Source organism: Apium graveolens, chromosome 6 (genome assembly GCF_009905375.1).
Source record: "Apium graveolens cultivar Ventura chromosome 6, ASM990537v1, whole genome shotgun sequence".
Classification (NCBI taxonomy): Eukaryota; Viridiplantae; Streptophyta; class Magnoliopsida; order Apiales; family Apiaceae; genus Apium; species Apium graveolens.
The window spans coordinates 36,472,903-36,544,991 of record NC_133652.1 but is presented as its reverse complement, the minus strand read 5'-3'; the positions used below and the strand labels follow the sequence as shown (position 1 = coordinate 36,544,991).

Sequence of the window (72,089 nt, the reverse complement as noted above, 5' to 3'; positions counted from 1 at the left end):
TTTTCATACTTTATGTGGTTGCAGAACCATGCTTGTGTATACAAAATTGTCAAGATAAAACGTGTTGAATAAATAAAATAGCACCTTATGCAAAGAGACCACACACATATTGGAAATAAATAAGAATTTAAAAGTGGTCCTCAAAGCACACGGCCTGACTTTAAATATAAAACTATGAGTTATATATACTCGAGTTTTGCTAAAATATTTAAATTCAGTTTTGATAATAATCGAGCCGAGTTCGAGATTAATTTTTTTAATTTTTGACTGAGTCGAGTTTCCTATTTAATTATCAAACATATTTTTTTCCTTAAACTTTGTTAAAGCCCTATTTTATTTATTGGTTGAAAATAATAATTTTACCAGAATCCGTAGTTATTGTTCATATAATACTCCAAATAATAGGGACATGGTTGATTTTATTCAAATATTTTTATACCAAACATATTAACAAAAAATCTTGAAAAAATGGTTCAACCGGTGTGGCCTGCAGCAGCCTTGTGTGTCCAAAATGTAAATAATTTGTAAGTAAATAATAAATCCAAAAAATCTGCTATCGCCATGTGCTACTTTCCGATGGATAAATTAAGCAGTACTCAGATTTCTAGGGAGCACAATAATCTAGTAAAATCTGTAATTAATCAATCAGACAAGCTCTAATAACAGATCTCATCCGTTAAAATAGTTGAGTAAGTACAGTAACAAAGGTGCGCCGTAGCATATACTATTATCCACCAATTCGCACAAATTCTCGGGACTATCCCAATCACCATGACTTCCTGTTATCATAATTATGCGAATTACACTCCTCGCTTTCCCCTCTAATTTGGTTTTATTTGCACCATTTTACACCTACCCATCACAGGTATCACACACTTGCACATATATGCACGTATATACACTGGACACAGAGAGATAAGGAGAGAGATAAGTAGAGTGAGAGAGAGAGAGAGAGACTTAGGGAGAAGAGGGAGATATAGAGAGAGACTAGAGATAAGTAGAGAGAGAGAGAGAGAGAGTGTTGATGATAAGGGGATCAGAGAAAAGTTAATGTTTGAATTTGTGGTGGTGAAGTATGGAAGTATCTTTACTAGTACAACGGCCTGTTTGGTGTAGAAATGTGTATAGCGATGCACCTCATCTCAAGCTCAATCCTTTTCTTGGTTTTTCAAGAACATTAACTCACTCCACACAAGTAATGTTGCCTACTTTTTGTCTCTACAATTGTATCTTGTTATATTTAGTCAAATGGGTTTTAATTTTACTTTTTCTTTTAATTTAACTTAATGTGTTATGCCATTTTAGGATCTCATTTGTTCTTTCACACTAATTATATGATGTTTTATCTATTTAATGTCTAGCTTATTCAGTGGATAATTAGTAGCAGTACCATGTCTGGGAATTGTTAAGTTCTAAAAGATTAGGGCTCTCCGGAAATCTTAATGTATTAGGAGGATGGCATAGTATGTATATCATGTGTATGTGTTACTATGTCCCCTCACCAAAAAGCCCATTTTTGGGATTGTGAAGGGGGTCTTTAGGAGTTCATCGTTAAGGCAATGATTGACACAAGTAATCAATATCAATATTTGATAATGTAGGGGTTTTGAGATTTGAACTCGAGACTATTTGGTCTAAAGAGCTAGATACCATGTTGTTGCTGACTCTGATTTTTTTAAGTTATTAGGAAGGTTTAGCATGTCTATTATGCTTGTGTAATAATAAACATATATTTGCTAGGATGACCGTAGAATTCGGTGTAAGAACCTCGACTGCGTGCCGCATGCCAAGAAAACGCACACGTTTTTTTTAAGAGACGGGGTTCTTTCGTATAATAAAACCAATAACGAGCTTCTTTCATTTCTTTAACAACCTTGTATACTTATTATATTAAGGCAACAATACCAATACTAGAAAGTATGAGCTGCATAATTAGGCTATCTTCAGGACCGTCTAGAAAAAGTGGTGTACATGCGCCTAATTGCATAGTAAACACTCTCTCGAAGCGATTCTTTCATTTATACTTCACGAGAAGTATTAAATTGGAGGAAACTTCAAAGATCGCAAATTTAATCCAAAACATGGAGATAATAGTCACACCGGTCATAATTCCAAAATACCCTTCCTGATCTTCGTTGTGTTGAGGTTGTTTATGCAAATAAGGGTCGCAAGGGGTAGTTGGTGGGGGTGGTGGCGGTAGTGGAGTGACTGCCTGACTGGGGATTTATGATGAATGTTAGCGAGGGTGGGGGAATGGTTGGATGTGACAAGGAAAAAGTTGAGAGCATGATCAGTAGCAACTGATGCCATTATTGAGAAAATGAGGTTTGGGGGGGGGGGGTTCTTGGTAATGATGCCACTGACTTTCTCAGTACTGATGCCACTGATCATGCTGTCAACCTTTCCCTTATCATTAGCCAAGCATTCCCCAACCCGCCAACATTCACTATAAATCCCGGTCACCCTGCTACCGCCACCGCCACCAACCGGCCCGATCCTGATATGTATCAACAACCTCAACACTTTCTTTGTAATTATATGTTGTTTAATCTAATTCAGTGTCTAGCGTATTCAATGGATAAGTAATAGTACCATGGTCCATGGCTAAAAACTATTAAGTTAGCGGCTCTCCGGGAATCTTAATGTATTAGGAGGGTGCTTATTTTATGTATATCATGCTTATGTTTCTACGTCCTTTCACCAAGAAGCCCATTTTTAGGATTGTAAAGGAGATCTTCAGGAGCCCGTCTTCGAGGCAATGATAAACATTAGTGATTGAAATTATGACAATGTAGGGGTTTTGGGATTTAAACCCGAGACTATCGGGTCAAAAGAGCTACCATGTCATCATGGTTGTCGGTCGACTAGTCGGCGACTAGTCGACTAAGCGGTGATTGGATGTCGACTCAACATGTCGACTAGCTGAATGTCGACATTTCGGTCGCCCGGTCGACTAGTCAACTAGTCGAGCTGCTCAGTGAATATATTTTTTCTGCATAATTTTTTTTACATGTTGCACTACCACATCACATCACAGTTGTATCAGACAATTGTTATTGATTAATTGTTACATATTTCACATGATTGCAAGTACTTTTCTTTGTTGTACTAAATTGTTAGATGATTGCAAGTACTTTTCTTTGTTGTCATTTGTTAGATCTTCTAGCTTTTTCATCATTCTCTGCAAGTGTTGGATTCTTAATTTCTTAGAATCTGAAATAAAACATTGTGGAATGAGTTGGAACTTAAAACCTAGAACTTAGAAATCTAAAATACATAATATATATACATTTTTGTATATATATATTTGTATATTGTATTTTTAATTTATAATAATATATTAATTTTTTGTCGACTAGTCAACGACTAGTCGACTAGCGGGAGGTCCGTCGACTCGCCTCGACTCATCGACGTGACAACCATGCATGTCATGTTAAGTTGCTGACTCACCCAAAATCTTTAATTATTAGGAGGGTTTAACATGTATACTATGCTTATGTGATAATAAGCATAGATCTGCTTATGTATTGGGCTGGGTTTTAACTTTACAACAATAAAAGATAAGTCGCAGTTGTAGTAAGATCTCATTTCGATGTTCTTGTTGTAGTCCTCATCTATTATAGGTAATCGAGCAGCTGGACTACTGTATCGAATATCTGCAACTGCAGGTTAGTTACAAATTGTAGTTTTGAGTGTATTTTATAGACTTTATGTTACTCATGTTGCAATGGACTAATGTCTGTCCATCACTACATCCTATATAATACAGATTTTTCGAGAAGAAGAAGCGGAAAAGCTTCAAATCCTAGGCCTGAAGGCTCCACCTCAAAGAGATTTAGCCGAAAACCCCAGATAAGAACAAATAACCAGAGGAAAAGTCAGAAAGGCAATGACAAGAGAGAAGGTTCAGGGACTCCAGCATCAAATGAATATGCAACACATAACGTGAAAGCAATTAAACTTAATGTTGATACAGATGAAGAGAAGACTGTTGAAATTAATCAAGCTACTAAAGTTGAGGAAGGACCTGGTACAGGTGGTATTGTGGAGAAGGTGAAAAATTTATCTCATGTTGGGAAGCTTACCAAATCAACAGAAAATGGAAGGATCGGTACAGTTGATGAGGTCAGCAGTAGGTCAGCAAATGTAAAACAAATAGCAAAGACTGATGTGTCGGAAGCAGTGGTATATATAGGAGGCCTTGAAATTAAGAATTTGGATGTTGAGATTGATGGTCTGGAACAGACTGAATGCGCCAACATTGATGATAATGTAACAAGTAAAATTGGGAAACCCGAGTTTGCTGAAGGCAGAAAAATATTTGGTAACACAGGAAAAAAGGAAGATGATTATTCACTACAAGAAAAACTGGAGATGGAAGCAAAGGCTCGTGAACAGGCACTTCAGAGACTTTCTGGAGTAAACTTTTCTTTAGGGAACAAGATGTTCTGTTACCCCGAGGAGGCAAAACCTGGACAAACAATAGAAGTGTTCCTTAATAAGAGCCTTTCTACATTAAACAGCGAATCTGATCTCATAATTATGGGAGCATTTAATGACTGGCGGTGGAAATCTTTTACCTTCAATTTGAATAAGACTTGCCTGAATGGGGATTGGTGGTCTTGTCAGGTTCATGTTCCTAAGGAAGCTTATAAGATGGATTTTGTGTTCTTTAATGGAAAAAATGTCTACGACAACAATGACAAAAAGGATTATTATATACCTATAATGGGGGGAATGGATGTGCTAGAATTTGAAGAGTTCTTGCTTGAGGAAAAACGAAGAGAGCTTGAGAAACATGCCAAGGAGCAAGCCGAAAAGGAAAGATATGCTAACGAACTAAGGCGAATAGAAGAAGAGAAGCAGGCACGTGAAGCTGACAGAGCACAGGCAAGAGGAGAGGCTGAAAGAAGAAGGGAAATGTTGCAAGGAGTCATTAAAAAGGCCGTGACCTCTGTTCACAATTTATGGTTCATAGAACCCGAGGAGTTTAGAGGTGAAGACATCATCAAACTGTATTATAATAGGAGCTCTGGTCCTCTTGCTAATGCTAAACAGATATGGATACATGGAGGCTATAATAACTGGAAGGATGGATTATCTATAGTTGCAAGGCTTGACAACTCTGAGAGAAAGGACGGTGACTGGTGGCATACTAATGGTATGCATAATTTTAGATATTCTGGATTGCATAGTAATATCTCTGCACTTTGAAATTGTTTGTGGTAGATAATGAAGTGGCCTCTTCACGGAACTAAAAATTGTAGCAAACATGTAAGTTTGTGACACAAACCTGAAATTGACGAAGGTGCCACTCTAGGAAAGAGTCTGAATTCTTCAATAAGAGGTCAAGATAATAATATTTCACTGTTGTGATTTAAGTTAAATTACGTTTTGTTGCTCATTAAAAGTCTCGACTTGACATATATAAGACCAAGAGTATGTTCAGGTTGCTTATTTGATAGATTGATTATTACTATTGTACTTGTAACAAAGGTTGTAAAATGTAAATTCAATTCCTAACGTTTACACTATATAACACATGTATTTACAAGTTTAGGCTTGGCTCTTGCCTCTCAAAGCTGACAAAGCTTGAACTTGAATAATGTATATAAGGAATCCGGCTCAAAGAAAGAAATCTGTGAATTAAGTACGCTTGTCCAGCTCATTCAATAAAAACTCAAGCACGAGCTCATCTGACTTTCTGTTACAATGTTGATTGTGAATGATTATGTTACATCCTTCACTGTTTATTCATCCGCCTATTACATTTTTTCTTTTAAATATTAAATTGCTAATTGAGTTACCTCACTTTAAATGTAGAATGATTTGGGACAATCTGCTTTTACCCCGTTTTGATTATTTTGTATTTTATTTATTTACAAGGAGGTTTCTATATTGAAAATGGAAATAGAGTGTTATAAGAACACATTATGTTTATAGTAAGTAGAAATTTATGGATGTTCAGATTTTTTTTATGAGGTCGAGGTCCATCAATTTAATTTTATAAATTAATGACTTCCATTATGTATGTGCATTGTTCTTTTTAATTTTTACTTTATAATCTCTATAATTCAAGTTATATTATAGTATTTATCTGGTGAACTTCTTGGATTTTTATAGTTGTTGTGCCTGACCGTGCCCTTGTCTTGGATTGGGTGTTTGCTGATGGTCCTCCTCAGCATGCCTTAATTTATGACAACAATCATCGCCATGATTTCCATGCTATTGTTCCTGCACGTGATCCTGAAAATAAATACTGGATTGAGGAAGAAAATGAAATATACAAGAAGCTTCAGGAGGAGAGGACGTTAAGGGAGGAGGCAGTACGTGCTAAGGTGAGTTATTCTTGAACAGTGTAAAAGGTAAGGTTGGTAGCTGATATATCTCATATAACAGGCCCAGCTCCAAATTTGTTCTTTTCGAGAAACTTGCCTTGTTGCTCATCCTCCGTTAACTTCAAGTCCCAACTATTCATTCGGACTTTCTATTTTTAATATGTTTTTTGCCTCTATTCACAGGCTGAAAGAACGGCACGTCTCAAATCTGAAACTAAGGAAAGGACTATGAAAACATTTCTGTTGTCTCAGAAGGATATAGTTTATACTGAGCCTCTGGATGTCCACGCAGGAAGTGCTGTTTCACTTTTCTATAATCCCTCCAACACGGTCTTAAATGGGAAACCAGAAGTTTGGCTTAGATGTTCATTTAACCGCTGGACTCATCGCATGGGTACACTGCAACCTCAGAAAATGGTGCCTGCAGAGAATAGTTCCCATGTTACAGCTAAAGGTAAGGTTCTGTTTTGTTCATAAATTCTTAACTGTGAATCAGTTAAGTTTATGAGATTCAGTGCAACCTATGCAGTATTGTTTCAGGTATACATTTACTTTTGTGTGTGTGCCTGCACGTGCTTGTTGTCATTTTAACATTCATTAAGTTTGTATATCCTTCTCTCGCACCTAGAATTGCTTTGAATTCACGTGCGTGCGTGGTTCACATGGATTGCTCAAATAAATCACTTGTTTTTCTTCACAAAAAAAGTAGAGATTTTCCGATTTCGAGGTGCAAAAATTTTGGGGACATGTCATAGGTGTCAATTACGGTTTGAATTTGCTACATTGCAGTCTGAAATTAAGTGGTTGCCACATGAATTTTAGAAGTAAGATTTAATATATAATTTGATTCTTCTTTTGACAGTCAATTTTTACATTACAGTCTGAAACTAAGTGGACTGTGGATGCAATATTAATTTTAAGAGTACGGTGTTATATATAGTTTGATTCTTATTTTGACAGTCAAGGTTCCACTGGATGCATATATGATGGACTTCGTATTAAGTGAGAGGGAAGATGGAGGGGTTTTTGACAATAAATTGGGTATGGATTATCACATACCCGTCTTTGGAGGAATAGCAAAGGAACCACCTATGCATATTGTACACATTGCTGTTGAAATGGCTCCCATTGCTAAGGTAACATTTGTTTCTTTGATGAATATGGTGTTAAATATCATTTTAATTGATTTTCTTGTAAAAAAGACCCCACTATGGTTCTGTGTAGTTCAGTTGTTTTTGGTTGAAAATATTCCATAAATATTTCTTGCACGAACTAGACAGTTCGGGCTTTAGTCCTTTGGTGTATCAAATATTTAAAGTTAATAAAATCCCTACCCTAAGCTAACTGTCTTACTACCACATTCACAGAAGGGTTCACAAGTTTATTAAGTAAAGCAAGATACTAATTACTTAGAGGGGTGTGACTTTTCTGCTGTGTAATAAATTGACTGTTGTCTGGTTTTTACTAATAGATTTCATTTATTCTTCTTTTTTCTATTTCTTTTCACTTTCAGGTGGGAGGTCTCGGTGATGTAGTAACCAGTCTTTCCAGAGCTGTTCAGGATCTGAACCACACTGTTGACATAATTTTTCCAAAGTATGACTGTTTGAACCTAAGCAATGTAAGCTCAGATCAGTGGTTTGTATTTACTTTATCTAATTTTCCACGGTAAACATATGATATGCTTTTCAATGTAAAAAAAATTCTGCAAAATCCACTAGTGACAAACCGTAACATCATTGATTAATTTTTTATTTCTAAAAAGAATAAACAAGTCAGTAATTTGAATGTATCCAAGCAAATGATTTTTTTGAATGAAGGTATACACTTTCTAGGTATATGTTAAAAAGAAAAAGGTATACAATCTTTTTTTAAGTCAAAGCTATTACTCCAGTATCTTCTAACTGTTAATCTTGTCTTATAATTTGGTTGTGAATTATTTTTTCAGCAATAAGATGTGAGTTCTTCTTCTTTTTTTTTCATTCCGTATTCAGTGTTTAGATGTTATCTAATTCACATCAATTGTTTTTATCGAAAACTGAAAAATCTAGGATTTAGATCCAGTGCTCCTAAGATATATCCCTGTCTCGTACCCAAATGGCAGGAAAACTAATGATAGGGAGATAGAGATAATGGAAGTCCTCTTATTTCATAATCGCAGGTTGTTTAATATACAAAAAAAAAGAAGAAAAAACAACATTCTTCCTGTAACTTTTTTTTTACTAATAGATAATGTGCAGTAATGCAGTATAGTATTTTTTCACCAACCCACGTGCAAAAGATAAGAAAGTTATCATTTTCTTCCTGCTTAATATGCTTACAAACAAGATAAATATATGTATGTTTTTTCACTTTGTAAGTATCACTTCCCTAGTTGCTACATAGAAAATAGAAATTATAATTTGGTCCCCTTAATAAGTTCCCTACTTCTGCCTGTCAGGCACTTGATCAGCTTGTTTTTTTTGCTTTTGAAGAAGTGTAATCTTAACGCCAAACAAAAGTTTGGCTCCATCTAATAAAGGACACTACTGGAAATATTTGGCTCTTCGTCTATTAAATTACTATTGTGGTATTGAGATAGGTGGAGGACTTTCATTTTCACAAAAGCTACTTTTGGGGTGGGACAGAAATAAAAGTTTGGTTTGGCAAGGTAGAAGGCCTTTCTGTCTACTTCTTAGAGCCTCAAAATGGGTAAATATTTTCTTGAAATCTCCTTGTGCTCGTTTTACATATCCCTTAACATATGATTCATATGTATAACCTTGGAAGCATATAATCTTGGAAGTCACTTCTTACGATCGATGATATTTAGAAAACTTATACTTAGGTTAGGTAGTTGATACATCATCTTTGAAGTTTCTTACATTTATCTTGCCCTGCAGTCTCTTTTGGACAGGTTGCATTTATGGCTGTAAGAATGATGGGGACAGATTTGGTTTTTTCTGCCATGCTGCTCTTGAGTATCTTCTTCAGAGCGGATCTAATCCTGTAGGTGTTGGATTTAAGTTATTGAGTAATGTTTTGACTACATTATTGCAATATTTTATTGGGAGCATGGGTTGAGAAAGTAGAACAGTTGGTGTCAGTTAGCAATTCAGCTGTGAACCCTGTACATTCCAAACATGGGATGAGAGGACTACAATCTGCTGCTTGTTCTATCTGCCGCTTTCTATGTTTTAACATCAAAAACATATGGTTTCTATTAAACCTATTTAAATGTCTAAGTTATGTTTTATATTTTGACTGTAAAGTAACATGGATTCCTAATATGCTATTACTTAACGTACAATAGATTCAGTCTTATCATAATTAGAAATAATTAATTGCCAATTTGCCAGGACTTATGTAATTATCATCTATGACTTGGCAGGATATTATTCACTGCCATGATTGGTCAAGTGCTCCAGTTGCATGGTTGTTTAAGGATCATTACATGCAATATGGTCTTAGCAAAGCTCGTGTCGTCTTCACAATTCATAACCTTGAATTTGGAGCACATTTAATTGGAAAAGCGATGGCATATGCAGACAAGGCTACAACGGTTGGTGCTTAAAACAGACCTCAAACACTTAATATTGTTAATTTTGGATTAATATTTCTCTGCAACCCAAAAAAACACTGCTCACAACTATAAATGATTGAGCAAATTGACCTTGTCACCCAGATTTTCAAATGCTAATTATAGCTTTCTAGCATACAAAATAACCCAGTTTATGCCTGCAGGTATCTCCCACATACTCACAAGAGGTTTCTGGAAATTCTGCAATTGCTCCTCATCTTTACAAATTCCATGGCATTTTAAATGGAATTGACCCAGATATATGGGACCCTTATAATGACAATGTCCTTCCTGTAAGTTGGTCATACTTTGTTCCAGAAGTTATCTTCACATGTTGAAAACTATTAAAATTATTTTAAAGTTAGACATGCAAACACATGAAATAAATTTCAAGAATCAAAGTATCTTACATAATTGAATTCATTCCAATTTTCCACCTCTTTGCTAATAATTTGCACTTCTATATCAGGTATGTTACACTTCAGAAAATGTTGTTGAAGGTAAAAGGGCTGCTAAGGAAGCCTTGCAGCAAAAACTTGGTCTGAAAAGAGCTGATCTTCCTCTGGTAGGAATTATAACTCGTTTAACTCATCAGAAAGGAATTCACCTTATTAAACATGCCATCTGGCGCACACTGGATCGTGGCGGACAGGTTATTTATCTCTCTTTGATTAGATTTTCATTCACTTTTCTCAGTTGGCAAATTATATTATACAACCACTTTATACTCAGTGTCGTGCATGCAGCATCGCATGTGATGCACATGTCTAAGCAGCGCGGTAAATTGTAAATGACTACGGAGTAGGGACCCTTTGCATATCTTAGTTATTTCTGATGGAAAGCTATTGAATTTTATATAACAAAGGCACTTTGTTAAATGTATAAGTTTCTGATTGATGAATCATCCCAACACCTTGATGTTGTTCTTTCAGGCCATTTAAAGGTAGAAAAGAAAAAAACAGAAAGAAAGGAAACCAAGGATTAATACATTTTCTTGTGTGTTGTTTTCCGACTTTTTAAGTGAACAAAGAAGGTTGAAAATGTTAAGCGAGAGCTTTTCCCTAAATCATTTCTACAGTGGGAAAAAATCTTAAGTATATACTCTCCCATGCTCTTTTTTACCAAGTACTTTTACTGGGAGAACTGGGAGCATGAGTTGATAATATTTATTGTGATATCTCTTTACTTGCCTCTTTATTCTCTACTAAAATTTAGGATCACAATGAATGATTTTAGGAGAAGTGCCCATCTAATATGTATAAATGCATATGCAGTCGAGGTGTTCATGGAAGCATCCAAGTATATAGCTAACCAAAAACATTTGTGAAAGGACCAGGCACTCGTCATTTTGCAATACATGTATGCTCTATACCGATGCTGATGAAATGCTATTACAGGTTGTGTTACTAGGTTCAGCTCCAGATCCTCGCATTCAAAATGATTTTGTTAATATGGCAAATCATTTGCACTCTTCCCATAATGACCGTGCACGACTCTGTCTGACCTATGACGAGCCTCTTTCTCACTTGGTATTATCTTGTGGAACTTAAAGTATCTAGTGTCGTGGATGCATAATTTCCCCCCCCCCCCCCCTAAAGCTAATGAAGTTCAATTTTTGGGCATCACTAGATATATGCAGGAGCAGATTTTATTCTGGTCCCTTCAATATTTGAACCGTGTGGACTAACTCAACTCACTGCCATGAGATATGGGTCAATACCTATTGTTCGTAAAACTGGAGGTACATGGATATTGCATATGTTTATTTTTCTGAACATCGTTGCTTCTTATGTTTGACGGATATAGATCCTACATCTTTCAAATTCTTTTGTAAGTATTGACCTCCCAGATATATTTAGCACTAGGTGCGAAAACATCATACTAAACTTTCTTTCATAGCCAACTGTGGCTATGGGTTACATTCTATCACAAAAGTTTCAGTGTTAGAACAGTGCTACATTGTGTATGTAAATGCCCATAGAGAAATATCTTCTGTTTTTGCCCGCTACCAAGCTATTAGTGCACCACCTGCTCACAATTAACAAAGGCAATTTTAGGTGGTTGATATTAAGAGGAAAAGTTTGCTTTTTCATGATATTTGTTACTATTATTTATCATCTCCAAAATGAAATGCCTTAGCGATTAAGAAATCCACCGCGAGCATCATAGTGTGATGGGAGTATGTCTGGATTCAAATTTCTGATTTGTGTTGCGAAGATTTTAGATTTTTAGTAATTGCAAAATTGCTATGCTGCAAGTGAACTTTACAGATAAATTGCCAAAAAGGAAGCCTCTGTTGCTTTTTTTGTATCTTTTATTGGTAACAAACAATTGTATTCAAGAGCAACATATGAGTTACCTGCATTCTTTCACAATTTCCATTCACTGTTAATTTGATAGACCCTATTATGAAGTAAGACGTTATTCTAGTTAGCTTATATGTATTTACAGTCACTCTAACCTCTCTTTTTTCCTGTAGGGCTCTATGATACTGTATTTGATGTTGACCATGATAAAGAGAGAGCACAAGCACGCGGTCTTGAACCAAATGGATTCAATTTTGAGGGAGCTGACGCTGCTGGTGTTGACTATGCTGTCAATAGGTTAGTTGCAGTAGCTTGATTAATAAACTAGTCTCTCGTTTCGTTATGCACACACTTGTTTCATATAATGCGGAAGTTCACCCCCCTCCCCCCAACATATGAAAACACACTAAACTGGGTGATGATGTCTTATTTATTAGTACATTGTTTATCTGCACGAACTGATCATTCATGCTCTACTTTTCAGAGCAATGTCTGCTTGGTATGAAGGTCGGGATTGGTTCAACTCATTATGCAAGCTTGTGATGGAGCAAGACTGGTCTTGGAACAGACCAGCTCTTGACTACCTGGAGCTTTACCATGCAGCTCGAAAGTTGTAGGAACCAGTCAGAAACAACTGGGCCAGTGGTCACTGAGGCGCAAGTAAATCTTCTCTCGCAATTGTACAGTTTAGTGATAATTCTTCATCTGTTGTCATCGTTTCCATCTAAACGCAAATACAGCTGCATATAGTTTATTCAATTACAATTAGGTACAGAGAAAGAAAGAGAGACAGAGAGAGACAGCGTCGGTAGTAGTGTGATTTGTGCTTCACACATTTTTGTTAAGCATAACTTTAAAATTTAGTATCCATATGTGATAAGCAGTAGACTGAATACTATTGTCAACTTGTAACTTGTATCTTGTAAATCCTACAATAATAAAACAATTGAAAAAGGAAAAAGCCAAGAAATCATGTAGCTGGGATCTGGGAATGTCTTCACATATTATTTACTAGTATCATTCTTCTTTTAGTGGTAAACAGCTGGTTACTGTACTATCATTGTTCTTTTGTGACTAATAATCTGACTATGTCTATGAGTAGTATATATATGATCAGACTATTATCTTGACTGGCATTGAGGTGACAAAAAAACTAAAAATGGAAGTGACCAATCTTAAGAGAAGTTTATGGGGGGGTGGAAGTCACTGTTAATGGGTGTGATTTGGGGACCATATTATATGAGTTGACAGCTTTGGGATCAACAATTTAGACCCTACTTATCTCTAAATTTAAAGATTAAGTTAAAAAGAAAAGGAAAGAAAAAGGTATTCCCTCCGTCTCACCCATTTCTTTACGCTTTCCCTTTTGGGATGTTCTTTCCAATTTTTTACATTTCAAAATTTTCCAAAAGTAGTAAAATTTTTATAATAGAAAAAGTAAACTCATCCACTACTTACCTCCACTATACCCTCTTTATATATAAAATATTAATCGGTCTCATCACTTTACTCACTTTTTAACCTTTTGACCACTACTTTATCATTTTTGTTAATTTTTGTTAACCTCCGTGCCCAAACCAAATGTAAACAAATGGTTGAGACGGAGGGAGTACATACTTTATAATGTGCTTATTATATACTCCCTCAGCACATCTTTTCCCCTCGTATCTTCTTTGTCATGCAAAATTATCCTATGGTCAGATTCCAAAGGTTCAATATGCCAATGATTTGTTATGTATTAATTCTTTTTAAATTAGCAAGATATTGAAATTTTTAATTAGATCGTGGATGTCTTTATCAGCATTATTGCTCTACATTTATACTGCATCAAATAACTATTGTATAATTAAGAAAAGAACTGTTTTAGTATAGTTTCTCCAATTCCCCTGCTTCTATACAATTCATTATATACTGGGGCATTTAGAAAGTTATGTCCCAATTGATACTTTTTTCGGGAAATAAGTGCATTGGAGTCAGGCATAGGAGCTTAAGAAAAAATATAAATAAATTTTGAAAGGTAAAAAGAATGATTAAAATGGTGGGATCAATCAATACGACATAATAAAACACAGAAACCGGAAGCTTACCAAAAAAATCACAGCTACTAACAAATTACAGTTGCATGAGTATTTAACCTAAGGTAAGTTTTTTTTACAGTTTCTGGGAAGAGGGGTTGTTTTGTGAGATGTGGGTTGGGGAACATAGCATAGGGTAGTGGAAAGCTATAAACAAAAAGAAAAGTGTTTTCATGGATGTGGGTGAAACTTGAAAAACACAAATTTATGAGCTGGGGGTACGTAACCACACACCATATGATATGCTTTTATATACATACCCTGTCACTTGAATTATACTGGTACAACTTATAAATTACTACTCCTACTACTATAATGGTAAGAAAAAAGGTTGGGCATATAAACATTGAGATGTCAACATCCTTGTAAAGGCACTTGATTTGAGTTGAGAAGACTCCTCACCTTACCCACACTCCCATAATTAAATAATAGCAGTACTACTACTCCTACTATTTACACTTTTATACTACTCTACTTGTATATACACAGCCCTAACTGTATCCCTCCCATGCCCATTCATTTATAATTCTGTACTGTGTTATGTTGTTTTCATATATTTCACATACATGGTCTTAACGGGGGCAAACATGTGTTGCAGCATACTCCGTTATAGTGTGACAATCATTTTTCTATATAAATATTAACGTGGTGTCGTCTATTAATAATGGCGTGTCTTTATAAGATAGACCTATTGTAAACCAAACATGTATGAGCTGCAAATATGCTACTAGTCTGCAGGGCTGCAGCAGCTAAAATAAATCACAATACCGGGTAAGCATTAAAGCATACAGGGATGAGGGGTGAGTAGTATACTGTGGCCTGTGGGAATGGATAAGAATGAGAAACTCAGCATTAATTCACACTTTAAATCACAAAATACCCACCACAGATTTCCAAGTTACAAGAAGTGGTGTCAAACTTGAGGGACCTTGTACAATACTTGCAACACCTGATTTTATTTAACTTTTCTATGGTGTTACTACTAATCAACAACATATGACCTCACTGTAATAGAAGGCAAACCAGAAACAAACTATATTCAATGTTAAACCAATGCACTTACTTTTCCATCCAAAAGCATCATCTGCAAATGGATACAAAAATGTTGATTTTCTAAGTTTTTTTTTTTTTGGTATATAATCTTTACCAGGAAAATCCTTAATTTGAAATATAAACATCAGTGTATAAGGCAACCAATTGTTGGTAGTGCTTCATTTGCTTTGGCCAACCAAATGTTTGTGCACTCTTTTATGGTGCATTGATTTTGTTACTTGCCTCCCATTGGTCTGGATAAATAAATAAGTCCTGAGTTGGATAAGGTTTGTGAAATCAGAGAGAAAAAGAAAAAAAGAAAGTAGAGACCAATGGTTTATCTCCACCTTTCCCAATCAAAGCCCAGCTTTTTATCATAGTACTACTACTCTAGTCCCTTGAATCTGATTGCCATTAAAACTTACATACACCCCTACCCTATATCTACACAACTGATAACATTACAGACTCCCCAAATACAATGCAACCAAAGTATATGCTTCAACACTTTCTTTTTATACTTGGCTAAAAAAAGTTTTTCATTTTATGAATATTTTTAATTTTGCATTTCATTTGTTTGTCACCCCTTTCACAACATAAACAACAAAGGTACTCTGTGTCAGAGACTTGTGAACCCTCATTTATTTTTCTGTCTTTCCCCTTGTTTGGTGGTTTCTCTCTATGGTTTTTATAAGTAAGTTCTGAGATCTCATAGCTGTTGTCCAAGAAAGCCTAACACCCCTTGTCATGTCTTGTGTAAGTATATAAAAATAGACACAATTTTTTTACTATCTCTGTTGTGGAGGTTGTCTATTTCTGTTCTGAAATGAGCAGAAACCAGTTTTGATGTTATTGAAAGATGTGACAGGTTTATGAGAAGGTTACTAGTTACTACACTACTCATGCTTGCTTGCTTTTTGGACCCTTCCTCACCCCTTTTTTTTTACCCCCATCTTATAATTTTTTTTGCTTTTTATAAGTTCATTAATTATAAACCATAAAGAAAAAAGTTATTGAGCTTAAACTTTTTTTTTTTTATATATAGAGGTTGTCCTTGTTGAAGTAAGGGATCAATCAATTTCACCCTATTATTCTTCTCTTTTGAAAGTATTGTCATCCAAAAAGTATACACTTTTTTACAAGTCCCCATTTCATCCTTTTTAGTACTTGATCTAGGCATTATGACAGATCAAGAACAAGAGTTTCAAGAAGAGGAAATGTGGGGAGGTGTTGTTGTGAAGCAGAAAGAAAGGAGAGAAGGCTTCACAACTAAAAAGAAGAAGTCTTTATCTTCTTCTTCTTCAGCTTCTTGTTTGACTTCTGCATGGCAGATACCTGCACATAAATCTCAAGAAAATATGGGTTTTAAGGGTAAAAATGTGAGCTTTGAAGGAAACAACTTAGGTCAAGCATCAGCCCCTGTGAAAATCCCAGGTTGGTATAATATGAGAAACTCAAATGGTGATGGATGTTTTGTTGAGAATGAAGGTGAAGGTGAAGATGAAGAAACAATGGTTCCTCCTCATGAATATATGGCTAAGAAGATGGCTAGGACAAGAAGAGCTTCACATTCCATGTGTGAAGGTGTTGGAAGGACTTTGAAAGGTAGAGATCTTTGCAAACTCAGGAATGCAATTTTGACACAAACTGGATTTCTTGAAAAATAATCTTTATCTGCTATAATGCCCCCGGGGTCCTACTCATTTTTTTGTGTTATATTTTTCAATTGTTATGTTGCTTATTTCCAGTTTAGAGGAATAGTACTGTAGTAGTGTAACCTAGACCTAGTTGATGGGTGGGATTCCAAATTTTCATTGTGACAATATGGGTGTTTTTGTTATGGTTAGTGTTGAGTTTAACTGTTTCTGCTTACATGGTTTCAGATTGTTGAAGAAAGCTCTCCCAAGTCCCAACATACAGTTATAGTTTCAATGTTTCATGCATTAAGTTGGGGGAAGTAGCTAAAATCAGATACCCAACTTAAAAAAAACAAAGGACAAAGTAATGACCAAACAAACTCAGTATTTGTACTTGCTGTATTCACTTGTTCATTAACTTTGTTTAGTATTTTTTTAGGGTAAAAAAAAATACACATAATGTCGTTTTATAATTTTTAGCTTGAATAAAAAAAATTCACTGAAAGATGATAGGTAAGTATAAAAAAATATAATCATTAGGAAACAATTTATTGGTTTCAATTTCACTGAAAGATGATAGGTAAGTACAAAAAAATATAATCATTAAATAAACTAAAATTAAAGAAATATAATAAAATACATGAATTGACATATTTGCACTGGGCGATGATCGTAGATCCTCCTGAACAACAAAATAATAGTAGTGGAAATAGAGGAGTAACCAAGTTTGTGAGGTGATATATATATCAGGCCCAAAAACTATCCCCATTTTGAATGGTGGATGAGGAAAGACTACAACTGCTCAAGTAGAATTTTGGGCCATATCCTAATGGCCTAATATAAGAGTATAGGGCAATAGTAATTTAAAAGGGCCATAGATAATGGGAACTACACTCTGTACAACTTTGGGCCAGGGCCCAACAATTCATATTTTGATTCATGGCCCTTAATCTTTCAGTGGTAATGTAAGTATATAATCCAAAATCACATTCTTAGCATTGATAACGTAAATTTGCAGCGAGAAATAAACATTGGTGATGGATTTGAAAAGTAGTAATCTTGAAATTGAAAAGCTGTGAGTGGGTAGCAATAATAAGTGGTATGAAGTTGTAATGAAGTTATAGGTGGCATGTAGTAATAATGTAATATAAAAAACTCAGGAGTTTTCATCATTGCCGGTTCCTCCACTGAAGAAGCTTCCATTCCAAAATGCCATACTTCTACATGAAAATTAGGTTACCTGTCATAAGACTCTCGGAAGGCATACCTATAGGCATGCTTTTTGTCAAAATCATGTTATTTATCAATTAAATATAATAAAATTTAATAAATAATTATTATACCAATATACAGTGAATTTGAATATAAAATTAAAGTTAGTTGACAGTAACAACCAAATACTATCATAATACTCATTTAAATTAGTAACTTTTTAGATATTAAAATATACTAGCTTTACAACCCGTGTCTTTATTAATATTTTTATATTATTTAAAATTATAATAAAAAAAAAATTGGATCATTACCTTATTAGTATATTTATAAATAATAATATAAATACAGTAAAACCTCTGTAAATTAATACTCGATTAATTAATAATCTCTCTAAATTAATAATTTTGTCCGGTCCCGACTTGGGCCAGTTCAAAAAATCATCAATTTCGATAAGATAATAAGATAATAATTTTTTTGAAAACCCTGTATAAAAATATGGTCCCAATAAAACTATAAATTAATAATTCCCTTATATTCATAAAAATATAGTTATTACATCTTTGTAAAATATGATTCAATTGTAGTTTGCTTTTTCATATAATTTAAATCAACATGAAACTCATCCCTAATCTTCCTTATTGCATCCAAAAGCTCGGGTGTGGTGCTTTCATGTTGCATCAAAAAGTTATTAAGCATTTTTGATGCCTTGAGTGCTTCTTTACGTGTAACCGGCTCCAACGGTGTTGTATCGTCTTCAAGATCATCTTCAACACTATTTTCAAGGATGGTGTTTGCAATCTCTTCTATACTCTGGACCTCGGAACATGATTCATTTTCACCCGGATAATCTAAGAAGTTATTAACATCCATTTTATTACGATAACCTAGATCCTTAATCATCACCTCAAGTTCATGAATGTATTCTTCCGGAGTTGTATGTTCATTTAAATTGCTCGAAACTTCATCTATGGCACGAATTTTGCAATGTTAAAAGCACCTTGCTATTGACTCTTGTTTTACATTTGTCGTCTACGTCGCGACTGCATAATTGATAGCATCCAAAATATTAATCTTTCCCGGATCAGATTGTCCCAACTCATAACCTTCTAATAACCCACGATAAAATCTCCTGCGATAGTGCATCTTGAAAACTCTTATAATTCCTGCATCACAAGGTTGAATTTTTGATGTTATGTTAGGTGGCAAGAAGTACAACTCAACATTTTGTAGTCCTTCAATATTTTTTGGATGTGCTGGACAGTTATCTACCACAAACAAAATTCTTCTGCCTTGCATTTGGCTATCAAACCAACGAATGTATTCATCAAAAAGTACACTAGTCATCCAAGCTCTTTTGTTTGCATGATAATGACAATTCAAGCTGCCCATGTTAACATTCTTGAAGCACCGTGGCTTTGCATACTTTCCAATAATCCATAAAGGAATTTTTTCAGAGCCATCTTCATTGCACCATATAACAACCGTGAGCCTTTCTTTGTCTTGTTTTCTTCCTTCAAGTTGTTTCGTAGCAAGAGAGTGATCAGCTTGTAACCTGTAAAACAAACCAGTTTCGTCCATGTTAAAAACATCTTTCATAGGGAACTGGTTTATTTTTTCCCTTATGGACTCCAGTTTCTTCTCCATGTCCTGTACATCAACAGAACCACTTTCTCCAAAGCGACGAAATGACTTAATACCATGTTTTAACTTGAATTTCTCAAGCCAACCTTGAGAAAAAGTGTGCTCCTGATCTTGTTGAGGGTATAAAATTTTCATGGTCTCTTTTGCCTTCTCTAAAATTAGTTCTCCTGTCATATTAACACGATCTTGGTACTGGAGAAACCATTCGTAGAGAACCTTCTCCATATCTGGATATTTTGCTGGTTTATATCGCTTAATATCTTTTCTTTTCTCCAAGTAATTAGCTGCAAGATAGTCTGCTGACCTTTTCAGTGTATTTGATATTATACCTTGACTAACTTTTAGATGAAACTTATTCTCGAGCCACAACTGGAGATCTTTTTGAGTGCATGATGAATTTTCTCTTTTATATTCACATAATGCTTTTCTTGCTTCATCCGTCATTGTTGATTTTGTGACACCTTTTAGATGAGAAACCATTGTTTTGTTTGTATAATTTTTCCCCCAATCTAGTATATACAGTATATATAATATATTTTATGACTACACATACATTGAATACTTTCTATGTAAAATACAATGAATTAAATTAATTCATGTACTTTGAATTTTCCTAATATATATTGAATATTTTCTATGTAAAATACAATGGATTTAACTTATACACTACATGGACTTTGAATCTAATATATTGTACATTACATTGACTTTCTAAATTCATATACATTGAATTAATTGAATTAAGTATAAAATATAAATTGTACAATTCATTTTATTTAAATTTATGTGAATAAAAATTTAATCAAAAGTTAATTTTGTTTGCTACCGAAAATTCTCTATAAATTAATAATTATTAATTTATCGATTAATTAATACCTCTCTAAATTAATAGAATTCTCCGGTCCCAACTATATTAATTTATAGAGGTTTTACTGTATTTGTTGTTGGCAGGATTCGATCCTGAATCTTGGGTAGTGTATAAATAATAATATAAATGTTTGTTGTTCGTGGGGTTCGAACTTGAGAGTTTTAGTATTGTATAAATAATAATATAAATATTTGTCGTTGGCGGGGTTCGAACATGGGAGCTTGAGTAGTGTATATTCTTTTAGTATTGAATCGAACGATCCTTATCACTTAATTAAAAAGATCTGATGGTCATAAATAGGGATAACCAAACCAACCAAAAAAAGGCATACCAAATTATACCTCATTCCGGTTATTATAGTGTAGTATAGATGTAAATATTTTAAAATTATATTTGTTATTTCTGGATATTTCTAATATTAAAATAATTATTAAAAAATAAAAAAAATTAGTAAAAAAACATGCCGAATCATGAAAAGACATGTCTCGCTAAATGACGTCATGGCATGCCCCGTGTCGCTCACTTGCACCCTAATGAAAATGGCATGTATGCTCCCTCACTCACACTATGGGGAAGGGGTCTTTCTTTTTAGCCTAGCCTAGCCTAGCCTAGGTAGTATGACTTATTATAAAGTGCACCCCCTAATTAGCTGCATGTGATCCTCTTCATTATTATTGATTTGTATTAATAGTTTTGTACATTTCATATGCAGTTTGATAGGACCATATATCATATACGTATGTAATATGATATATCATCATCTGCTAAATAAGTTATTATGGTAGACTAATCTTATGACACAGAGAGTAAGAGGAACCACTTCGCAGTAACGCGCAGGCGCAGCATCATGCTATACTTTAGTTTGTAAATTTCCATTATGGTTTGGTGACATTACTTGCATTTTTGTTAAGTTAGTAGCTAACTATTTACTGTTGTGCTGATTTATTAACACCCCCTCACATGAATTCCCTTTTATTTTTTAGTAATATACTAAATTACTAATATTGTATGTGTACAGACTGGGGCGATCTTGAAAATTTGTAGCCCTGGTGCGGAAAAAAATATAGGAGCCCCTTAAATTGGATTTTTATTATTATAAGTGAAGATTTTATTAATCTTCAAATTTCAATTGATGACAAAAGGATGTTAGCGTGTGAAATCCTTCCATTCCATATAAAGGTTGTGTTTTTGCCGCCAATAATAAAACAAAGAATTCCAGCCAATCTAATTTTTAAGTAATCAGTTAATTTACTATTAAACGAGTCTAAACTATTTTATTATTTTCAATGATTTTTATACCAAAAAATAATTTGCAATTTCATATTTTGAAGTTAACAGTTTTTATACCAAAAAACAATTTGCAACTTCATATTTCGAAATTAACATTATTTTCAATGATTTTTATACCAAAAAACAATTTGCAACTTCATATTTTGAAGTTAACATTTAAAATATGTAATTATATAATATGAAAAATTACAAAATTACAAAATTTTGCAACCTCATATTTTGAAGTTAACATTTAAAATCTGTAATTATATATCATGAAAAACAAAATATACCAAAAATTATAATATAATAATCTAATCATAATTTGAAAAAAAATAAAATTTACAATTTAGAACCTATATAATAATTATATTTTAATATTAAAAAATATAAAACATAATATATATATATATATATATATATGTGATGAGCACTCATCATTAGATTTATTTAGTATAATATTTAGAACTCAATTTGATTCAAATATATAATAATTTTGAATAACTTTGTAATCTAATTATCTAGAGATCTTTATTATATAGTTTTAATTAAATTGCCACCACATATCCTTCCATATAAAATTTGAGTTTTTGTAACCAATAAGAAGACAAAGAATTTCAGCCAATCATAACTTTACGTAATGAGTTAATGTACTATTAAATCGGTCTAAACTATTTTATTATTTTCAATGATTTTTATACCAAAAAAATAATTTGCAATTTCATATTTTGAAGTTAATATTTTAAAATCTGTAACTATATAATATGAAAAATCAAAAAATTATAAAATTTTGCAACCTCATATTTTGAAGTTAACATTTAAAATTTATAAATATATATCATGAAAAATAAAATATACCAAAAATTATAATATAATAATCTCATCATAATTTGAAAAAAAATTAAAATTTAAAATTTAGAACTTATATAATAATTAAATTTTAATATTAAAAAATATAAAACATAAAATTATATGTATATATATATATGAGCACCCATGAGTTATTTAGTCTAACATTTAGAACTCAATTTGATTCAAGTATATAATAATTTTGAATAACTTTGTAATGTAATTTTCTAGCGATCTCTATTGTAAAGTTTTAATTAAATTGTCACCGCATATGTACATAATATATAAGATTTCAAAAATATAAGTAGGGCTATGATTCTTTTTTAATAATATACATTTAAAGTATTATTATTAATATTTTAGAATAGAGACATAAATATCTCTTAACATTTTTTTTTGAAACGAAATATCTCTTAACATTATTCACTCATACTTATTAAGGGTCGTTTGGTTCAGAAGTCGATATGAGTTTGAAATCAGGAATCGGGTTAGACTAGTATAGGGATGAGGAATGATTCATGATATGGTTTAGTGCTAGTGCTGGAATGAATCTGTTTTATTTTAAATATAATCGATATTTCAGTTTTGATTCTAATATTATGTGCGAGTATACATTGTATATTAAAATTTAATTTTTACACAATTTACAAATGAAAATTTACTAAAAAGTATATGATTAGTAAAATATAATTTAACCAATTAAATAATAATTTAATATTTTTTAATAAATTAATTCTTACAAACTGACATTAAATAAATATTATTATAATTTTATTTAAAATTAAATAATATATCAAATTTAAAATATGCGTACATAAATTATATATAATTAAAAATAAATCTGATATCTCATACCACTTCTGCCCCAAGGTATCAAATCTGATTTCAAGTAGGTTTCAGGTATGGGTTTCGGCGAATACAAATCATGAACCAAACATGAGGTATGGGTTGCAATAAACAAAACCCACACATGATACCCAAAATTTCTGAACCAAACAACCCTTTAGAGTTATGTATTAGAACTCAATTTGATTTAAATATATAATAATTTTGAATAACTTTGTTATGTAATTCTTTACAGAGATCTCTATAATATAGTTCCAATTAAATTGACAACGTATATGTACATAATACATAAAATTTCAAAAATATAAGTAATTATGATTTTTTTTATAATATACATTTAAAATATTAATACCAATATTTTAGGATAAAGGCATGAATATCTCTTAACATTATTTCAAATTTTGAAATTCAAATTTCAAACATAAGTAGTCTGGGATTTTTATATAAATACATATGTGCACAAAAATTTCACTCATACAAATTTTAAACTACTTTGAAATGGTACTTGAGAAAGCACTACACAATCAACCATCAATGAATGGTTTAAACCTCACTCCATCATCATCGGAAGATTATCCTCTATTAAATCATGTGAGTATATAATTCAAAACCTATTTTCATACATGATCAGCTTTATGTGGCCAGTTTCAAAATGTTATTTTATCATCACAAAGTTACACTATGATAACAGGAAGACAAAGAATTGTAGCACCAAATATTTGGTCAAGTTCTTTTGTAATTTGCATGAATTTTAAATTATTATGTCATTATTGTTCATCAACATTATCTTTCAATTTTTCTTTTTTTTTCTTAGATTCGATTTTATGATTATTTTTTTAGTATTTTTGCACTATTTTGTAGTTTCTTAATAAAATAACTCATCATCTCTAAATGTGCTTAGTACAACAATTTTACGACATGATGGTTCTTTGCTACTCATTTTTTAACATTATCGCATTTAATTTTAATTATTAATCTTAAAATTCTTCTACTAATTTTGGAAAAAATAAAAAAAAATATTTGAAATGTTATACAACTAAAAAATATCTCATTACACTTGAAATTACATGCCAATTGTCTGATAGAAGGTAATTATGTATTATTACTTTATCAAGAAAAAATAATTTAAAACTCTTCTACTATTTATTAAATAAATAAAGCTCATTACAATCATTTTTTGAACAGATTAGCTTATGTTGCAAACTCTACCAGAAGTTATATTTTTTGATAGTGAGATTAGAAAATTGACATCTAAATCTGTGAACAATATAATTGAATTAATATACGTATAATACAATAATATATATATATAATGTTTGTGTTAAATTTAAATAACTCAATTATCATGTCATATAAAATATATTTTTAGGCGGAAAAATGTTCCTAACCATGTTCAAGAAGGCAAAGAATTAACACTTATATTTATTGGATAATAAAAATGATCAAGTTTATAGATGTTTATTGTATTCTATTATTTTTTTAGTACCGGTACCGTACATTTTTTATATGTGCACACTCATTATCTCTTTAAATTACATTTCTTTAATGATTTGCTTAAAATTTTATAATTTTAATAATAAAAATGAAAAAATTTGTTTCAGGTGCTTAGCACGGGCAAGGTATTAGTCAAGTATAAATACTTACTACGTGAGCTTTCGGTATCAAAAAAATAGATTGGAAATCATTAAGAAAAATAAGGCTATTATATTTGAAAACTAGTTTTATATCCAATATTTTTAGTAGTGTTAGATACCCAAAATTATTTCCCAAAATTACACATATCCTAATGTTATTGGTAGAATTCATATATATGCACATGAGATCCATATCATTAGTGAAATATAAATAATCACATGCTGCCAACTAAGTATTTTGGAACCATTTTGGAAATAATTTTTGGGAACGTAACATTTCTCATTTTTTTTTGTTTTTTTGTTGGGATTAAAAAAAAACTAAATTAAGAGCATATAAACACAATCAAATTAATTACATATAAAATTAGTATCTTTTATAACATATAAAGACTAAACAGGCATCTTGACTTCTGGGTAGAAGTGAGCATTTCCCGGTTCGGAACCGAGAACCGAATTGATCAAAAATTGCGGTTCTGGTTCGGTTCTTAACTAATTCAGATCCGGTTCTTGTTTTTCTAGAAAGTTCGGTTCTTGATTCGGTTCGGTTCTTAACATACTAGAACCGTAAGAACCGAACCGAACCGTATAAAAATGAATAAATACAAAAATATTTATAAATATATATATATATATATATTAAGTAATATGTTTTCTTATTTATAATACTTTAATAAATTTTAAGAAAAATATGATTTTTATTGTATTACTCGTTTCTTTAAATATTTATGGAGTTTTGAATATTTTTATAAATATTTTTTTTCTTAAATATTAGAAAGTAATCGAATTCAAAATGATTCACCATTAATAAAAATCTTCTTTTACTAAATTACCCTTAATAAATAATCAAAATTAGTCAAAATTTAAAAAGTAAGAATATAAAATAATATGAAAAATAAATAAATATGAAATAAAAAATAAATTCGGTTTTTTCGATTAAGAACCGAACCGAACCGAAATTCGGTTCGGTTCCGGTTCGATTCATATATATAAATGGATCCAGTTTGGTTATTAAAATATTCCTATTTCGGGTCTCGGTTCTTTCGGCTCGGTTCTGACCTGACACTGCTCACCCCTACTTCTGGGGAGCATGTTATAAATTGCTGAGGTGTACGTATATGGAGATGAAGGTTTAAGAAGGCAGATTGGAGACCGTGGATCTAGTTCCTTTTGACAACCTAAATGCTTGATGCTTTTAAGGCTAAGCATATTTTAGTCTTTCTGAAATACCTCCAATGGGGAAGCTGGTGATCGGTTGAAAACAATCTATGTTTTGGGTATAATATACTCCCAAATAATCCATGCAATGTATTAGTATTAAAGAAAAAAACAAGGTAATATTAATTAATATTTGTTTAGCACCTGAACGGCTGCCCATAAACTACTTGTTCTACTGTATTCCAGACTACTACTTCCTCCGTCCCTTTCAATTGTTTACAGTTTTTAGAGAGTGTCTGACACATATTTTAAGGTGCATATAAAGTATATTTCTATATTTTTTTTTACAATTTTATTTTTCTGAATAAAAATTAAAACATTCAACTTTTATTCAGAAAAAGAAAATTGTAAAAATAAATTACATAATTATACTTCTTATGAACCTTAAAATCATTTTAAGCCGGACATTTCCTCAGAAATGTAAACAATTGGAAGGGACTGAGGAGTACTATACAGTATAATGTAGTTTGATTCTCTCTGTCGTCAAGACTCATCACAGCTGCCCTTAATGACTGCAATACGCTTCAATTACAGGGATCAAGACGCCTTCATGTATATTGCATTAAACTATACTTATAACATATAGCCAAAAAAACTATACTTGGTAACATTTTGCTTTCAGCAAAAGAGATTTCATTGCTTCCCAGCTGACTGAAATCATTTGTGGATTTTAATCCATTACGATTAATTGCAGAAATTCACATATTCCACACATTTTACTGTGACTTAAACACTGGGATTGACTACAATTTATGGATCATATTTTAACTTGAGCCAGGTTTAGAACCTATGACTAGTAGTAAGATAGAACCATGTCATTAGGCTTATTAGCATCTTGTATAGAATGAATTGATCCCTCATTTGAGCTTATTCACAGCTTACTTGCACATACAGATTTAATTATTTGACATAGATGCGTGTACTTGCGTTAGTGTACATTAGAGCAAAAAGACACTGGTATGTTATATTTCTGAAGATGCATACATGACTTCAACGTAAGAACCACACACCTAATTGCCTGTAAAACTACCAAGATTTACATATATTATTCAATCATGCGAGTTTTCATTGGAGTTTTTCTTCTGAACCTTGTTCTTGATCCATTTGATCCCCATCGTCGTTCCGTTTTTGACCTTCTGTGCTCCTCCAACTGCTACTGCCTTGGCCTTACTCAGTCCTGCTGAAGAACCTGTCCCTTTCTTTTTACTACCAACATCTTTATTGTTATCGACGGTGTTAACCTCGTCTACGGCGCCTATGCCTCCAGCGCCCCATTGATCTGCCCAGCTCGGTGCTTCCGTGCCCATATCGACTGTAATTTCCTGCAAAATGAGCAAAATTGTGAGGAGACTAGGCATATGAAGAAACCGGAATTAGTACGTTTATAAATATGGATATCATACTTGGAGTTGTGAGGATGCAACAGAGCTTTGAGGTTTATTATAGTGGTAGAATTTTGATACTAAGAGAGATATCAGGAGAAACAAATATAAAGAGTTCTTGAGAGAATAATTAGGAAAGGCTTAATATGCTTTTCTGAAAGTTGGCATGTGGATAGCCTGTCAATTGTCTTTGTATAATGCTTTTTATATAAAGAACATTTTCCCAACTAACTACAGCTTACCATCTTGTTAAGCAAAGTACATGTTGATCTTTGTTTTTCTGATCTTACCAATAATCTTGCCATATTTATGTTAATTATGATTACAGCAAGTTTTAGAATTTAGGGTACTAAATTGCCATAATGATTAATCTGTACATTTGCTTTCATAACTAAAAAAATACAAACTGAATCATAAATTAAGATGTATATTTTGATAATCATTTGGTTGCCCAACTTTTCTGGACGAAGTGGCCTAAAGGATTATAGGTTAGCGACCAGCAAGGTTACCCACTGTTAACAGCTAAGCATGCCTTAAATTTTGTAAAAAAATTGATAACTTAACCCGGTATCAAAATTATAGTTGAGTACCTCACAAAAAAAAAGAATTAGAGTTGACTAATTAATCCCTTAAACAATGTAGATGATGAAAAATAAAAAGTTGAGACCACCACTGAGCTTAAAGATAATAAAATGTAAATTGAAAAAGGAAAACGTACCCAGAGCCAGAAGTCCAGAACTAATTGATGAATTTAAATTCAATAAATGTAGAAAATAAAGAGAAACATGTACATGTCCAAAATGATCAAGGAACAAGGAATGAGACTACTGTTACAATGATATTATAGGTGATAATTATTTACCCAGATAATATTGAGACAGTGAAAGATGCTAAAATGAGGTAGCAGGCATGTCTCTCCCAACACAGCAGTTCTACAGCTCCATACGGACCACGAGTTGAAACAAACGACAAAAAATGGCTCGCAGTAAGAAACACTGCTCTGCACAAACCGAACCCAATAATTTAATCAGCTACAGTTTATGACAAGTATCAGTACATAAGATAGTTCAGTTCTTAAACACTGCTTACTATCAGTACATAAAATAATTTCGTTCTTAAACACTGCCTGCAACCAAGCCAAGCCTGAAAAATCAGTTCTAATTATTTAACCATTCTGCACATGTATCCAACTTACTTATAACTCTGAGTGTTACTTTCATGATACATGCAAATATACAATCTCAGACTTATATACGAAAGAATGAACTTTCAGGATTCAAACATACTTCAGAGTATTATCCGAGTCCAACTCCTCGAGTAAGGGTAAGGTATGAGCATCTAGTGAAACATACCACGGTATATTTGGTTTGGTTTATGCCTCACTAAAATACCTTGCTCTATGAACCATCAACAATGGTTCATTACTGTTAAAAAAAGCAATCTTTCAATCAAAAAGTAAGAGAAAATGGCATTCACTTGAATTCATCCATGCCCTGTATTTTCTGTTATGACTTGTGAGTCCTGTTTCTACAGTCAAGAATTGAAACAGTGAACAGTGTTGGGCAATAATATAAAGGCTCTCTCTAAGTTGACAACATCATCTATCATCTAGCTCAGATGACCCACAAACTTAGTAAATAGAGCAGTAACTCCAACCCCACCCAGCTGCGAGCAGAGCTTCTGCTCTGCTTCCACCACCACGCCCACATCTTCCACTGTCCACCTTGTCCCAACCCAATAATGGCAAGTACCAAAGAGCAACTACAGTGTTGCCAAAAAGTAATGAAAAGGATTATACAAAATGCCAAAACTAATGCACAATATTAGTGCTAAACCAAAACAAATATCTTGGTGCTAAAAACTTCTGCATAAATTTTGGTGCCAAGACTAATTAAAACAATATTAGTGCTAAGTCTTTAACTATGTATCCCCCACCATGCAGAAACAAAAGCACTAATCTCATGATTAAAAAAACCTTGAACTACTTTATACAGTATCATGATGATCTAAACTATTAGCAGTCAGCTAAGCACATTATAATATTAATACCACCATATTGGATCTTAAGCCCTAATCATTCTGTCCACCCCTTACTTTGGCTTCCTAGTAGACTTTGATTTCTTCATCTTCCTACTCTTGTCATCAAAACTACTCCATGTGTATCCACTTGGTATTGCAAAGGGATTCGCCTGTTCCGGCTGCTCCCCATGATGCTTGCCTGATTTGTTGCCAGGGAGCGAGAACCAAGACCAAGATGATCCTGCTGCAGAGTCACTCTCCATTTCATCCCCAGAAATCCTCCCTCTTCCAAACTGTGCAGGACTTGAAAATGGAGTATAAAATTCTTCAACAGGCGGAAGCTCAACAAACTTTGTGAATGTTATCACCACCCTCACAGTAGGAACCACGGGAATCGCAATCTGTTTAACCAAAGCAGCCAATGTCAATGTTCATTTTTATCAAACACCCGATTCAAATCTCACAACATGCCCCATTCATACATAACAAAGCAACAAAAGCACACAAAATTTGCACTATCTCTCTCCCTCAACATTCCACTAGTAAATTTTGCCCATCAAAATACATTCCTGTTTTAAAATCCTATTGCCCAACAATAAGGATGGTCTACGTATATCTTATCAAGAATTCGAAAGCATAGACCCTACTTTTGAGTTAAACATACATGGTATTCAAACAAGTCCTTAGTTAATGGAATACACCAAGGTATATCAGAAATCAGAAATCAGAAATCAGAAATTAACAAGTCCTTGGTAAATGTATATGAATATATATAGGGTCAACAAACACAACCAACCTTTGCTTCCACATCACATGATAAAACAATAAATCTAAAGCTCAAGGCAGGCACTTTGCTTTATATGCAGTACATAAAAAAAAAAAAAGCCAAAAAGAGAAATATAAAGCAAATAAAATCAAAGGAAATACATGAAGACGATGCCAAATTACAAAACTACCCATACCTTTACAGGAAATGTCCCTGGAGGAAACTTTGTCGTCAACAATTCTCTCATCCGTCTAACAGCTTTCACTTTATTCGCTAGTATGTCAAGTAACGGCAGTAACTCCTCCGTTTTCAACGGAAAATTATCAGTTAACCAAACTGACGGCTTTAAGCTCTTCACAAACTCCTTCTCCTTCGTCACTGGCGGTGGCACCGCAGACACAACCACCGGACACGGCGGTCTCCGACGTTCCGGTATTATATCCACACTCTTTCTCGATACAGAAACAAAATCTCGGTCCTCGCGAACAAAGCTACTGTGTCTCCGCCTATTATTATTATTAGAGACGCTGTATCGCGGATTTTCCGCGACTAAAAAACCGTCATCAGAGTCTTCTTCCAGTTCTAACGGTAAGATCTGTTCACTTCCTGGAGAATCAACGTCAGCGACGGCGATTTTACGTGATCGGAAACTGAATATGACGTTGTGAATTTCGTAAACCCTAGCTTTCCAGTCACCAACACTTTCTGTTTTCTCTTGTCTACGCCAATTCGTACGTCCGATGAGTTCAGCTTTCGTAACGTCCATTCCAGGACGATAAACGCTAGTCTGGCAACAAAATGCAGCTACATCTGCTTCACTTAAAGGCGCTCCAGCGTTCTCAAATGCGTCGAATATTTTGTGATCGTCGTGATTGAGAACTAATAGCGAACCTGCCGGAATGCAGAGATCAGGATCGCCGTCGCCGAGGAACAAAAAGCTTTGGTTCGCGCGTTGAATTTTGAGTCCGTCGTAGCCTGCTAGTGAAGTATCGGCTCTTAAGTTTCCATCGCGTTTCCAGATCTTGTATGTGTCCGACGGAGCGATTTTTCCGACGAACGGAACAATTGAGCTCTCGAAATGAAAGGAGATTTCCATGTAAAAGTCGCGCATACGACGGAGAACAGAGAGGAGCCGTGGAAGACGGCGGCGCCACTTGCACCAGGCGGCGATGTGGTGGTGCTGCACGAGAATCGACGTAATCTCCGTACATCTCCTACACACAGCCTCCTGTAACGCATTCCATCCGGCGGCGTTCTGTAACGAAATGTCGGCTCCGGCAGTCGCGAGCGTCTTCACCGCGAACGCATCGTTGAGACGAACGGCAAGATGAAGAGCCGTTTCGCGATTAGGATTGTCGCGGCGATCGAGGAGAGTGGAGATTTGTTCGGCGAGTTTCTCCTGTTTGATCGAGTTGGACTCGCTCTGAATCTGAGTCGGATCGGCGAGTTTAGGCACACTCGAAACGAGTTTCTTGAGAGTAGCGTGATCGGCGACTACGACGGCGTAGTGAATTGGACTGTGCCGGAAAATCTCCGGCTTTATCGTATTCGCCGGCGAGGATTTAGACATAGTGTGATGGAGAGTGTATGGAATGAGGGGAGTGTATGAAGCTGTGAGAAGATATGGATACAAAATCTGTATGTATATAAAAAAGGTTTATTGGAGGTAACTGAAAATTGAGAGAAAGTGTGGGGGTATTTTGGTCATTTAGGGGGCTTTACCAGCAGTGAATAAGTACTAAAGCGCACGTCTTTTTGTAATTTGTGTGCAGGACAAAAAGGAAGAATGTGAACTCTCTAATTTGTACTACTACAATTTTAATTTGTTTTGAATCTCCAGTTTTCACATATATTTTTTGGATTAAGAGTATAGGTTGTACATTAGCATTTCTTAAGCTTTTTCCTAAAATAATTCTTCTTGAAATATTATTATTCCCTTTAATTTTTTATAAAAAAAATTTATTGATAAAATATTAAAATAAATAAATCAAGCATCGCATATCCAATATTATCTATCTACAGAAGAAATTAAATTTATGTTAGCAAAAGTGGCTGAGATTCCATTTTAATAGAAGATCAAAAGTGTAGCTGATCCAGGAGCTTTTTAATGTAAAATTAATATACAATTTTTTGAGAAAATTAATATTACTAGATAGTTTGTCACCGTCACAGGAGCTTTTTAATGTAAAATGACGTAACTGGTTTATTCAATCTATATATTAACAAGAGAAAAATATCAGTACATACTTCAGGGTATTATTTAATTTAGTACTATTTGTTTTATGATATTATAATTTCTTGTTAATAATTCGGAGATAACTAAATATTTTAAAAATTAATTATTGAATAATTTTTTACTAATTTTTTTTATAAAACACATATGAGATTAAAAAATTTAAAGAAATAATATTCTATCTCCTACTTAATAACATGAAATAAACATAGTCATAATGTATTGAAGTGATAGAATCGTATTTTTGTAATAAATTCTGCATATACAAAACTGTTTCTCGTACATTCAAATTAAAAAAAAATTACTATACCTAAAAGTATTAAGCCCTATCACCAAATATTATAGATTTATATTTTACAAGAGTTTGTATAGTGTATGCTAAATAGTAAAACTTATAAAATTTAGAATATTTTAATTAATGTATTTATTATAAATACAAATAGCCCACCATTATACTTAGCACACAGCAAAAAAATCGATTTTCCTATGTAGAATTTAATTTAATGTGCTTTTTTAAAGGGAGAAGGGGGAAAATTACGGGAAGAAGCCGAAGAATTATGGTCGGTATCGTGGTGTTCAGAAAGCAAAAAGGCCCACTGGATTTGTTTTGGGTCCCACCCTTGCCGTATAAAGCGAAAGAACAGTGACGGATTTGATTACAGGGATCAGGGGTGCTGTTTGGTGACGCATCTACAAAGTCATCCCTAATTTCACTAAAACCCAATTATTGGCTGATTTTATTCTAAATATTGATTAAAATAAAGATGAACACAATCTCCCGAATCCAGGGTCGGTTTGGTTTGTGTACGTCCTTATAAATTACTTATATATAAGCCCGTAAGTAGTTATTTCAAACCGTTTGTCGACCTAACTTATAAGTCGAATTTACAACTTATAAGCTGATAAATTGAATGTTAATAATGACATATTTTTTTCAACTTATTTTGATTTTTCACTTTTTTTATTAATTTTAGTTTTTAAATATATATTTTTAAATATTAAGTTAATTTAAAAGTAATGAATTAAGATAATAATATATAAAAAATTATTTATTTTAGTTGATTTAAGTTAAAAAAAATTTTGACTTGTAAGTAAAATTAACCTAATACTTTTTTTTTGAAAAAATCAGAACTAATTCAATAATGAAAAGCCATACGGCATCTACAAGAACTATCGAGTAGAACAAACATAAAACAGATCATAACGCTGATTAATTTAGTCTTTATGAAGACACAATCAAGCAATTTGTTGAAATTGATATATACATATGTATCGCCTTCACCAAAACCAGAGCTATCGATCGTAATTGCAATCCCATATAAATCTTTATCACTGAATCAAATATCTGAAAATTCGGCAGATCTCACGTCATGTACATCGAATCACACCAAAACACACCAAACTCTCACAATGAGAGAATAAACAAAATCCAAATAAATTGGGAACAAATCTCACCCAACAAAGATTTTATCAAACAAAAATACAATCTTGAACGATAAAAAATCCTTACTCGGAAAGGAGTATTATTGAAAAACACGAATAAAACAAGGAAAATAGATGATTTGGGGTTTTCCACCGGTGAAAACCGATGGAAGCCCCGAACAGCGGCTAGAAAAAAAGAGAGGTTAAGAGAGCTTTTTTTAGGGTTTGAGGAGGAATGACATTTGATATATATGTGAATATATCATGTTAACACACGAGAGTACTCAAAATAAATTAACCAAATACTTACATAACTTATAAGTATTTATCTACTTATCACTCTTAACTCACGATATTAAGAAAGTCTTTTTGAAAGACTTGAATGTGAGACGCTCAATTATCCCTTTTAGAACTTTTCTAAAATCCTTTATACTTGTTCCTGAAGTAGAAAACGTTCCATCTGTTCCTGAATAGCTTCTTTCAAAAGGGCTTCTGCTTCCTCGGTGAATGTCTTGGTAGAAGATATTATTTCTTGAAACTGCGGTTTATTTGTTTTTAGGTAAGTACCAAGTTTTATCGAGGATTGGAGAGGAGAGGTGGAATAAAAGAAAAGGCTCGGGGTGGATTTAGGAGTCTTTGTGCGAGCCGTATGCGGTGAGAGTCGCACGTACGGTAACGAGGGGGGTTCGCGTCTATACGTGTAGTGTGGTGGTTGGGCCTTTTTCTTGCTCACGTCTTTTTTAACTATGAGAGCTCTTTGTATAATTGCGTAAGAGAATAAAAAGAATCTTACGCCCAACAACTCCCATGTCTTTCTCGGTCGGACCGACCATAAATTTCGTTCCAAGTCTTTATGCATTTAGTTTTATTCTAACTGTTTCGACTTGCGAGATTCTTTTTCTTCCCTATACCACTCACTATACTATTGTTTCTTCTATATCTGTAAACTTCTTGTTTATACATTAATAATGACTTTTCTCTACCTGTTAATACAGTTTCTTCATTTCTTTCAATTTATTTATAACATTAATATGTACCTCATCAACCCCCTTTTTCTTTCTTTTCTTTTGATCAGCCTCTTTATATTATTCAATATCTTTAATTGACTGCTTTATGCATCTTGATAAATTCTTAATACCAAAATCCAACACACGTATCCACTCCTACTCAGTACTCGCTAATGGCGACACTGGTTTCTAAAGGAAGTCATATATATACTCATTCTGCTTTTTCTACTTCCATGTAGCACATACATATCAAACTGCAATTCAAATTCAACTACACATAAAAGTTTAATGAATAATATAAATCAGAAACTGCAATTCACATTCGACAGTGCTAAAAATTTAATTGAATATATCTCACTCTTCGCATCCTCCTATCTACATACATTTTACTAGGATCTGCTGAGTAAGACATCCTGAAAGTTGAGATGCTACCAACGGAGACATGTATAAAAGAAGAACAATAACAATCTGCAATATTTTAGATACCCTCATTCCGGTAGTAGTAACGTGAAGCGGGTTTAAATGTTCTATTCAGTTGGTTAGTCTGGCCTAAACATATTATCTTATCCATCCAACAAAAATCTTTAAAAACTTAAACAATAGTCAGAAAATAGTTTCAAAATGTTTAACCATGGCTGGTGATGTCCAGAATCCAGGATCAGTTTATATTGTTCAGAAGCCCTAAACATGTAGATCACGTGAGATTATATAAAGTATAGGTTTTCCCAAGGTTGGATTAATGAAGCTGCTGATTAACAACTGTTACTGTATTAAAGGTACAATTTTTACAATGTGTTCACCAAATTGCTTGCACCGGCATAAAGAGAAGTTAACATCAATCATCAGTATAAGAATAACAAACTCTCACTACTCATTCTAATCGTGGAGGGTTTGTTACATATAGACATCTCTATTATCATCTTATTAATACCTGTATAAACTGAACTAGATAAGACCAAAAAAAGTATTGTGCTATTATTTGGGAAAAAAATAAGTATCTTTTGTTTATTTAAGTACTAAAAATTGTTCAGACAGTAAGAATATAGTTCATTATACCCAAGGAAGAAAGCCATGATATGGAGTTTTCCCACAATATCCGAACAAACCTTTGATTTCAGGACATCCATTTGGATACGGGATTGAGCGATGAAAGGGATCACGACCGATTTTTTTACGATGAAGTGAACCTGAACATCCATAGGGATCTTCTTTGAATTGAGCCCTGACCAATGCTTCGCCTTTCAAAGCTGCTTCTTTGGATGTCAATGATGCTGGGGTGCCTGCATAGAAGAATCTAGTCTCCGGAAATCCAATTGCAGAGCGGTGTAAACGTGTGAACCTCTCTTCCTTAAAATCATAACCTACAACCTGAATTTCACATGAGAAATCGTTTGAACTTTGTAAAAGATAAATAATTTCTTCAATTCAGAACCAGTAAGGTTGAGATATCTTCTCTATGCATTTCTATAATTTTTCGGTAAACGTTGGTGCAGGACAGATTTGTAGAAACAACTATTTATTAAGAAAAAACGATTAGCGGATCTTAAGCAATGAATTATACAATTCCCAAGAATAATTTATCAATATTATTCCCAAGAAAGTGTATAATCAAAGCTAAGTATTGTGGAGATTACAATGCTTATATAAGAATAGGAAACCTAATAAATACCTAATGGACTAAGGCCCGTAACAATTGGGTTTTAAGATAAATAACTTAATTAATTAATAAACTACTAGCCCCACATAAAACACAAACAAATAATTTTAATCCTCTCTAATCTAAATACATATATAAACATTTTCCACTCCCGTTCCTCATCAAACATAAGATCATATTATCCTTTGCTCTCTTCTAAAATGGAAATCCAAAAGTAATTCATATTTTGATTGAATTAATTCAAATCAACCAGTGTAATATTTCTATAATGTTCTAAGAATGTACATGTTAAGATGATCACACTTACACTGTAAAAACACAAACATTAGTTTGAACATATGCATGCACGACAGAATTCGTAATATTGTAAAACACAAGACATGTGTAATGGAATGAAATTAAGAAGGCTATTAGACAATTTAACAAGGAATGAAATAAATAGGCAATAATAATTCAAGAACCACAAGTCAAGCACCAACAAGGGAGGATATGCCAACGAGGAACAAAGATATTGTAACCCATTATCCAATGTAAAAAAAAATACTAAATTTACACGATGAGAAAAAATAAATGTTTTTGTAAACTTACAGTTATATTCTGTGGGTATGATCCAGTGAGTTCACGGAAGCGACAAACACTAAACAGAAGATTCTCAAAACTGTCTCTTGCGTGTTCCTCAGTTAGCGCCCTCCATTTTACACTCTCTGGATTGCCTATACAAAGAATAAATTTAAAATAGAACAATAAGATTTGGCTCTTGAAATTGTAACAAAGCAGCTACCGAGTAGTCTTAATGGATTCAAGTTATATATTTAAAGACTGATTTGTATGCTATAATGGAAAACACTTAAGTACTCTGCCACTCCCTAAAATGGAACAAATAAAGTGGTAGAGTGACATCTGAACTAGCGTCCACCGTGTGTGTTGGAAAAACAGATACAAAGAACCAGAATGATCAACACAGGATTGAGTTCTTCACTAATTTTCAGTAGATGTCTCTTCGTTTAGCAGAACATAAAATTAAAGCGTTTTTTTCTTTAGGAGAGAAATTGATAAGGTGTGGCGTATTATCAGATAAAAGCATGCTCTCCATCCATATAGTGTTACCGATATCAAAGTTTAAAATAAGAACTTCCCACAGCAGATTCATTTATGTGAGGCTGCTGGAAGAATGGGCTAGCTGCAGACATTTGACAACAATTTCAAATTCCAGGGCTGCAGCTACATTGAATCAATACAACAGTGTGATCTTCAAAACCACTGATTATTAGACATGCCTTTTCTGGAAAGCATTGAACCAAAGCACCTTAAATTACAAATTCTTTAGGCACTGGTAAGAAGTGGCGAGCCAGAAAATGCCTAAAAGGAGGAAAAGAATATTTTTTTCGTGATCCCGGGATAAAGAATTTTTCACAAGTAACTTAACATTCATAAAATCAATTTAATACATAATACTTTTAGGTATTTTCTAAAACTTGACAATCTTGGGGTGAAATTAATACGGGTTCTCAAAATCAGGGGAAATGAATGTGAACTCTGAAAAAAATGACAAAAAAATATAGCAATGACAAGGATTATGTGTTCGATATTATTCCAAACAACTTGTTTGTTAAGTTCGCGAAGTCATGGCTGCTCAGGGATCCTGAGCAGTGCAGCTCAGGACCCCTGAGCAAATCAGCCAACTTCTTGTTCTTTATTCGCTTTGGTTTAACTTTCAATGCTCTGTACTCAATAAGCATTATACAAAAAAAAAATCCTACAATCCATCTTAGCCACTCAAATTTCTAATAAAACTTAAAATAGAGGCGGACAACCATTTTTCATCAAAATTACAACAAAAAGATATTACAACAAAATCTAGCCCCTTATGCAGCCACCACTGCTTGCAAGGCAGTTAGACATCACTACGTTTCTAAAGAATCAACAAAATTAAAACTTTAAGACTCCCAAGTACCAATTATAAGCATACAGCATATTTATCTATTTGTTGTACATAAGTATATAAATATATTGTATATATGAACCTATATAAGCTATTTATACCATAAACAAAAGAGTTATTTTTTTTAAAAAAAGGCAACTGCAATGAATACCCATCAACAACGTTGGTATGCTTCTCTTAGTTCCCACTATATTAGAAATAGTCACTTAAAGCCTTGCTCAGAAATAGCCACTTTATTAAGATGGTAATCACATTTACCCTTTGCTCAGAAATAGAAGTGATATACATGATGCAAAGCAGCTTAAAGCTTAAGTGTGGATACAAGACACTACAAACTGATATAATCATTAAAAAATCTGATAAAACAAACAAGACTCAAACCAATCAGGAGGATATTAGGTAGAAACCTTTAGCTAGTATGGTAAGCAACTCAAAATTGTAGCTTTAAAGTCTGCTCCAACAAGATACCATCAATGACAGTGGTATGCTTCTATGACATTCCCATGATCTTGAACACCAAAAACTGAATAGGAAGAAGCCTTTCGGTGAATTTTAAGCTTCATGCAAGATTAGATCTTTAGAGTCTTTTAGGTCTCAGGAATATAGGCAATGGAAAATGGGTGGATGCGGGTGAGCATTTCAAATTTCTTTTCTGTAAACTCCTTGCTTTTAGGGTCTACATATATTAGGTCCTCAGCTCCTTGCTATTTGTTAACTGAAAAACTATCCAAGGAGATGGGTAGACATGATAATCGAATTTCCAACTTGAGAACTTGGATGACAATGACAAACTAAAAAAATCAGGCCTACTTGAGACCTAGGTGCACACAGGTGTAGCCGTAGTCATTCACTAATTTAAATTAAAAATTAGGACTGCAGCCTAATTTAAATAGCTAACGAACATGGAGTCATGGACTACTTTGTAAGGTTTCTCGACTAGTCCCAAAGGCGACTACATTCACTTAACCAAATAAAATAAATATATAATAGTACAAAAACAAACACATGCAGGCATCAAAGTAATGCAGGGAACTGAATTTTTTGGATTATATTTTCAGATGTTTAGACAGTTAAGTACAAAGCGAGTATATTGCATTAATATTTTTTTTAGCATGGTTATTACAAGAAACATGAAAAATAACTCACCGAACCATCCTTTAGATTCAGCAACCGTCCAATAACTCTGTGCCTCGCTACGAGGTCCAGCATCTTTCCGAGTTTCACCTCCACTAAACAAGAGCAAAGCCTCATCATCTTTCGCTGTAATATCTACTCCATCTTTTATATGCGTCACAAAAGTAGCAGCCTGACCAGGATGCTTCTGATAAGCCTCCAAAAACCAAGAATCCTCCTTATCAACCTTGTCACAACTACTACTAGTATATACAGAATGTCCAGCAACCATTACAAGATTCCTTAGCTTACCAAACGGATACGTACCCGATTCCACATCAAATTTCCCCAATTCCACATCAAGTTTCTTTATATTGCCAACCACATGATATCGACGCTCATAGAAAGATAGTATCAAAACCACCGCAAGCCCAAACACCACTATTATAAAGAAAACGACAAAGGGGTGTAGCTTATAGAAGTGCCTAATTTTGCTACCGAGATTCTTAAAAAGTTTCATGGGGTGAAATCTCGATCTTTTATGTTTCCTTGGTTTCCTAACAGTTCCAGATTCAAGATCAAATTCACCTCTAGGGTAAGCTCGAAATGACTTAGGACTATGACTATCTGGTTTAAATTGATGATTTAGCATCATAAATCAAATTCAACTAATGGGTTATTTCTAAAACAGAAAAAAGTACATAACAACCATTCCCACATAGAATTTTAAAGAACAAGATCTGCAAATTTACAATCTTTATCAAATGGGTAATTCAAAGTTCTAAACTTTTACAGAAATATATCATAAAAACATAAATTTAGGAGAAAGATCAGTAAAGTGAATGAAAAATGAATAAGAAAGACTCAAATTTACAAAAAAAAACGAAATTTATATATATACAACAGAAACTGACCCCTGAAATTGCAGAGAGAAACGTGAGTGTGAATGGAAAATAATGAGGTGTTGGGGGATGAGGGGCAAGAACAATCAACGCAATTTTGGGTTACTGCACGTTGTTCATCACTCCAGATTGATTCGAACTTCACTGGATTTTCAGTTTTGCCAACAAAAAATAAAAATAAATCGAAATTATATTTTTTATGACTAATATAACATTTTTAAGCTTGCTAAATAGTCTAATATTGACTTTAAGTAAATTTAAAACTAAGATTCATGACTATAAAAAAATAGGTTGCTTCCAGAATAATTTTTAAGTTATTAAAAACTTCTTTTTTTTCTTTTTTATTTTATCATAAATAACCCGCAGTCGCTACCATTCCGTACATACTGTATAAACTCCATGGCCACGGGCTCACGTAATAATCTGCAAATCACGTAAATCAGGGTAAATCGCATTTCAGCGATATGTTATGGCTCAGGAGTCATAGATTCTCCTTCTGTTAGATTCGAACTTGGATAGTTATCCCTTATTTAATCAATTGAGACTTATTAATTTTTTTGAATATATATGATAATTTATTGGAATAATAAAATTATTAAAATGATATAGGTTGTTTGAAATGTATATAATATGATTTTATTATTTTAAACTATATTTTCCAATAAGTCAACTACATACTTATTATTAAACTGAAAAGGTGAGAAGAACTCAATTACGGTAGACTCACTCCCGTAAATAAGTTCCCGGTGTTTTGACTTAATCTTCGCAAAATTTTTGAAATAAATATTAATCAGTCGGAGCATGTCCGTAAAGTATTTTTACGGGACACCATTAAGTTAAATAGTGTCATGACTCGGATAAAATACTCACAGAATTGGCTTAAAAGTCTGCAATTCAATAAAAAATTTACTGGGTCTTTGACTATTTTCTCAAACATAGGAACTTAACATTACTAGTCAAGTGATGGTGTCGATGTTATGGGAAAAGACTATTGGAACAAAATTGATATTAAATATGTCAAAACTTGCGTGCATAATCTTTCCAAATTAGGCAACATAAATGACTTGTCTCCTATTATTATTGATTTTATAAATCTTAAAATTAGGCAACATTGTCTTCTATTATTATTGATTTTATAAATCTCGTCTTGAATAATTAAATTTCTCACATGCTAATTTCGTCTTGCTTCCACCCGAAATTGTAGAATGATAACACCGTTTTTTTCTTAAAGGGGGACTCTTGACACAAACTAGGAAGTTTCATAGATAAATTATGGATTTTTACCCGCGCTACGCGTTCTAAATATATTTAATTTTTTAAAAAATATTAAATAATATAAAGAGAAATATTTACGTAACTTTTCAGTTAATGAAAAAAATGTACGCGGATATATTTTTTCACGTATGTTAGAAAAATATATGTTGTGTTGTCATAATTTTTGTTTTAAAACATAATTAACTAATTTTAATTTTTGTTTGTAATAAAATCAGCGCATGTTTTACGTTTTTTCATGTGATATAGATTAATTTTAAGCTATATTAAAATTTTATTAAGAAAATGATTTAAGAATAATTTATTTAATTAATAATAAAATAAAATAATCTCAACATGTGTTTTTTAATTTGTGTTGATTAATTTATAAAATGTGATAATTATTAATTTATACTCATATAAAGATTCAAATTAAAATATATTTTGTTCTTATATAATTTTAATGATAAAACGTAAAATTTAATTTAATAATCTTTACAAAGTTTCAATAGCATGTATATTGTAATATTTTATTTAAAAGAATTTAGATTTATATTTTAAGATTAGGTAATTCATACCCAACATATCTTTAACAAAGTGTTGGTTTCAGGCACAATACCGTTAACGGCAAACAAAACATAGAACATGATAATTATAAATTTATAAAGTGTGATAATTATTAATTTATAAGCATATAAGGATTAAAATTAAAATATATTTTGTTCTGATATGATTTTAATGATAAAACGTAAAATTTATTTTAATAATCTTTACACAATTTCAATAATATGTATATTGTAATATTTAATTTAAAAGAATTTAATTTTTTAAAGATTAGGTAATTCATACCCAACATATCGTCCATAAAGTATTGGATTTAGGTAAAATACCGTTAACTACAAACAAAACATAGACCAGAGCTCTGCCGAGGGAGAATCGATGACTACTACTTCAAATCATGGAATCCAACTCTCTCAATCAGAAGATTATGAACAATTTATGGAGGTTAGTATCCCCATCTATCCATGTTTTAGTTGTTGTCAGTTCATGACTAATAGTTTGTTTAATGAGATTTGTATATGTAATTCTCCATTTGTATGTATAAGAGTAACAAATACTAAACTTTACTTAGCCGAGTTTAGTATGTATTGTGTCCGTCAGTAGTTCGCGTGCGAGATAGAGTATCGTCGGGGGTTCGTATTGATATTGATTGCATATTTTAGTTCGGAGTCATATAGACAATGATTTGATTTCAAATTGATATAATTAGTTCACCGCTGGATGCCTATACTTCCGTATAGCAGATTGATAAGATTTCCAAAAGTAGATCATTCACGAATTTTTGAAAATTTCTTCATGAACTGTTTTGGATTGAGTTTTAAATTTCAATGTTCAGGAACTTAGGAGAAAGCACGACTCATGGAATGTTGACTGGGATATGGGTAAATATGCCAGACAATGTTTTTAATTGCTTATTGGATGCTTATTGGATGCTTATTTAAAAACTTAGGTATACATGATTGATAAATGTTAAATGTAGGTAGAGGACGAAAACCGTTAGGCAGTTTTGTTTCTGCAAATGTGGCGAAAGATGAGGATAGAGCATTTGTAAGTTTTTAACTGATTGTATTTGAACGTTATTAAGAAGTTGAATTTATATTGTACCTCACTGCATTATCTATCAAAAATTGCAGAGGGTTCATGTTAGATATATTTGATAATGTCATGGCTAATATGATTTATGTTTAGTTCTGATGTAATTTAAATTTCATGAATGTATTCTCTTAATATATTAATGAAATTTCTTTTTTTGCAAGTTCTTGTCTCTGAGATGTTTTGTAATGCATTGATAAATCCTGATAAATATTCATATTTTGATGACCATTTCAATTTTAATTTAAATTAATTTCTGATTTTATATTTTCAATACTTGTTCCCTTGATTTATTTTGGTCATTCTCACTCGATTTTTTTTTCCAGAATATTGGTGTTGCAGTGAAAAATAATTGAATAAGTGGAAACAGTTCCAATTTTGAATTAAAACTGATTTACCTTTATTAATGGAATTACTGGGTAAGTGGAACGGTTTTTCCTTGAAAAACTGCAAGTGGGTAAGTAATGATTACTGTTTTCCCGTGCCCATTAACTATTCATTATTACTGCATGTCTGATAGGTGTCCAACGGTTACATTTTTATTCAAAGTATAAGTAAGACAGAGAGAGGATTTTTTAATCTTTTATTCACTTTTATACTTTATCTCTCTATTTGCTTTTACTCTCTTTCTTCTCCTGACGTTGGTTTTTCATATAGACATTCTATCAAACACCTAACAGACACTCTTAAATCTCGATTATTTTCATGGCACCTAAGGATTTGATCCTTGATGGAGCTAAATTTGTTCCAAATAACTATGCTGCAATTCTTGATAATGCTGAAGCTCCGTCTGAGTTGCATTTTGTGCAAGATCTTCTTGCACACAGTGAAATCGGGTATGCATTGACCCAACCTTCAACCTTTTCGAGCCAACAAGTTCTGACATTTTGGAGGACTGGAAACTTTGATAATGGTGGTCAAAATGGTACTCCTAGTATTGTTTTCGAAGTGGATGATTCTACATATGGGGTAACTCCTGGTACAATTCGCAAGGCCCTACATCTACCAGAAGGCTGTACTTTTTCAACCCCGGAGGAATCAGCTCTTAAAGAGTTCATGGCTAGTTTGGGGTATGAGCAGAGTTTGGCAAAGCTTGGGCAGTTGAAATGGGCTCATATCAGAAAGGAATGAAGCTTCTTCTTTGAGTGCATCACTAAAACTTTTGGGAATAAATGTTCAAACTTTGATGCTATTCCTATAATGAGTCAGCACATCGGGTATGCTATTATTAACCAAACTCATTTTGATTTTGCAACTGCTGTGATAGGTTTTATTGGGGATAGGATGACAGAAGATAAGAATATTGTCTACTTTGCTAGATTTTGTCAGCTTATTTTTATCCATTGTTGTGCTGATAACCCCCAACCTACCACTGACTTAACTCCATCTTTCAAAATTGCAAAACGAGCCTTTAATGATTTGGTAAATGCTGATGTTAAGAAAAAGGTGGTTAGACCCTTACAGATTCCTCAATCTGTAAAACAGATCTTAGTAAATGCTGATCCTGATACCTACAGATCTGTTTATCCTGATGTCCAACCAACCACCACATCTCAAACTCCACAATAACCATCAGCACATACCACTCATACTACTCAACCTACCCTCAGGCAATATCTCAAATCATATCTCTCCACTTCACAGACAGTTCAATCTTCATCCTCAGCACCTACTGTGAAGCCTTCATCTTCCAAGGCTAAGAGGACAAAGACTGTTTCTCAAACACCTCAGAAGAGAAGGATTGTTTTGAGAGATGAATCTGATAGTGAGGAACAGGTTTCTACTTCAGAACCTGTTGATAACGAAGCTGAGAAAGTTCCTTCTCAGAAGGATTCTGCAATTGGGGGATCTAGGCTTCTCAAAAGGCTTAGAAGAATGACCGTTGATGAAACTCCCAAGGAATCCATATCTTCAAAGAGATACAAGAAACAGAGGGCAAAAAGGCCAGTTTCAGATGATGATGAAGCAGCAGCTAAGGAAGGAGATCAGAAATCTCTGATCTCACAAAAACCAGATTCTGTTAAGGCCACTGCTTCTCCATTAACTTCAACTAAGGAAGCTGTTACTGAAAAGGCCAACACACCTTCTGTGTCTCCTAAGACTATATCTCCTGTTAATTCAGGCACAAGTGCTGATATTGATATCCAGAACTTGGTTGTTCCTGAAGTACTTTATTTAGAAGCTCCAACAACAACTAATCCATCAATAACACCTGTTACTGATGCTGCTCAAACTCCAGAATTATCTACTACACCTTCTCTGCATCTAGATGCTGATGATCAGAATATAGGTGAGCATCAGGATATGGCTGTTGATCAGAACTTGGAACTAGATCAGCAATTAGAGGATGATCCTGAAGCCTCCATTGCTACTCATACTGTTGTTTTATCAGAAGATACTGATTCTGTAAGTTCTGATGCTGCAAATGCTGGAGATACTGGTGATGCTGCTCCAAATGAAGATGTTGATGAAGCAGGTCCTTCAGGACATGCTCCTCAACAAACTGTTCTTAAATCTGAACTGGTTAAGAAGTTTGTTACAAGAGAAGCACCAGTGCCTTGGAGTAAAACTCCTGCAGGACAGAAGTGGACTAAGGAATGGAACTCAGTTACCTGTGCTCCATCTGCACAACATGTTGTTGAGCACTTGACTAAAGCTGATGAGATGTTAATTACTGATGATTTCAAAACACAGTTTAGAGTCACTGCATTGAGTACTAAATATCTACAAGGTCTTCATTCAACTACTCATGCAGAGTTACATAAGATTCGGGAAGAATTCATTAAGCAAGAACAAGTTCAGAAGATTGACAAGAAAAAATTCTTCCAACCTACCTTTGACAGAGTTGCTTATATTGAGAAGACTCAAGAGAAAAAACAAGCTCAGATTGATGATATTCTGAAGAATCAAGCTTCTCAACAATCTCAACTTAATGAAATCCAAGCCTCAGTGGAATTGCTTGTCTCTCTTCTTTTACCTGCTGATGCCAAAAAGGGGGAGAAAGTAATTAAGTCCAAATGCAAAACTGATAAGACACTGAAGGGGAAGGATGATGAAAAGGATGATCATGGAAACCCTGGAATGGTTAAAGATCATAGTCAAGGTAGAGGTTTCTCATCAAGAAAAGCTGAAATCACAAGTCACAAGACAAGTTCTGATACTGGAAAAAGAATTAGTTCTACTACTGGTAAAAGGATAAGTTCTGATGAACTTTTAGATCTTGATGAAGAAATGTCAAGAAAGTTATTTCTTCAGGAAAATCCAGGAATGGACTTGGAGAGTTTAATGGAAGAAGAAGCCAGACTTAAATCAGAAAAAGTCACATCTAAATCTGAAGCTTCTGGTAAAAAGACACTTCCAAAACTCAAAGGCATTGTGATAAAAGAAAGGACAAATACTGAAGCAACATTGGCTAAATCACAACCGCAGATAGATCCAAGATCCAAGGGTAAAGAAAAAGTTGGTGAACCTATCAAGGTTTATGTGCCTCCTGAGAATGAAGAAATCACTGATGAAAAGGATAATCTTGCTCTGACTTCAAGAAAAGTTTTTAAGACAACCTCTGACATGGCTCAAGTTGTTCAGAGTCAAGAGACAGTAAGTTCTGATATTCTGAAGAAGCAAGTAACCTCTGACATAGCTCAAGTTAACTTGATATCAGAAGATAAATAAAAAACACTCCTACCAGGATTCACTAAAGCAAAACAGACTCAACCTTTGAAGACTGCTGCAAGTGGTTTTGAAGCAAGAGTAGTTACTGGAAAGGAAGCAAGAGATAAAACTGGATTGGGAAGTGCTGATGAAAGAAGAATACAGAACACTACCAATGATCCAACTTCCTTGAGTGAACCAAGTATTGGAGCAACTCCTGAGAGATTGAATCAAATGGAATCTGTACAAATGGTTTACCATACCTACTTGAAAGAACACATCTTGTTGTACTTCATGACAGATGGTAGGGTTTATCATATAAGGCAAAATGCCATTCCATTGAAGTATTTTGAAGAACTGGAGCATGTACTGTTCTTACTTCAAGTGAATGACAGATTAACAGAAAGTGCTGCAAACTATTTGAAGGATCAGATTCAGAGACAGAAAAGGCTCTATTCTGTTAAGTCTGACAGCACATATCTTCCAAAGTACAAATATCACAAGGGTGATATAGTTGAAACGAAGCCCAACACTGCTAAGATTATAACTACCTTTCTGGGTTACAGGGCTGTGGAATTCAATCTTGAGTCTGATAAAGCATATTTGATCAGACTGGATCAGGATATAACAAAAGCTAAGATTAATGATCTCAGGGCTACAATCTTTCAAATTGGTGAAGATACTGCAGAGCTTAAAGATGCTAAAAGGAGGATGATTGATGAACTTAGATATGCTGAGAAATGTTTGTTGAAGAACTATCTCAGAACAACTCCTGACATCAAAGAGATCAGAAGATGAAGTCAAGTCAAGATCTACAACTGCTTAAATTCTGATATTTATACAAACTGAAGTTGTTATCAGAAGTTAAAGTTGGTAAAGCTTTAAGGACTGTAAGTTGTAGTTATCTAGTCTAATTCTCATGCATTTGTACTTAATGTTTTTGACATCATCAAATATCTGTTAAACTTGTATATTATGCTAATTTACAAGTTGGAGGAGATTGTTAGATATATTTGATAATGTCATGGCTAATATGATTCATGTTTAGTTTTCAGATCTTACTTAAACAGGATAAATTAGTACTTACCGGAAGTCAGGACTTAAGGATATCAGTACTTATATTATCAGGAGATAATCATCAGAAGATGGATATCAGAACTTAAGTACTGAAGGACGTTCAGATAAGGACAGCAGCTGATTAAAGGAAAGAAGATCGAGACAAACATAAGAAGAGATATGCATGAAGAAGGAATTCTATGAAGAATAGAATACTGGGAAGAAAAAATATCTGATTGATATATTTTAGGAAGCAGAATTATATTCCATATCAATTAGTGATTATCTTGTAACTGTGTAGTATATAAACACAAACATAGGGTTTACACTATAAGTGTTATCATATTCGAGAAGATTATTCATTGTAACCCTAGCAGCTCTCGTGATATTTGTTCATCACTGAGAGGTAACAGTTCCATACTGTAACAGAGTTTATTGTTTCAATAAAGTTTGTTTTCTGTTACTTGAGTTATTAAAGTTCGATTTGATTGTACTTTACACTGTATTCACCCCCTCTACAGTGTGTGTGTGACCTAACAATTCCGTCTAGTTTTATTGATAAATTCAGGAGTAAACTTCATTCCCAATTACACCTAAAGTGCAAGATAATTGTTTGGAATGCGGAATATGATAAGTATCGAAAAAAAATATGCGGCTTCAAGAATTTATGAGATTTTATGATTTAAAGATGTATTCTGTTGTTGTTTTTGATTATTATGGGTATGACAACTTTACTATCCGGTGTTTCAACCATATGGCTGTTTCGATTACACATCCATCAGTTGAGGCAATGTTTTTCTTCAATAAAGAGAACTATAACAATTGGATTATGGATGAGTTTATATATTGTCGTAATCATGATGTTACTGAGAGGTACCTTGCTTGTATTCACTACAATGCTGTAAGACTTGATTGTGAACAATCCTTGATGGTGATCAGACAATACTCAAGTATGGAGTACTTGGATAATTGAAAGGAATATGTCCTAAGTCCAATCATGTATTAGGATTTAGGAATAACTTTTATGTAATCTGTTTTGATTTCATTGATATTAATAAAGACCTGTTTTGTTTTTATTACGGGCTTTATCTATTTAAGTGTTTAAATAAGATATATCATAGTTTAGAGTAAAGCTTTTTATGGATTATGATGAGATCATAATAGTGAGACCTAAAAAGATGATAACTCTAAACTTAAATAGTTCCTGGTCATAGGATTACTAACTGGTAATTAATAATCCGCAAAGATCGGTACATACTATGCTTGCTTCATTATGAAGGATGTCTGTTCTCATAGACATTTGTGTGGTGACACTATAGCTAGTATGTAGGTGCTTATTATGGAATAAGTTCACTGAACATGACTCGCCCAGCTGAACAACTGATGGAGTTCACTCACGTGTCAGCAGTTGTTCGCTTAGTGATAGTTGTACAAGTATCCTTAGACTTGAGGTCATCATAGTCATCTTGTGTACACTGAACTATGCTTTGGTTTAGTTCTTAGTCTCCAGGGACAATTATTAGGGCTCTTCTGGGTATAGGAATTTGTACACGAAGATAGTGTATGATCAATAAAGGATCTACCCCTTCCAGTGAAGGAGGCGAATGTTCAAGGCTGATCCACTTATGCTAGTTCAGGAATCTCTGGCCAGAGTAAATGAAATTAGAAAGGAGTTTCTAATTTGCATAGAACTACACATAGTAAATGGTAAGCAAAGTGATTGAATTAGATAGGCTTGACACGAGATCCATGCCTTGTATTTAATCGGGACATTGTAGGGTAGAAGGAGTTTATTGTACGGTAACTATTCACTGACAGGTTCTTGGTATTCTAAGCAGTGGATTCATATTATCCGGATAGTCGCGATATGTTGAGAAGCATCACTCACGATGTAGAATAAATGTGATTAATTAATTAATCATATTTAATAAATTAGAGAATTTATATAAATAATGATAAAATAGTTTTATTATTATTTATTTCTACTACCGGCTTAATATTGAACCTACAGGGTCACACCATAAAAAGAGAATGATTTAATGGTGGAGGAATTAATTAATAATGGCTAATAATTATTTATTTATGAAATAAATAATTAATTGGCAAATTTAATAATTGATTAAATGAGATTTAATTGATTATAAATTAATTAAGAAAAGTTCTTAATATTATTAATTAAGGATTTAATTTTTGGAAATTAAATCAAGAGAAAGAATTATTTCTAAAGTGTTTAGAAAAAAGGTTTAATAATTAAAAGGTGTTTTAATTATTAATGAGAATAATAAATGGGATAATAATAATATTATTTATGGGAAAATTTCAGCTGAAAATTTTGCCTATAAATACACTATTATAGACCCTATTTTATTCGAACCCACATCAAACACAAAACCCAAAAAGTTTGGAAAACCCAATTCTCTCCACCTCCTTCCTCCTCCTTAACATCGTTTTTCTTGGTGGATACCGGTGGAGTGCTTCACACTTGAGGAGCAACTGCTAAGGATCTCTGATCGTTGTCTCCGAATTATTTTAAAAGGTTAGATTCGATCCCTCGAATTTTTATTCACGATTTATATGCTTTTATTTGGATTTTGTATGTGTAAAAGTGTTTTACCACGCCCCGATGCGTTAAAAATCCAACAATGGTATCAGAGCATATGTTGTATGCATATAGATCTGTGGTAAAAATTTCAGAATTTTATGTGCTTGTATGAATTAATTATGATTTTTACAAGTTATATCATGGTTTAATTTTGTCTGATGAGAAATCGTTTCTCAGAATAATTTTGAATGTTGATCTGGGTTCTACAAGTGTTGTAGATCGTCTGGGTATTTTTTTCATAATTTTAGGATGTATAGATTTTTTATTATGAATTTTTGAAGTTCTTACAATTAAATTCATAATAAAATATAGATATATATATAATATGTTGTATATATACATTATCTGTGTTCTTGCTGCTGCTTTAAAAGAGAGTGTCTGCTGTGCACGGAAGCAAAGGAGATGTCAGGCACGACAACCGAGAAAGAGTAACATGACAGTTGAAAATAGGAAAACAAAATTCAAATTGTTAACTACCATTCGATTGTTACAGATCATGGTAACTGTTAAATTTATCAGAAAAGAACTGCCAAAAACTACCAGCAATACTCATATGTATATATACCTTTGGGTGTTTTTAAAATTTAGATGTATATTACAGATTACAAAATGACTTCAAGAAGTGAGAAGAGGAAGAGATGGTCAGGCATAAAGAATGTCGTGGAGCAAGAGTTGCAAAATTTGGCTATAGCGTGCGCAGAATTCAATAATGACATGGAAGAAACAAAGATTTTCTACTCAGAGATGTATGCTACAATGGAAAATAGGTAATCTGAATTGTTTGCTTGTTCAATTGGCCTTGAAGAACAATTCAAGTAATATTCAAATGTTTATCTGTTTTTATGATTTATATTGCTTTATATAACAAATTTAATGGACTCAGTTTCAATCTTTCACAGCGAAATAGAGAGTACTCTGAAAAATGGATCAAGGAAAAAATGTGGAGAGTCATCACAAAGTAGTACTGAAATTCCACATTCTTATACAGTGGATTCACGCAGATTCCTAGGTGATACGTCCACATCTCTACATGGTCATGAGAACAAATTCAAACAGAACACAGAAGAAATGGTAAGTGCATTTAAAAAGTTTGGTGATGGATGGAAAGAACATCTTAATACTTTGAATGCTTGTGCTGATATGTTGAGTGAAGAAAGTGGAAAGCTTCGCATATTATTAGATGATTATGCTCGAAATATATAAATTATGTTGTAGTCGATATGCTGTGATGAAGTATTCTACTTCCTCTACTTGGAGGATAGTAATAAACGTTTTTATGCAATAATTACAAATATGATTGATTGTTTATGTTGGATTACTGTCATGTTGTGTTTACTGTAGATGTTTAAAAATATATATATACATTGAACAACAATTAAAAATGCAGTTTATTCTATATACAAATATGTCTTCCTTACATGATAGACATATATCACATTCACATACATTGAAAGAATTTTAAACTTGCACAACCTAACCATCAATTGGTGGTTCGGGATCATTAACTTTAAAGTCCTGAAATCTTGCTTGCTCTGGCCCAATACCTAAAATTATGTTTAGGAAATTCTGTATATCTATAACAGGCCTATCAAATGTTCGAAGGTCATGAGATTCCTGTCTTCCAAGTGTTGCCAAACGACGTGCAACTGCATTCCTATTAGGATGAACTAAATTAAGTTCATAACGGATGTTCTTATCACTAAGCCTTGAAAGAATAAGTCTAAAAGTCTGTCTGGAATGTGGTGTAATCCCTTCTTCTTTGTAATATTTGCATTCTCGGTATGCTTATATATTATCGGTTTCAATGATAATTCGTTCGTAAGAATCCTGGAATGCACGGCGCATACCTAATAAAATAGCCCATAATGCACTATTCAAATTTGTGAGTCCTGGAATTGTGCCATAAGTAAGTCTGAGAAGATGACCTCCTGCATCTCTTACAACAACACCAATACCATTTCTATTATCGCCATCAGAAGCATTCTGGATATACTCACTATGGACATTGATATTCACCCAACCATTAGGAGGAAATTGCCATACACGCTCAACATGTTCCATTTATGGGTTTAATTTGATTATATGAGATATTATTAAATGATTGTTTGTAGTATATAAAGAAAAGAATTCAATAGATGTGTCTGCTCCAAATAGTTGAAGAGTTTTAATTATCTAAAAAAAGGATAGAAGAGTTGAGGAGATTTGTCTATTCCAAAAAGTTGTGGGATTTAAAATAACTAAATTTATTGGAAAAGTTTAGATCACAATAGTCATCATAATTATGTGCCCTAAAGATAATTATTATGTTGAAGAAATTATAGAAATAATAGTATTTTCTTCACACATGATCTAATCAATTCAACGTTTAATATTCCATTAGAAAAATAATTCTAAAATACATTGTTCATGGGTAATGTAAAATTATATATTGTAGAAGATTATATTATGCACAATTCAACTACATATGATGAAAGCTAAGGTAAATTCATATACATATACAGTTACATTGAAACTTTTCTATTAAAAGTTTAATAGAATAACATCTATTATTAGTACTACTAAAAGTTTATCAATTAGCTATTTTTATTAGAAATAAAACAAAACATGTTTCAATAGTTTATGAATTAGTAATTATGATTGAATTTCTTTTTCAAGAATTAAATAACTTTCTTCAATACAAAGTAAATAATTAGTTTAGCACAAACTTTATTTATCAAAATTTCAAACATGCAGTTGTTTATGTGATCAGAAAATATGTAAATTCAGACAACTATATATAAATATCAAAGTAATGAATTTAAGCAAAATAATGGCAATGTTAAAAAAAAACTTACATTATGACTGATGTCGCGGCTCATAGTTCAGATCTGTGGTTTCAAAATCTATGCAACATGTTACAACAACACTGTAGTGCTGTTAGTTTACCATGTGCACCATCAGTTTAAGTTCTAACCACGCCTTGTACTCGGAAGTAACTTTCTTACCAACACTATACTGCTTCACTATGTCAATTGAGGCAAGTTAATTAGAATTAGTTAGTAAACCTCTTCATGAGTCAAACACATTCACCTGCAAGACACGGAAATGAATTAAAACAGTCATGCGACTGAAAAACATTATTGGAAAAAATTAAAACCAAATGAAACTCTTATATTTGGTTCATCTGAAAATGTGTTAGACAGAGGGCATGGCATAGGTCTAATTCCATGGAAAATGACTACAAATCTGAATTTGTTTCTTCACCTTTTACAACCTAAATTAAGAGAGCTTCTTAATTGAAAGCACCTTCTAAAGTTAGTTTTGAGGATAGCTGTCAATTAAGTACCCTTTTAAGACACTTTTCAGGAAGAACCAAATCAACCTTTGTAACCTATAATTTTAAACAATGCAGACATTGATAGCATTGTCATTATTTGACACATATGTGAAAGATGTATTAACTCCAAAACCCAACTATAAGCTATGAATGCACAATACATCAAAAATCTTGTAAACAAAATAAGGTTATAGAAGATGGCGCATGTAGATTCATGGATTTAAATTCCAGTTACATAAGAACAATTGAAGTTTACACAAATACATTACTTAAATTTAATAATTCATAGCATAAAGTAAAATCTTGAAAAACATCAGTTGAAAAGTGCATTTGTGACATTTTGAGTTCCAAATATGCGCCATCTTCAAACCTTCTGGCCATAAGTCGCCTTCTTCCTGATAGTTTCCTTGGACAACTCCAGTGCAAAGTGAATTCCACAAGTCTATCTCAAACGAAGGTCCATCTTCCAGGTGGAACGGTTTAACACTCCTTGCATTTGGACATAATTCTTTTGCTGATAGCAGAACATCATTTCCAGCAATGTTACCGTACATGTCAGAGAGCACAATAATAATCTCTTTCACTCTTCCTCTCATGTCAGTATTGGTGACTATCATATACATTTCAGCAGCAGTACTATCTAATTCAGCTAGTCTAAATAACGCCTTAAAGAAAATGTAAGCAAATCTGGATGAGAAATATTTAGAAGATAGTACTGATAAAACCTCAAGATTAAAATCAACATTATTCCTCTGCAACAGTCTGAGAGATGAGTTAAAAAAGCTTGCCTGATGAACATCGTGTCTAACACAATAAGAAACGAAGCCGTAGAACTGGTCATGTGTAACTTCCATCTGATGCTGATGAAAGTCATATAGCTTATCCCAGTCAAGAGCTTCAAGGACATACTTGATATGTTTCTTTGGTTGTTTACGCTCCCATACCAACAAAAGCTTCACGAACAAACTGAAGCTTTCTATCTTGAAAATGAGGTGAGAAAAAATAAGTATGATCAACTCTAGTGAAACATTAAAAATAGTTGGATCAGTCATTTGAGAAAGCTTTGCTGGAAAATATAGTTAACATGTTACTTTTGAGTTTAAGAGAAAGGGAATGCGTATGGACTTAATTAATAATGATGATTTGTAGTTGTTTTGGACAAAAGATTGTTATCTTTTCATCTTCCTTTTATGTTTAATAAATTTTACATATCCCGAGGAATAAAATATAAATATATTGATTTTATGTACTTATTCCCAAAAACATATTTTGCTTATAAAAGATCGTATAAATCATTGAAGAATATAAACTAAAGATAATCATATAATAAATTAATGTAAAGATAGAAGAAAGTAATTACATACAATATTTGTCTTTCAATATTTATTCTACAAATTACTTATTCTCGTAATATTAATATTTATCAATATTTTCGTAACAAAAATAAAATAAAATAATATTTAATCTTGGCGTCATCATAATTCAATTTCCAAATTTAAGTTTCACAGAACAAAAAATCTTAACTTATTTTTCTGAACTGTCAACTAATTACATGACATAGTAATATAAATTTATTTGTAAAAAAAATCATCTTGAAGATACTAATTATTTGTATCTTCTCTGGGAATTACATTTTTTTCAACATATATTTTGATTTAATCTAATTTTACCAAAAATATTTTTTAAATATTTGTGAAAATAAAATAAAATCAATGTTTATCATGACAATATCTCCAAAAGCAGTTCTCTTTACACCTATTGCTAAAACTGTATTGGAAGACTCGTTATAGTTTGTAGAGCATTAATTACATCTATCATGCTGTTTTATTGTATCTAGACATATAATCAATAACAAAAAGTACTACAACCAAGATATAGCTCATTGTCTTTGTACTACCCTAGGTAGTTAGAAAACTTTTATCTTTTAAGTTTACTGAATTTTTTTAGATTTCGGTAATGTATGAAATTCAAAATATACATTATATTTAAACATCAATTACTGACATTTAATTTTAATTTTTTAGTTCTCAAGATTTAACCAATCTGGAAAGAGTATCTTACTTCTTGTGTCATAACATATTTTTTTCTCAAGTTTTGAGAAGACAATGTGAATAAAGTTAGTGCAATAAAACCGACTTATAGTATAATTTAATTGATAATTTGAAAAGACATAAAGTAAAGTCTATATATAGTTCAATATTTTGCATGAATTGTTTTAAAAATAAAAAAAATACAAAATCATCCTTATATAGAAATATAATATATTAATATAATTTACAGAATGGGCCTTTTAATATAAGGAGAAAGAGAGAAGAAAACAAAAGCAAATAAAAAAGCCCAAACAACACAAATAACGTTGACTTTGAGATTTTATAAACCCAAAAAAATACAACATACCTGTCTTAAAAAAAACCCAGATAACGCAAACTACCGTTAATTTGGGATTCTCAACTTCCATTAAGCAAGAAGTCTAACTTCCTTTTACAAAGAAGGCAATAGCACTCTCGGTACAATCAACTCGTTGTCTACAATGGAGGCATGAATCAATTTTTATTTTATAGTTATATTGCTTACATATAGTTTATATATATATATATATCTATCTATATACATGGAATGGAGCTATGAATCAGTTGTTGGTATACAGTTATATTGCTTGATTCATAGAGTTTTATGTATATATATCTTAAATTAATCTATTAATGCTGTATAGAATTTAAGAACATGTTTTGTTTCGATTCATGTAATATAATATTTTTGTATCTTATGCATGTAGTGTTCTTATGAAATTTCTAATCTGTATCTCATCCATCTTGGTTTTAAGTAAATTTCATGATTTATATTTATTGGAATAAATTTATTATGTAATTATAGATGAAGAGAACATCAGATTCTACAACGAAGAATGTAGCAGATTTAGGTAAGAATTTGACCTTTAGTCAATATACTGTTTTATTTAGGTACATTAACATAATACTAATTGTACAGACAATGAAGATAGTATATGTAGCTTTCTGGCAGCAAATGTGGAAGTTTCTGATTTCGGGCAAATTGTAAGTGTAGATTTTACAACGTTCATTTATATAGTTTTAATCTCTTTATAATCTTCTGAAATTTTGATTTAATAGTACTTCATCAGAGAGTGCCACCGAATTTTAAAGGTTTTTGTGGTAGAAGAATTCCAGATCACTTGAAGATATACTGTAAAACACATATATGACATGCTCGATATGATTCAGAAGTCGGTAAAATATGTGGTCTTGCTCGTTTCATGGAGTACTATGGCATTAAGATATATAACTTTGTTCTCTTTGATTATTATGGGGACAGAGTTTTTAATGTGAAGATATATAAGGAAGCCGCAGTTGAAATAAACTACCAGACAATACATCCAAATGAGAGGAAGAAGAATAAACCAGAATGGAAACAAGATGAATTCGTTGTCCTATATGGAAACATTGAGTTTCAGAAATCTATTGCTCGGTTAGTTTACTATGCAATTCTGAACAAAAGTGAATCTTACCTTATCTGCATAAATAGCACAGACTTGCAAGAACATGCGCTAGATCTGGTATGATAGATTTTGGAATTATTTTCATATCAGCTAAAATTCATACTTTCATATCAGTTGGTATAAGGTGTATAATTGTCCAATTATTTGTATATATATCAGACACTGAAGCCAGGAACAGAGAATTTCTACAAAAAACTTGAAAAATGGGAACTCGGTCAGTCTGAGGTTTACTACTAAGGAATGGAAATGCGAGGTAGAGAGGATTTGAGGATATTGCAAATTTGGGAAAGGATGGGCTGATTTTGTATCAGACACAGGACTTGGAGTTGGAGATTATATTGTCTTGTATAGAATGCATAATGATATTTATAATGTGAACAACGTGAATATTTGCATCTATAAACATGAAGTTTATGGTAAAGATCTTGATAGAGGTACTGTCATAAGTTAAATTTTTTAATTTCTACATATAAATTATTTATGAATTAAGGAAATTGTACATCTGTAGAAACTCATCAAATATTTTTTTTGGGGCAGGAAACTTGTTGGCGGAAACATCATTCTTGAAAATTGTGTCTAAAGATACTCTAGCATGTGGATGATTTGTGAGTAATTTCCGTTGTGATCAAATTGAAGAGCATATATAATTATATATTTGTGCATTCGTACATGTTTGTGCTTTTATGTGTAATTCATAAAAATAACATTATTTATTGTTTCTTTCCAAGATTGTACCAAGTTTGGTGCGGTACAAATACAGTGAAAAGCTCCAGACGATAGAGAAAATCCGGGTTGGAGGGCATGGATCTTTCGTTTCATACAACTCATCAAATGGATATTTTTACTGCCTTGGATATGTGCTAGTGATATTTTATTTGCACGAAATAGATACACTTGTATTTACTATGGATGATAGCAATATCATTTCAGCTAGGATTTTTCAGGAAGATGGATTTGAGGTTGATTACTTAAAAAGGCGTATTAGAGGAAAAGAGATGATAGAAAGAGATTGGTTTCTACAGATTTATTTAGATTCTGATGAAGGTTTGATACATATCAATTTGGCAAAATCAGATGAAGGTTAAAGTTATAATTATTGTACTGATGTTTCTATATTACAATTTTATAGATATGGAGGTGGAACATGAATTTGTTGGTGGCGAAAGAGGAGAAAGTATGTTAATGGAAGAAGACAATGACATCGATCCATTGCAGGAATTTTGTAATTCATTGCTAGTAAGAAAGGATGGAAATATTACAAAAAAAATCAGAGATTGAAGAAGAGACATAAGATGGTATGTGATAATATCGATTCAGTTTAATAGAATAGAGTTATTTGTTCTTTTAAAAAATGTATGTAAAAGTATTATGCTCCTATAATTATTAGGTGGATATTAATCAAACCAAGCTTCCAGGATTTATCGTCATTCTTAAATCAGATAACTATGCACAAAATGTAGTGGTTCGTTTTTCATTTAATGTTGTACACATTTCATATCTTAACTTTGGGTGCAATTTTAAGGTTGCTGCGAATATGGATCAAAATAATTGGTGTTTAAAATTTAATTGATTTATACAGACACTACCAGAGAAGTTGGCCACAATATTTGCAAGTGTGATACCAAAAAATGTCTGGCTTCGGTTCCCAAGTGGTCGTGAAATTCATGTCACGTATTCAGTGGAGGAAAATAGTTTTGTTAACCTTACATGGTTCCTGAAAGAAGTTAGACGGTATTCGGCTACAATTCTGATTTTCATGCATGAGGGCCTCAAACAATTTATGGCATGTGCACTAAATCCTGATGCAATTGAAGTGGATTATAATTCTGCAAGAGTTGTTTCCCAATCACATTCAACTTGTAGAGGTAATTGCACATTTTTACAAAGCTTTTACGTATTTGTTTTAGGATACAAAAATTTAAAATTTCATTATTCATTATGACTGAACTTGGATACCAACAATTAATTTACAGATATAATAACTGGGATTGGATGCAAATTCATGATATTCGGTATTGGCGGTGCAATAGACTCTGGAGTAATAGTAAGCTTTTAATTAAGCAATTCTTACTTTCCCACACTATGATCTGTATCTCTTTCTCTATTAATAGTAATTTTGTCATTTATCGATACTTATTATGCTTGTGGAAGGCCATACCAGAAAAATTTCACAACTCTTTTGGAAAGTTGATTCCTGCAAAAGTATAATTGATCTTGCAGAATGGAAAGATATACAATTGTCAGTACTCTGAATCCGCAGGGAAGATTTCTGATATACTGGCACTAGTAAATGATAAAATGTTCGAGAGGAAGGATTTCATTTTGCTTACCTACAGAGGATCTGGGAAGTTTGAGACTATCATTTTTGATAGTTCAAAAAATGAAAAACTTCTGGTCAGCTGTTCTTCAAGAAATGGTACTACTTTAAATACTACATACCATTTTATTTGTCTGGTGATTAATGAAGCTATGCAGTCAAACGGTAATAATGGAAACGCGGGTGACTACGATAATAATATTAATACCTTTTGCTACTTCTCTGTAGATATTAATGAACAACTTCCAGGTGGAGTTGAGGAATTAGAAGAAATTGTTCATATGAATATTATAGTTGACACTGATCATGCTGCAGAAGTTCCTGAAGAAGGAATTCAGCAAGTAGAAGACAACTTGGATATGGATGTTGAAGACGTAACTGATGATGTTGCAGACAATAATATAAGTGATCATGAAAATGATCAACTCCTGGGAATGGAGTTCACCGCCACAATGACTGCTTCAAATGTGAACAACACATGTCACGGAGCGGTATTGTTACATTACTCGATCAATTTACATAGAATTTTTTTTGCGAATACAATATAAATTTTACTCATTTTATGGTTAATTGATATAACAAAGACATATCATCTTTCAGTATATCCCAGCAGCTGTACAGCCGAATGGTAGGACATGGATAAGTGACGAAATTGTAACTTTTAGGATAGGGCTTTTAACCTGGAATGTTAAGATAGTGTTTTCTACTGGATTACCTCGATTCTCTGCTGGATGGAACCAATTTGCGACTGATAATGAGCTACAAATAGACGATAACTTGGTTTTTACTTTTCAGCAAGAAGATTTAATATTCAATATAGTTATCAAATAGTTTGTTTAATCTACACTACATTTCATATTGGATCAATGTGATCAATATATTTATGTCTGGTACATGATGTATTAATATTATGGTTTTTTATCCTTGAAATTTGGTTTTGTAGCTATTTAGATTATTGGATGTGATCTGATTTTAAAACACTTTCCAAATTTAATATGATGTATTTATATTATGGATCTTATTGGCTGAACAATGGAAAAGCTCTCTTGTTGCAATGACATTATTCTTAAGGTTGATTGAGGACTTAGTAATTATATATTTGCAATCAATATTGTATATTTTTAATATAGATAACATGTACAATTTCTACGACTACAGAAAAGTAAAAATAGTAATCTAAGTACTGGATTACTCAAATAAAGTGTGAAAGTATTTAGAATATGGTAAATATTTCGTGCTTGTATTAAATATAATAATATCTTAGTCCGAACAGAGAAGTATTACGTTAAATATTGCATAAGATAACTGCGGCGTAATTCAACCAAAAGATTTAAATAAATAATTTAAAAATCCAAAAATATGAGAAACATACACGTTGAATAACGAATTATAATATTTGTGGTAGAACAATTTGCACGCTTATTCCGAATATCAATAAAACTTTATTTAGTTAAATATCATAAACTAATAAATATAATAAAATGCTCCAGCTGCAATATCTCTTTAATGCATCTGTTGTCGACATTCACTAACCTACATGACAAAAGGAAAACAAAGTTAGAGTATGAATAGTAAATTATATAATAATTTAAATGTGAGTTGATTTAATGTGCATACCTCTGTCTCAAAGTGACGACATCAGGATAATCAATATTGATGAAGATACTTGTTGAGGGCAAATTACCTATGCGAATTATACCTTTTTTCAAATAGAAAAAATAGAATACTTTAGGAATGCTTTAAATGGAATTTGAGAGTCAGACTGTTGACTTTTTAAAAAACAATTAGTACATGCAGGAAAGCAAGAATTAAACCTTGGTAAACGTTGATGCGGACAGATGCAAGGATGAAAATTTTCCTTTCTGTTCCTATATCCTGGTATAAAGAATCTATTTTCGGTTGGAAATTACCCACAAAATAAACACGGTGCGATGTCCTGAAATCAAAGTAAAGATGTGGTAATCTAAACAGTTATAATTGTACAAATCTGCATTATAAGGGCCAGAATATGGAATATCTTACTCTCCATCACTTAGTCTAAAGCGGATCATATCCCTTGAACCAAATCTGCTCAGGATTGTTCGCTTTGGTTCCAAGACTTCGACAATACCGATAACATCTGTTTTGACATTGTAAATTACTAACGTTTATAACTTTAGAAATCTTGATTGTCAACGTTTAAAATTCAATACATGTGGAGTAAACAGGCATCTCATCATAATTCGAATTCAAAAGAGCGTCAGAAATAGCAGGCAGGGGAGTCAATTCAAACTTGTGCCGCAGAATCATTAGAGTATCCACTGGAACTACATCCACAATAGTGATGGGTAGGAACCGTATACAGTTTGTGTTACGCACAAGCCTGTACAAATCAGTCGCAGGCATGATACCTATGTTCCTTATACGCTATAAGGTTCCTGGAATCAAAAGTCCGGCAAATTGATTCCAAATAGCAGGTGAAACAAGTGCAACCATGTGCGTGTTCTGTAATATAAAGAGAGTATATGCATGAATAATGAATATGAAAAATAGAAACGTGGTGAACTCAATTACTTGCAATAGATTAAAAGCAATCACACCTCACAGTCGAGTAAAATAAGATTGTGCCTCGAGACCTCTCCATGACCATTCAGTGACCTCCACATTCTTGTCACCCTAACTTTCAATGTCCATGCAATTTGAGTGGCATTCAGATCGGACAAATGTTGATGGTCATCCATACCTGGCTGAAAGATGATAAATGTTTATAGGATTAATGTATTATGTATAGTATTTTTTGTTGAAATTGAAGAGAAATATGTGTACAAACCTGTATGTTCTTCAACAATTTTAGTGTAGAAGAACTATAAAAGTTACTGAATATATAATACCGTCTTAGTAGAATAAGATTGATTTTGAATATGGGAAAGATACTCAATAACACCAATTTTAAAGGAAGATATTGTCATCTTGATTGTAGACAGTTAGGATAATTTTTATAGGTTGTGGTATACTCTGCAAATCACAAACAATACGCATATTATATCATAATCCTAAACAAAGCAATGTGTGAACATGATTGCCATAAATAAGGTATTGATTTATGTCAAAATTAAGGAGCATATTTTGAGGTTATTCACGGGAAATATCGTGGAAACTTGTATAATGAGATGGAAAGTAGTTAAATTTGGTAAATTTCAATATTGAGTAATGCGGGGAATTTAAAACATATAGTCTGACACTTTATTTTGAATTTAAGGTTGCTCATCATGAATGTTTCGAGTCAAATTTAAGAACTTGTATTCTCTTGAAAAAATGATCTTTTCGCTATACAATTTGAAATTAAACATTTCTTTCCATTACAAAATCTTATGTCCATAAAGGACATTGATTTTCAAATTAAATGGTGTACGACAGGAACCTTGATAAATAAGCACTACTTTTTAATAAAAGTAGTGCTTCAACCATGCTTCATTAAACGTAGATGATCAAGGTAAAATTTAAATATTGTAAACCAAACTTTTATTTATGTGTGATGACGCTGATCATAGTTATGAAGGATTAAAAATCAAATACATAGATAACAAATGTTAAAAACAGGGTAAAAACATTGTTATGCAATTGAAATTACAAATAATGTCACGTGGACAATAACTGTAAAAAATCATTCAGCCATAAGCAAGATGAAAGCTCTGGAAAATACTCGAAGTTGAAGCATGCTATCAACCTTCCTGCAAGCAAAAGTGACATAAGTATCCTATGTTAGAGTGATGAATAAGGACAATTCCTAGTCAGCGAAAAGCACTTTGGTATATAAGTAAATAGGATGTCTAACATAGGATGCTAGTTATTGTCAATACCTTCTTAATTTTTTTGGCACCAGATTTAGCAGAGCCTGGAGTACCATTAGCGTCATCACCTTCAGAGTACTATACATGCAAAGACGTTTTAATAAAAAAGTCTGCAAATATTAGTATTCAGCATGGAATACTAAAGAGAACTCAAATATAACATAACCGCATTATAATCTCACTTCAAAACCCATGTTGATGGAATAATCTTCGGACATAATCAGAGATTCAGAAGGAGTTGGAGTGTTCATCATTGGTTCATATAAATCATCAGCATAAAAGATGTTATTATCCTCAACAACGTTTGATTTTGTCAGACCGAGCTCAACTGAAATTAGTCTTCCGACTAATGATTTAATCACTTCTGGAAAGGATTTAGAGGAATCCTGAACACAGTTGTAGAAAATAAGAATGCATATGTGGTATAACATGGTGACGCTGCAGCTGTTTTATTTCAACAGTTATTTACCTTATCGTAATCAGGAATCACCTTTGCAGCACTTGTTCCAAGAACTCTTCTAGAAACTCAACATTACAGGAAAATGTCTCATCCTCGGCAAGGACCATGATACGGAACCCTGAGAAAATAGTTAGCTATTTTTTAAAGGCTTTAATTAACAGTATCAAGCCTACAAATATTTCCAATAAATTGAAATATTTAGGTTACCTCTTCGGAGACACGGGAATGTTTCGAGGACATTGGGTACATTTGAATACTGTTCCAATGCGCTCAACCTCGTGGAGACATTTGTTACAGCTATAAAACCACCAATTTGTTTCCTCATCGACCTTAATGATCTTAAAGGTGCATCAAATTCTTTTATGGGGTACGATGAAAATGTAATATTTAACAACAAAAGCAACCATATAAAAATACCATTTCTGAATATTATATAAATGCAATACCTTGAGGTGATCGTATGTCAGATTCTCATCAAGGTCTTTGAGTGACAATTTTTTCAAATAATGTGGGAACCAGTTCAATTTGTTTAGCTTGGAACAATTTGTCTCTTTTCATTATATATCCTTCCTCAAGCAACCTAAACATATTGAAGAAATTAATAAATAGAGCAAAACGTCGATAAGTTAATTTTAACTCTATATTTACTTGTTACCTCTGCCTCATATCATTCATAGATTCATCAGCTAGATTTATATATAGATGAATAGATGGTAATGTACCAATCTGAACATAACCTGTATATGGAAATAAAGTTAATTGTTTAATCAGCAAGAATATAACTGTGTAATAGATTTGATTGCATAAGTACTTACTCATAAATGTAGTCACTTTTGTACTTGTTATAATAGCAATGATCAGTTTTTTGGGATTTCCAGCCATCTCGTTGTTGAACGACACAGCAAGATCACCCCAAACAGTAACTTTGTGGGCATTACTACAAAATAGGTTTAGATATCATATATGTTAATAATCTATTAGAAATATGCGGTGTATATGCATAATTACACTACTGATCAAATATACATATGCACATTACTTTGAATCGCATATTCTAAACTTCACAATGTCCCTATCTCCGTATCGAGTATGAAGCTTGTTCAAACCTTCATACTCCTCCACAACTCCAATAATATCTGTTTAACATAAAATTTATTTACACAATATTAAAGTAGACTGTCTTATAATTGTAGGAGAATTGTTCCATATGAGTTAATTACGATAATATCGAGTTAAAAGAGTGCGTTACCGGACCTATTGTAAATTCAGGCTGCTATTGAGGAAGACATTTATTTGCTTCTGCAAACAAATCTCCCAGGTCTAAAAACTCAAACTTTTGCGAAGGGATCATGCCATCATCATCAGCAGTCCTCAAAGTAGTGGAGCCTATAAATCTGATGCAGAGGGTTGACTACACAGGCTTCAAGTTTCCAACAGGATCTTTAACTACAAACTGGTCAAAAACATAGACACCGCCTTCCACAATTTTCGTGCTGAATCCATTCCAAATGTTATGATAGGCAAAGGCATGAACATGGTTATCCTACATTTAGATAATTTAAATGACATAAATATATAATACTGGAAAAAGAATTGACAGCAAACAACGCAAAGATGAATAAATTTAAAACATACATCATCGTCAAGGAGAATAAGATTGTAGCCTTTCAATGAGTTCGTCTCTAAAGTCATGTTAGCCCACATCCTGGTAACCCTGACCTTAATTTTCAAGTTAATGCCTGTCTTGTCGAGATTAGATAGACGATCAAATGATTCCATTGAAAAAGATCACTATAAGAAGAGCAAGAAAAAAGTTCATTCAAAAATTTAATAACAACTCAGCAGGTAAGATATTTATACATTCAATATTCTAAGAACTGTATAAATCGCTTAAAGAATTGAAGATCTTACAAAATGGTTGAACTCTTGAGAGAAAAAAAGGATGATGCTTAGCAAATGACAAAACTCCTGTAAAAATGTTGAAAATATATTTAACCAGCAAGGCATTAGGGAGATGCCAACAATTTAGCTCGAAATTGATAGTGCAAATCTATTCCTTTAATTGAGAATTAGAGTAATATTCCGGTTTAATTTGCTGATAATTCTTAAGGTAAGTGTTTGATGTGATTATGACAACTAACCAACCTTATCATTTGTGTTTTTTCCAACAGAAAAAGGGAAAACTGAAATCCAATTCCTAATAAAATATGTACAATATATAAACAATTAAGAAAATCTTCCTAATCAAACAGATTATACATATTTTTAATAGACAAAATAATTGGAGATTTATTGTTTATATTATGTTCATAGACGGATGCAGTAAAAAAAAGTGTAACATTTTGGATATTGAACTTACACCATTGATATATCAAACACAATAAATCCAGAGTTAAGAAGGAAATATAGAAAAATGTTACAGGAAGTTCTTAATATGTCATGTCAATTATCTACACTTGGAAGATTGTAAAACACTTCCTCAAAAACTACATTATTTGTAATATATGTGCTAATACCATCACAACTATCGATGAGAATATGGAGGCCTTCAGGTCGTGTCTCTCTGGATATAGCAACATAAATGTGTTTGTGCGAGACAGCCGCTTTAGGAAGGTAAAGCCCAACCGTATCAAGTGATTGTCCCTGACTTTTGTTAATCGTCATGGCATAACATATTTGAATCGGAAATTGAACGCGTTTAAATTCAAACGGCCAGTTCGTGTCACTTGGAATCATCTCAATTCTAGGTATTAGATATTTCGTTCCAACATGAGAGCCACACAAAATCTCACATTCAATAATGTTCTTCCTACAGGATTTCACAATCATTCTTGTACCATTGCATAATCCCATGATCTGGTTTAAGTTTCTCATAAGCATGAGTACAACTCCTACCTTCAATTTTAACTCATGCTTAGGAATGCAAGGCATATTGATAGAGTTTAGATACTCAACTGGAAAAGCGGATCTGAAATCATTATCTTCATCACCTGCATCATCAATTGAATCCTGACTCAGATAAGTGTAAACCATGCCAGGAATTTTTTCAAGTATCGTTGTATTAATCACATCCACCACGATATTGGTAGGTGTGAGTATGGCCCTTGATCTGAGGTATTCATGTGAAGAGATATTTTGTATAAAATCTGGGTACGTCACTTCAAAAAGCTTCTGGATTGGATCTCCAGACGTATGAACGATATATTGATCAGGAATCTTTATTAACATTTCACCAGTGTCTGGACTTGGAGAAATATTGGTTTCTTTGCCATCACCGACAGCAAGCTGCCACTTGCTAAAGTCCGTAATGGTTTTGTTATCCAAATAACTATTTCCTGCATTAAGCCGCATGTTTTGCTTCAATAAAAATACTTCACAGGATTCCCAAAGCTTGGATTTATTGAGGGTAGAGCAGACAACTTCAGCCCTTGACGCTTTTGGAATGACAGGAAGTATCTGCCTAAAATCTCCACCAAAAACAATGGTTATACCACCAAATGGCTTTTTAACTCTGCTTTTATCAATAGCAGACATAATATCTCTCAAGGATCGATCAACGTATTCAAAATCATGAAGATGTTGCATAGGAGCCTCATCCCAAATTATTAAATCAGTTCACTGAAGTAGCTCAGAAATATCAGTCCCGTGTCTTAAACCGGCAGAACAATTTTCATCAAGCTTGAGTGGAATGTGAAAGCGGGAGTGTGCGGTTCTTCCACCAGGAAGCAACACAGCAGCTATACCACATGAGGCAACAGGAAGCACAATCTTATGCTCTGATCGTAATCGACAACACAGTGTCTGCCACAAGAAAGTCTTTCCACATCCTCTACTTCCGTAAACAAAGAAAACACCACCTTTTTTCTGGTTGATATTGTCAAGAATGGAATCATAGACTATCTTCTGTTCATCATTGAGAAGACTATGATTTCTTGTGTGGATTTTCTTCATTTCTTCTATATCATAGGATGTTTCCTCAAGAATTAGTCTATTCTCAGAGTTGGAAAAAAAAGCATATCCGGGATATGGCATATCTGGGAAGTTTCTAAGGCTTTTACCAATATCATTCAACAATTTCTCTATCTCTGCAATAAAATTAATAAAACTTGATAACATTAATCCAAACATGGAACATGTAATATGTACAAAGCATTATTAACAACTCATACCTGTAAGAGCGTAATTCTGGATCTCAATATCTGATAGACAAAGGTTTGGATTCTCAGTGAGATGTCGCCTCACAAGAAGAATATCATCTGACATGCATCCCCAATGAGCTTCCCAAAGGCTACGCGGATGAGAGACTGGACTGTATACTAAAATGTTGACAAACATGGCATGTAATTGTGGAGGCATGGATGTATGCGCATTTTCACCTATAGCTTCGTGCCATTGCTGGTCATTCTGGAGGATACCTAGCGCGACACAGGCTTCGTGAAAGGAGTTATAAACATGGCTGTTGACTGTCTTCAAATCATTAAAACATACAACACCTTTAATCCTGAGCAGGAGCATGCGGAGATATAATAGTTCACCGCTAGATGAATGTACTTCAGCAAGCCTACCGATGACATCACCTCTTTTCCTCTGTTTCCAGATACCAGGTTGTGGATTCCATGTAAACTTGCTTGGAAATTCTGAATAGGTTAAATTTGGGGCCTCTACATATGTTTTATTTGCATCAAGCCATGCTTCTAATTTGGTTTTCTTTGTTCCATCATTGTCGAAAACTTCCTGTAGATTTTGTGAGCCTTTAAACGACACATGCTTGTCATTCAGTAGATGTATTGGCAATCATTCAACGGAAGGCCACCGGGAATGGATGTCAAAACCAAATATCCTCCATGATGCTTCAGATGCACAAACATATCTTCCATCCAAGTATTGCTTGACTTCATCAAGCGGCCGTTTCTCAGGAGTGATTGTGGTTGTGCACCCTTTTTTGTTGTTTGTTTTTTTCCTCAGACACATGGTGGCGGTATCATGTCCTTTTAAACAATATTTTAACAGATATTTCAATGATCTGGAGCTGTTACATATCTCCAAAATTGTGTGACATTGAAATCTTATTAGAAGATCTCGATTGTAGGGGACAACATAACGATTATCCAAGTCAATTCCCTTTTTCTTTACGGTAATTCCAGTTTTCCTCCTCTTATAGATGGGAAAGCCACAGTCATCAAAGTATGTGTGAGAATTATACCTGTTAAAAAGGAAAGAACGATGTTTCAATTTAATTAAAATAAATCTAAAAGGAATTTTTTACTAAAGGTGAAAAATTAAATGTTGTATTCTTCCAGTAGTCTTTGGAAAATTAATTTAATGTAAAAGATCTCAGAATTACCTTTTAGGAAAATGTTTAATACAACGGCCTTTAACCATACACGGAGAATTGACACAGTCAGTGCCACATGGTCCGTGGATCATGTAATTCTTGACAGCTTCGTAACCAACTGGATCAATACTTGGGTCATGAATTTCTGCAGAAACCATTTTATTTATTTGTTCAATTGTTTTGGGATGATCGTTTGGATGCAACCATATTAGCATGCGAGCATGTGGAAAACCACGCTTTTAAAACTCTATGACATGCATTACTGTAATATGAAATTGATGAAAATAATTAAATAAAGCCTTACATACATGTCATATTAAATTTAAATCATAAGCAATTTGATAGAGGAAGAAATCCTGAAAATAGTATACCTCCAATACAACATCCAAAGCAGTTCTTATTTTTTATTTGATCAAGAAATTGGTCAACTTTCATTTAAATACCCTTGCAACGACGTCGGGTGCATCAACAACATCAACACCAGGTAGAAATTTTAACATCCTCTGAATTTCAGGCCATTTTGTGTTAGTGGTCATCGTAAGGAACAATGATGGGTGTCCAAGTATTCGACAAATTGCCATTGCATCCTTGAAATACTGGTTCATGTATCTTTTACTGCCAGTGAAGGAGGCTGGTAAAATTGTTACCTTGCCGACATTTTCAGGATTGCTGTCACCCTTGTTTAGTGCATCTCGTATGTTGTGGTACATATCAGAACGAATTATAGTCTGGTGACCTCTGATCCAGTCAAGTCTGTATTGCTCAATCACTGTAAATGCGTCAACAACATATTGCTGCCATAAACGACCTCCCAGATGTGGAGTCAAACCTGAATATACATGAGACAATTTCGGAGAAAATTAGAATGGTAGAATTAATTCATATATAAGTGTTCAAATTTAGGTCATGATTTTGAACATACCTTCTGAAGGCCGTATCATGATTTTATAATTGTAATATTCTTTCATCGTGATGAACTCTCTCCCCTTTTCATCCGGATCTTCATCTTCGGCATTCTGACGTTGTTTCTGATTTTTTTGATTTGGTCTGTTTAAAGGGATTTGACGGTAATATCCGATGTCTCCATGAGGAAAAAGAATAGGATACTGAAGCTGCATAAACCATGGATCAGTTTCAAAAATTCTCTCCAATCCATTGGTTCTCGAATGGATTATTGTATCCCTGCATCCTTTAGCATACTCGTCAGTGACAATCAACCCGACAACTTCATTCGATGGACCAATATGGTTAGGTCGACCAGATGCGGAAGACGAAGATATTAGAAACCAATCTAAATTCATCAACTGGATTCTGACTAATTCTTTCATGTGCCATACGAAAACCTTTGACCAAACGATTATGTTTATCCAACATTTGTAACAATGACTCAACAATTTCTTCATCCACGGCATCGCGTCCTCCCTTAACGGCATTTATTATGTTATATACTTCATCTTCAGTGTCATATATGTAGAGTTGACAGAATTTGGGGATCTCACCATCAAGTGGTACAAAACTTCCATACTATGGTAATTTACACCTTTTACCTTGAAACAGTAAGGAGCACCGCCACGATTGATACTATGATCAATTTGACCTCCGGTGGAAGATATGGCAAACATATAGTTGTACATTCTAATATTTTCTTTGAAATGCCTAAAACGGGATCCACCAGTAAGGAGTGAAGTGAGAGGCTCGGGAGGTTGCTTTTCTTTCTCAAGAATTATCTGACCATTTTTACAACAAAGAGAGAAAATTGGAGGCTTTTTGGTCGTTTTTTTATTGTTTCTTTCATGATTCCGCATGATGGCTTGACACTTTGAACAATTCTATCAGGATCACCGACATCGAGGTACTCACTCCACTTAGTAACAGTATTGTCAAAATCATGTACATCAACATCGTCACAATCACCTACAAATTTGAAATTATTATGACTGTGGAACATCAGAGTAATTAAGAATGAAACTGAATTTAAGTTCATACTGGTAGATATACAATCACTATCGCTGCTGTCACAATCTTCAACATTGTTAAATTCTCCTAATAAGTTCTTAGAACCTGAACTTTCTCCTTGCTCATAATAACTTTTACGGAAGATGTATCATATGTTGAAGAACCTGGACTAATTTTACCACAAGTTTTTTGGATTGTTATTTTACAGCGATATCACTGCT

General features: G+C 33.1%; 6 protein-coding genes across 6 annotated transcripts; 1 reads left to right on the top strand and 5 right to left on the bottom strand.

Moving 5' to 3' along the window:
- The first annotated feature begins 694 nt into the window (after positions 1 to 694).
- On the top strand, positions 695 to 13,187 carry LOC141666646 (starch synthase 3, chloroplastic/amyloplastic). Its single transcript, XM_074472763.1, has 16 exons — positions 695 to 1,195; positions 3,608 to 3,668; positions 3,770 to 5,161; positions 6,124 to 6,338; positions 6,522 to 6,792; positions 7,299 to 7,474; positions 7,852 to 7,959; positions 8,920 to 9,029; positions 9,221 to 9,326; positions 9,709 to 9,879; positions 10,062 to 10,190; positions 10,367 to 10,549; positions 11,295 to 11,426; positions 11,527 to 11,638; positions 12,377 to 12,500; positions 12,688 to 13,187. The coding sequence occupies exons 1-16, from the start codon at positions 1,076 to 1,078 to the stop codon at positions 12,818 to 12,820; spliced, it is 3,543 nt and encodes a 1,180-aa protein (XP_074328864.1). The 5' UTR covers positions 695 to 1,075; the 3' UTR covers positions 12,821 to 13,187.
- A 5,527-nt stretch (positions 13,188 to 18,714) lies between these two features.
- Positions 18,715 to 20,283, bottom strand: LOC141663994 (CENP-B homolog protein 2-like). The gene is made up of 2 exons (XM_074469850.1): positions 19,367 to 20,283; positions 18,715 to 19,087 (listed from the first exon to the last, which is right to left on the bottom strand). Exons 1-2 carry the CDS (start codon positions 20,281 to 20,283, stop codon positions 18,715 to 18,717), a joined length of 1,290 nt encoding a protein of 429 aa, XP_074325951.1.
- A 9,427-nt stretch (positions 20,284 to 29,710) lies between these two features.
- LOC141668349 (uncharacterized) lies at positions 29,711 to 32,278 on the bottom strand. Its single transcript, XM_074475201.1, has 2 exons — positions 30,848 to 32,278; positions 29,711 to 30,286 (listed from the first exon to the last, which is right to left on the bottom strand). Exons 1-2 carry the CDS (start codon positions 32,219 to 32,221, stop codon positions 29,957 to 29,959), a joined length of 1,704 nt encoding a protein of 567 aa, XP_074331302.1. The 5' UTR covers positions 32,222 to 32,278; the 3' UTR covers positions 29,711 to 29,956.
- Positions 32,279 to 36,049: 3,771 nt separating this feature from the next.
- On the bottom strand, positions 36,050 to 41,114 carry LOC141667746 (uncharacterized protein C57A10.07). The gene is made up of 3 exons (XM_074474355.1): positions 40,059 to 41,114; positions 37,559 to 37,683; positions 36,050 to 36,681 (listed from the first exon to the last, which is right to left on the bottom strand). The coding sequence occupies exons 1-3, from the start codon at positions 40,678 to 40,680 to the stop codon at positions 36,364 to 36,366; spliced, it is 1,065 nt and encodes a 354-aa protein (XP_074330456.1). The 5' UTR covers positions 40,681 to 41,114; the 3' UTR covers positions 36,050 to 36,363.
- Positions 41,115 to 67,019: 25,905 nt separating this feature from the next.
- Positions 67,020 to 68,111, bottom strand: LOC141664902 (uncharacterized). The gene has a single exon (XM_074470861.1). The coding sequence runs from the start codon at positions 68,109 to 68,111 to the stop codon at positions 67,020 to 67,022; it is 1,092 nt and encodes a 363-aa protein (XP_074326962.1).
- Positions 68,112 to 68,192: 81 nt separating this feature from the next.
- On the bottom strand, positions 68,193 to 70,070 carry LOC141664901 (uncharacterized). The gene is made up of 4 exons (XM_074470860.1): positions 69,922 to 70,070; positions 69,410 to 69,780; positions 68,747 to 69,328; positions 68,193 to 68,662 (listed from the first exon to the last, which is right to left on the bottom strand). Exons 1-4 carry the CDS (start codon positions 70,068 to 70,070, stop codon positions 68,193 to 68,195), a joined length of 1,572 nt encoding a protein of 523 aa, XP_074326961.1.
- Positions 70,071 to 72,089: the final 2,019 nt, after the last annotated feature.

Bases quoted from the DNA above. Each gene is read 5' to 3' on its own strand.
- LOC141663994 (XM_074469850.1), bottom strand. From the start codon at position 20,283: ATGGTTTCTCATCTAAAAGGTGTCACAAAATCAACAATGACGGATGAA. The intron at 19,088-19,366 runs GCCACCTAACAT...TACAACTCCGGA, and splicing joins AATGTTGAGTTGTACTTCTT to AGAATACATTCATGAACTTG.
- LOC141667746 (XM_074474355.1), bottom strand. From the start codon at position 40,680: ATGATGCTAAATCATCAATTTAAACCAGATAGTCATAGTCCTAAGTCA. The intron at 37,684-40,058 runs GTGAGTTATTTT...TTCTTTGTATAG, and splicing joins TGAATCTAAAGGATGGTTCG to GCAATCCAGAGAGTGTAAAA. The intron at 36,682-37,558 runs GTAAGTTTACAA...TGTGAAATTCAG, and splicing joins CATACCCACAGAATATAACT to GTTGTAGGTTATGATTTTAA.
- LOC141666646 (XM_074472763.1), top strand. From the start codon at position 1,076: ATGGAAGTATCTTTACTAGTACAACGGCCTGTTTGGTGTAGAAATGTG. The intron at 7,960-8,919 runs GTAAGCTCAGAT...GTATTGAGATAG, and splicing joins ACTGTTTGAACCTAAGCAAT to GTGGAGGACTTTCATTTTCA. The intron at 11,639-12,376 runs GTACATGGATAT...TTTTTCCTGTAG, and splicing joins TATTGTTCGTAAAACTGGAG to GGCTCTATGATACTGTATTT.
- LOC141664902 (XM_074470861.1), bottom strand. From the start codon at position 68,111: ATGTCTGCTATTGATAAAAGCAGAGTTAAAAAGCCATTTGGTGGTATA.
- LOC141668349 (XM_074475201.1), bottom strand. From the start codon at position 32,221: ATGTCTAAATCCTCGCCGGCGAATACGATAAAGCCGGAGATTTTCCGG. The intron at 30,287-30,847 runs GTATGGGTAGTT...TTGGTTAAACAG, and splicing joins CAGGGACATTTCCTGTAAAG to ATTGCGATTCCCGTGGTTCC.
- LOC141664901 (XM_074470860.1), bottom strand. From the start codon at position 70,070: ATGGTTTCTGCAGAAATTCATGACCCAAGTATTGATCCAGTTGGTTAC. The intron at 69,329-69,409 runs GTTTTGACATCC...TGTCGTTTAAAG, and splicing joins AGCATCATGGAGGATATTTG to GCTCACAAAATCTACAGGAA. The intron at 68,663-68,746 runs GTATGAGTTGTT...ATTTTATTGCAG, and splicing joins CCAGAATTACGCTCTTACAG to AGATAGAGAAATTGTTGAAT.